Here is a 72089-nt window from a genome sequence, read left to right as displayed (position 1 = left end):
AACACATTAAACTAAAATTATTAATTTGGACCCAATGGCCTTGAGATAAATGTACTCATCCACTTTATTTTCTTCAAAATCAGAAGCATGCCATTATTTGATCAAACTTCTTAATTCATTGCCTAGATGCTTGTTATAGTCCATAGATAGACTTGTTAAATTTGCAGACCATAGACTCCTCCCTTTAAACAAATTTTGGTGGTTGTTGCATGAATATCTCTTCTTCTAATTGTCTATTGAAGAAAGCCGTTTTACATCCATTTGATGAAGTTCCAAATTGAACTGAACAGTATGAGCCACTATATTCCTCGTGGAATGTTTAGTGGAGACAAGTGAAAATGTTTCATTGTAATTGATTCCTTCCCGCTATGTAAAGCTCATGGCCATAAGTCTAGCTTTGCGTTTCTCTATGTTGCCTTATGAGTCCCCTTTAGTTTTAAAAATTCACCGGCAACCAATGGGTTTTGCAGTAGCTGACGTATTAGATACAAGAGTCCAAACTCCATTTTTCTTCATGGAATTACTTTATGCCATAAATCTGAATGAGTACTATTGACAGCTTGAGTGTAAGTTGCATAATCATATTCATCGCCAATATTGTATTCAGTTTTTTTGCAAATAACACAAGTATTCTAAAGAAATTACAGATTTATGCGTTCTTTGTGATTTTCTCATATTTGTTGGTCACTTCAATGTTGTTGTCTGGATTCATACCATCTGCCTCATTTGTCTCAATTGGAAGATTAATGGGAGCTGCTTCATTTGTATGGATGACATCAACAAGTAATACCACATTTTCTACATCCTCCATTTGAGAATCAAGTTCAGCAAATGACCGTAGAATTATTGGCAATCTACTAGTGATTTCTTGTGGAGCAAGTAATTTGTCATTATCACCGACTTCTTCAAATACTAGAATGAATGAGATTGTCGAGATTTCTTTCAACTCCTTAATGAATTTTTCATTATGTGTCTTATTCTTGAATGAGAGTGAGGAAAATAGAGTTTAAATACCTTAGACTTCTCTCAATAGCCTATGAATCTGCAACTTCTTGTGCTTGGATCCAGTTTCTTTCATTTGAATTGTAAAACCTAGCTTCAACTTTACATCCTCACTCATGAAAATGGTAGAAACTAGGTTTTTTTACCAATCTATGCTTCAAAAGGAATAACTTGCACTGACTTACTTGGCACTTTATTGATGATAGAGTTGACTATTTTCAAAACTTCACCTATAAGAAAATAAATAATGGTGAATGTGCAAACACGGATCGAATCATGTCTTTCAAAGTCCTATTTATTCTCTCTGCAACTTCAAATTGGTGTTGAGTTTCTGGGGTTGTTATTGAGAAATTATTCCATTTTGTTCAAGATAAATTGCAAATGGTCCCTTTTGTTTTCTGACTTCTATGTACCTGCCAAGTACTTATCACCCCTATCTAATCTACAATTTGTATATATTTATCACGTTGTTTTTTTACTTCCAATTGAAAGATTTTAAAACATTCCAAAACTAAAGTATGATATCAGATAAACATATCCAAACCATGAAAATCGTCAATGAAAGTGACAAAATAAGAGTTACCACATATTGTTTTATTTGGGAAAGGACTACAAATGTAAGTGTGAATAATTGCAAGGTGATTTTGACTCCTCTTAAACCCTATTTTTCTAGCATTTGTAAGTTTTCTTTAAAATTACTTAAATTAAGTTGTAGCAACATGTTTTTCTTTGTTAAAGCGATGATTCTTCCTTTAAGAGATGTGCCTCAACCTTTTATGCGAAAGCATTGAGGAATTTTCAGAAGTGAGCAACCTTTTGAAACCAACATAATTACCATCAAAACATTCATTCACATAAGATAATTGATTTGCCACATATCAATATTAAATAAAGCAACACCAAGCAAGGTATCATTTTTATTCAAAAACAAAATATTCACTTTCATTTAGGGCTGGGCGCGGACCAGGCTAGGCCTAATTTTGGAGGAACCGAACCTTACTCATTTTAAACAATAATGGAGTATGTGGGACCGGGTAGAGGGATTTTGAGTTTGGGAACTAGACCTAACCCGGTCCGTTTCAAACGAATCGGTTTGGAGCAAATCCACGGGTCTAATTACTTTTTTTTATTATTTGGTTTTGATACAGATCCAAAACATTCCATGGTTCCAGATTGCTCCTGCGAGTCCACGAGGCTCCATCCAGATTAGTTCAGCAAAGATCTCAAAGTAATCGGCACAATCGATCCGAGGGTGGGAGGGAGAAGAGAATGAGGAATAGGTGGTGCCATTGAGGGAGCCAAGGTCAAAACACGGAATAGGTGGTGTTGTCGAGGGAGAGAGAGAGTCAGATTCGGGTCGTATGTTCTATCCTGCCTCGACCCGGAAGAGATGGTGAAGTTAAACTCCCCATCTCCATCCTCATTGTCATCAGACTTCTCGTCGTCGCTGCCGTTATCGTCTTCTTGTCAGACATCCTCATCGTAATCATCTTCTTGTCGAGCTTCCTCGTGGTGGTTTTGAGTAGTCGCTTCGCTTTCGTCAGGGACTGCAAACTCTAAGTCGAAGAAAGGCCCGTCGTTGTCGCTGTCACTGCCTTCGTCGTTGTTTTGGGTGACTGCGGTGAGGATTGTGGTGGTGGTGGTGCACATGTTAGCAGAACCAACCGTGTATATGCTATTAGGAACAGGGGTGGCAGCAAGTAGGCCACCGCCGTGCCAGTACTTGAGGAAGCTGAAAAGCTGAAAGTTTCCATGGTTGGGAGAGCCAATATAAGGCAGAAAAAATGGGTATACTGAGTAATTACAAACGTGTCGGTACGGGGCCCTAATTTTCTATACATTTGGACTCAGCCCACCCTATTTCTCTTATGTAAAAATCGGAACCAGCTCATACATGCCTCGAACCTTGATTACCCGCCCCAACCCGCTATTCCTATACCCGTTTGCCCACCCCTACTTTCATTGTCTCCAACAAAAGTAAAAATATGCTTTCTCTATTATAGTTTCTTCAAATTATTCTCTGACTTAGGCATCAAAGCCTCATTGGACACCATCCCATTTTTTCGGGTGTTATGAATTAGGCTAATGATGTTTCTTGTTCAATAGGTGGCATTTCACCAATGCAACTCGGGTTGAAATCTGTATCCACACTTACAATTGGTATGTTGATTTAGATCATGATAACTTCAATATACTTTCATTCATTTATAGATATACATACATACATACATATATATATATATATTATGTTTAACCGAGGAATTTTCAAATCTCAAAGGATTGAGGTCAAGTTAATGAGAAATGAACCACAAAATTTTATATAAAGGGGACTTGAAAACCCCTAGTGGAAAAAATTTTAAACAGTGTTTTGAACGGTGAATTTGTTTGGTTGGTAATGGTCAATAATTGTAGTGGAAGTTGATTTGTGTCAGTTTTTACTTTTGCAGAAGTTGGGGTGCCTATGGTGTATAATCTTGTTTCAGTTCATCTGGATGTCTATAGACTTGACTCCTTTAATGAGATACTATACATGTCCCATGAATTGAACATGTAAACTCCTTTAAAAAAAAAAAAATTCAAAACCTCAATCTTATACATTGAACGAGTACCTAAACGTTTGTAAACAGTTAATTGTTTGAGACATGAATTTTTACGGGTTATATTCTCTTTGTTGTTTGTGCGAATCTTCCTCCATATCGAAGAATTAGTTAGTGAAGTATATTACCCATGTAGACGCCTCTTGCAACTCTTTGTTTCTTAAATGGAATCCTCAACTAGTGCAATATGGATTAAAATTATGTTTTCAATTGTAAATAGGATTCCAACCCACTAATCTATCTATTATGAATGCTGGCCATTAATCTATTAGCGCCTTAAAATATTTAGTGGCTTAGAACGAACCTAATCCACTAAACATTGCCATGCTTCAACTTAGAAATCCACCAATTCAATTTTCTTTAAATACACGCAAATGCGCGTTGAAAACTCTACGATATATAAATTTCAGAAATAGAAATAAATAAACAAAATTATCAGAACACCTTCAAGTGTTTGACATAATTCTCTGCGAATCTTACAAGCTACATTATCAGATCTGCCATTATCCCATCTCGTCCATTATCTATTTAATAATTAGTTTTGAGTCCTTGAACGGCAATTTAACTCATTTGTTGTATCTCTACTATCTATCTACGTATGCACAGTATTCCATTTATTAGAAAATGTTAAAAGACATTTCGTCATTTTTAAATTGCTTGTTTTATATTATTTTTTGGGGTATCGGGTTTATAACTTGGAAAAGAATTTTATTACGAGACATTATTTCATATAGAGACTTCCTTTGTATTCCTCGTACATATAATCCATTCAGTACAGTTTAAGAACTAGGCATTTTAGAGGCATTAACAAATTCCAATCCATTCCAACATTTAGCCTTGTCTCGAAATCCTGTGTTCAATTTCCCTTCTCTATTATCACTTGTATGAAAATTAAAATAAAGATGACCCAACCCAACCCTTATTAAAAAAAACCTAAACCAAAATCCAACCCTAACATAATTGGAATATTTTAGGCATCAACAAACACTGTAGGATAGTTGTATTTCTATTGACTATAAGTCAGAAATCTCATATTTGACTCACAAAATGTTGCATAGTAGAATATCACAAGAGAGAATAAGAAAGTTAAAAAATAAATAAATAAAAAAAAAAGTAATCTCGATCATACTTATATCCCTACAATTTTTACTCTAAGCTTTGCAGAGAACTATTCCTACAATGGTATGAACTTTCTCCCTCCTTTAGCTAAAAGGCAAAAGGATAAACTAGATAAACCTAGTTCTTCTTCAACAGATCCACCTGCCACGACAGCAGCACAACCGGTTTAAGACTCCAAGATTGATTTGGAAACCTAATTGCTTTTGCTTTTTTCTCCGTGTAACTGAATTTAGTTTTCTGTTTAGTATTTGGCTTTGTATTGAAATCCTTAATTTGTACATTTTTTTAAGGAAATTTCGACATTACAAGAGAAATGTTATTAAATTAGAAAGAAGAAAAGTTACATCTAGTCAGGGAAATATAGATCTTACCCCCTCGTAATAAATAAAATAAAATAAAGTGAACAAATACAAAAGAAGAAGAAGGGGGACATAAACCTTACCCCTCTTCAAAAAAAAAAAAAAAAAAAAAAACAAGTAAAGAGGGCAGATGTCAAGCCTTAACCCCTCTAAGACCATCTCTAACCCTTAAGTTAAAATCTAAAAATTTTAACCCATAAATAATTTTTTTTATGAATTATGGTTTAAATAATTTTTTAATTGTTTTAGCTATTAAATTTAATTTTGGGCCATTAGATCTTTTTTTATTGTTAGATTTGTTCATATTTGATCTCAACCGTGGGATTTAATGTATTTAAAAATTTAAATTTGCCCAAATTTTAGGTTTTAACCCACAACTTATTTTAGACTCAGCCATTGGAGAAGGATTGGGTTAGTTTAAGGGCCAATTTGGAATTTATGTGCTTTTTTAATAAATTGCTTTTGCTGTGCTTCAAGAATAATCAACTCCAAAATAAAGTAGTTGAACGTTTGATAAACTGTATTTTTAAAAGTGTTGTGAGTATGAAAAGCAGTGTCTATAAGGGGTAAATAATGTCATTGTTTAAAAACTGTTTTTAAAAGCAACCTACATGCTGCTTTTAAAAGATGCTAGTCAGAGGCCATTGTTTTTAAAATAATCAATATATTTTATTTTTTTACCAAACACTCTTCTTTCTGCTTAACTTTAAAGTGAAGTAGTTTTTGGTGAAAAAAAAACAATACCAAACTAGGCCTTAAACCTAAATTTTGGTGGGCTAACCCAAGAGTTTGAGATGGTCTGAAAAAACAAAATCTTTAAATAAATTTTCAACCAAAGACCATGCCAACCACATTGATAAGCCAATTCTACGCTAATAATAACAATAAATAGTTCTGCAAAAATTGAATTGTGATGGTCAATACCTTGACAATAACCACTAAGAAATCGACCATGAAAAAATCTTTGAAAGCTCCTCTACAAGCAACAGGACTAGGATTTTCTTCACCCAAACCATTAGTGTCAAGCTTAATCCAAGAAAACCAAGGAGGAGACCAAAGGCACAACACATATAATTGCAGCTTTTCGAAAGATAAGTTGAATACCCAAAGAAGAGAGAATACGAAAACCCAAACCATGTGAGTATCCAAGGATAACCTTGCCAGCACGAATAATCCAAGAAGCAGTAGTCATACAAAGGTGATGAAAAGAGATTGGCCGATCTTCAAAGATAGACTATTGCATGCATTCCAAATAGTATAAACAGTAAATAGACTGACAAAAATCCAAAGATTATGCAATTGACAAGAAAACAGCTTACGCACAAAAGCGTTCCAAAGTAGTGGCAAGGAATCAAGAGGGCAAACAAGTACCAAATTGACCGGTGAACCACATCTAAAGTTGCTTAGATACCGAACGTCGGAAGAAAAGATGAGCACAGATTCCTTAGAAGCATGACATGAACGACGAATGGATGCCAAAAAAAAAAAAAAAAACCTGGCCACGTTGTTGAAGTGCGACCTCTCAGTGAGAATTTTATCATGAAAAAATGGTCAAGTCAAATAGATAATTGTGAGGCTATGAAATGCCACCAAATAACATTTGCCCAATCACAAACATTACGTTTATTGCGAAGAAGATCGTAACCATCACTAGAAGCAAAGATAAAAAAACACTTCAATATATAGAGTTGAGCCTTTATACATCATTATTTATAGAGATGAGATTACACACCTCTATATTTAATACTTTTCTTGAACTTTGCTTCTTTGTAATTCAACACTTCCGTGTTGCGAAACCTCTTTTACTCTTCACCATTAAGGTAAAACACGAATCACGTAAATTTCTTGTGTTATGTGATTGCATGATTTTATATATATATATATATATTTCATCACAGTCCATATATAATTCTGGCATCATAGAAAACCAATAAGTTGGTATTATTCATGGACCACAAAATTTAATTATTTTCTATTGTTAAATTTCAGATTATATTATTTGGTTTTAGTGGAACCTTCACGCGTGAGACATAATGTGAAAACGTCAAAGATAGTGGCTCGGTGGAGAGAGGCTTAATTCTAGGATTTCCATTTTGATCCAATCCTACTACCTAGCACATCCCACAATTCCAATATAAAGGCCAACACATAGCTCACATAGATCACACAAGCAAGAAGCAAAGGAAGAGCTAGAACTGCTAAGCATGATGGCCTTCTATAAGCACCACGCTTTCTCAAGCTTCTCGATGTTTTTGTTGTTTCCATTGCTCTTGCAATTTCAGTTTGGTACATATTTTCACCATACGTTTTACATTTATTTGTGGATTCTACCTATACATGCATGTGAAAAATATAATTATCCTCTATGTACGTCATTTTAATCTATCAATACGTACCTGATTAAATAGAGTTTGTCAATCACTATTGATTAAATAGAGCGTGTTGAACATCGAGATGGTTTTTTTCCTTGTGTAGGAGTTTATATATAATGAGAAACTGTAAAGTTCGTTAAGTTGACCATGTTGTGTATTTTGACATTGACATAGGTAAAAGTGAGCTCCAACTTAACTATTACTCCAATAGTTGCCCAAAAGCTGAAGAAATCATCAAGCAAGAGGTCACCAAGCTATACTATGAACATGGGAACACAGCCGTTTCGTGGTTAAGAAATCTCTTTCACGATTGCATCGTTCAGGTATGATGAGTTGTCTTCCTTTGACTTTTGAGTACTAATTAATTTAGCAACAGAGATCACATTCAAAATTTTCATTAGTTAATTAACATTAATTTGTGGCATGCAGGGATGTGATGCATCTCTATTGCTAGAGAGTGTGAATGGCACAGAGTCAGAGAAGGCATCGGGGAGGAGCTTCGGGATGAGAAATTTCAAGTACGTAAACACAATAAAAAAGGCCCTTGAGGACGAATGCCCTTCCACAGTTTCTTGTGCTGATGTTGTTGCTCTTTCTGCAAGAGATGGCATTGTCATGGTATGTATCATAGTGAGTTTCGTTCTCTTCGTCACCACGTGACTAAAGATTCAAAGTCACCGCCTTTGGATTTGATATCAAGATTGGAGATTGAATGGATGTACTTTTGAAGTTTTTACCTCAAACTTTGATATATCAAATACAAAAATAAGTAACCATGGATTTGTTGATCATGACTCAGAAAACTTTAATATTACATGCCATTTATTTGCTTCAATTATCTCCTCTATCGAAATCTCTTTATGATCTTTGCAATAAAAAAAGTATGTTAGAAAATTAAATTATCATTTCAGATGACTTTCTTCATGTTCGATATTAATTAGTTTTTCTTTGCGGGGTTAGGCTTTTTGTCTCGTTTAGATTCGTTACTTAAGAAAGTTTAATTGCAGTTAGGAGGGCCACGCATTGAGATGAAGACGGGAAGGAAGGACAGCAAGGAGAGTTATGCAAGTGTGGTGGAAGAGTTTATTCCTAATCACAATGATTCCATATCTTCAGTGCTTTCTCGCTTTCAGTCCATCGGCATCGATGCCGAAGGAACAGTGGCCATTTTAGGTAAATTTCCATTATCTTTGACATCAACTCTTGAATATGTCATGTATTTGAATAAATGTTTGCTAACAGTTTAATAATTCAACCAAAAAACAAAAAATGTCGAAACAAAATCTCGTTCTAATAATTTCACAATAAACAAATAAACAAATCTCTTATCCTGAAGAACAAGAAGTCTAGAGAGGCGGTGTTACTCTGTATCCTCATGCTTTGTAATGAAAATAGCTTAAGGGTCAGCTAATTTCGATCTTATTATACAAGACAAAAACTAGGGAGCTCCATATCTATACCAAACGAATAAATCAGTCATCAGGTCCATATCATATATTGTACAAAATTAAACTTAATAGTTAATTACTATCTATTGGATTAGATTACAAAATTGCACCAACTATTTCAAAGTTTTTAGGACCAAGTGATGTGATAGCATGTCCATCATTTATAAATGAAATCCGTAAATCTATAAACAACGAAATACTATCACATCGGTTGAGATTTGAAAAAGTTACGACATGAGTTGGGTCCTTAAAGATTATTCTTGATCAAATGGTAAATCCTCAACCGAACAAGCCAAACACAAACAATCGTATACTAGTTGAATATCAGACCAAAAATAAAAATACTTCTTGAATATAATAACCAAAGCAAGTCCATAACAAAATAAGTATAATAATACGGCAAATAAGTGCAACACTCAATTTTCATGGAAAAAAAAAAAAAAAAAACCCCTTATTTAAGGATGGCAATTTGATTTTCTATGCAGGAGCTCACTCTGTGGGTCGAGTCCACTGTGTGAACCTGGTAGGGAGGCTCTACCCAACCGTGGATCCAACCCTAGACCCTGACCATGCCGAATACCTCAAAGGTCGGTGCCCAAATCCAACCCCAGACCCAAAAGCAGTTCTCTACGCAAGGAACGACCGTGAAACACCCATGCTTCTCGACAACTATTATTACAAGAACCTGCTAAGCCACAAGGGTCTGCTCACCGTCGACCAAGAACTAGCTTCTGACCCAGGTACATTGCCCTTTGTGGAAAAGATGGCCGCCGATAACGACTACTTCAGCGAGCAGTTTTCTAGGGCTGCCCTTCTTTTGTCTGAGAACAACCCGCTTACTGGAGACCAAGGAGAAGTTAGAAAGGATTGCCGATATGTGAATGCAAGTTAGTTGAGACTATTGGTTGCATGTCTCTCAATATATGTAAAATAAATTATCAACTTTTGATTTTCTCTCTTTGGTATATGGTAATGGAATAACCAACTGTGTTTCTTCTTTTGGAAAGGATAATGCTAGGAAAACCATATTTTTAAACTAAATAATATGTCACCAATAAGAAATAAGCACGTCAATTAATAATTAAGTAATAACTCATTCATCAATAACCATATCATTTAATTTGCAAATTTGGTTTAAAAATTTGATCAACCTAGCATTACCTTTTTTAAAATTCAAATTCGTTTAGCTCAATGTGAAACTCCGTCACTTCAATATATATGCATACATGACCTAAAACCTCTAAATTGAATACGCATCATTCGTCCTAAAAAAATAACAAGCAACAGTTGAATATATAACAATAAGCAGCAGACCTAGAACCCTTTGCCCTCTCTTCGGGTGAGGTGTGTGCCCTTTTGTCTTTTCTTGAATGAAAACCCATTTCAACCCAAAGAAAAATTGAAGAATTATATAGGTTACTGACATCGAAATTGAAAAGAAACCTAGATGAAACTTTTGTTTCGTACTTGATTCGAGGTCTTGTACTTCTGTGCATGATGTAGGCAACAAAGTTTGTGAAGATGAATACGAGTTTGATGTGGAGTGTATGTGAAGAGCATGGGGTGTAAGGGTAGTATGAGAATTATGTGAGATGTATTAAGATAATTTTTAATTTAAAAGGAGATGTTAAGTGTTTTCGGTAACTGAGTGTAACTAAAAATATGTGGGATGTCAATAAAACAACCCAAAACAAAATTAACTTAACAATTACTCCAACATAGGGGCTAGAAGTGTAAGATTCCGTAACTTTTTTTAAAAGACATGCACCAAAACGTTATCTACTCGAAAGTAGAGGGGTACAAAGCGTGGTTAACATTTCATTATCATTACAAAAGGGTGATTTTAAAGAAATTATTTTTTAGATCATATTTGTAGACCACTTGACGTGACGGCTGATAGTTTGATTTATTCTTTAAATCATTAAAAATGGAATAAAGCCATTAACCGCCACATAATTTAGTATATACAAAATATGATTTAAAAAAAAATGATCTCTCTAACATTTTTCTTTATGAAAAATGCTGCCAAATTTTTATATAATCTTCTATAGTGTTATTGATTACTTTACTAAAAATTGTCATGGCCACATAAAGTTCCTTTGTTAAAGAAAACAAAGAAAGAGAAAACTAGTCAAACCATCAAGTCATATACGATGGCTATGTTTCCGACTATTTGTATTTAATTAGTAATACAACTAATTGACAACAAATTAGAAATACAACTTTGATGTTTAATTTTGTCATGTCCGTAGTTTAACATATTATATTGATCACAACCTACCAATCAGATCATTTGAAGAAAGAAAAAAAAATTTATCCTTCAATAGTACATATATATTTTGATTTCCCATATAAAATAACATATAGATTATCCATCTTTGAAAAGTGGTTTAAGTAGAGAAGTGTTATTGGTACTCTAACAATCTCATTCTACACTCCTCACAAGTTATTTTTCTTTCCTAATATAGAAAGTTTGGAGTGTAAAATGAGATTTTTGGAGTGCTAATAACAATTCCCCTTAAGTAAATATAAATATTTATTAGTCGACATTTTTGGTTCTATCTTTCTTTTTTTAATATTTTTATCAGTATTTTTTTTATCCATACATGATTGTACATGATTATTCTTATTATATGGTATATATGGTATGATTTTTGTCTAGGTTTATGACACTTATAATTCATTACATTGTAACAACACCAGACTTGCAGTATAATTAGTAATGTTAGGCCACGCTCAATATGATATTGGAGGAACAATAACAAAAAGTTTCATGTATTCATCATCTTCATGAACAAGCAAGAATGATTATGTGTTTGACTTAATTATTAGCAATGAAGGAAAACGATGTCGCGTAAAATATCACTAATTAAGAGATTGATCAGAATTAGAAATTTCTTGAGCTATGCATGCGCATGCACACGAGCATGTATGTGAACTCGGGAACTAGCACAACAGCTGAAGTAGTAAAACAAGGGGCAGAAAATTACGAGAACAATACGTCTTCCATCAATAATATACAAAGATATGTACGCCCATGTTCTTACATTATTAATACGAGATGTTGTTGTAACAATAATATCCTTATTACACAAATCATTCTCAAAGCTAAGGTTAAAAAGTGAAAGGCACTCAAATTCTCTTAAAGTCAAGCTGCCACAGCATCAATGTCTTCCCCCACTACTTATTCTCGCGTAGAAGGCTTAGACAATCGACCTAGCTTTTCTTTCCAATCGAACAACCCAGATCAGTCTATAGACTCCATATAGAGCTTAAAATGATTAGACGTCTCATGCATCTCCAAAGACTGCACCTAACTATGGGTCCCATGTCTCCTTATACACACGACGCATATTAATTTCAAACCCTTTCGTTGGTAGATGATAGTAACGGTTGACTCTAAAAATTAAACAACCTATGTAGCATGCAAGTTGAGTAACTAAAAAGCTAACTACGTTATTTTGTGGTTGATTGTTGATGTGTGCATGTCATCTTGCTACCGAGTTTAGTCAGACGAGTGTCTTAAATGTGGTGGATGTGATGAAATGCATTTCTGACTCTTGACTTGAGCGATTTTGGTCAATGAAGGAATGTCCTCGACCTTGGATTCTAAAACATGAAGATAAGGTATACCTTTTGTTGTGCATTTCAATAATGGTTTGACTGTTTGCGTGCCGAACCCCATTGGCGTGTTTACAAACCCTAATTGGAATCAAAATGCAGAGTTGGATTCCGATTATTGGATATACTTTTGTTTTTTAAACTTGGGGGAATAAAAAGAGAGGTGGGACCCACCCTAATTGGACTCCTTGATTCAAGGTGGTAATCCAATTCCGGGAGTATGGAGGAATCAGAATCAATTTTTCTTACCCATTATGCCCTTAGATATTTACTATAATTTCACCTTTTGCTGGTTTGATTTTCTTGAATTTCACATTTCTTTAGATCATCTCCAACTTTTCGGTCAAAACTTAAAATTTTTAACCTAGAAACTGTTTTTTTCCTCCAACCATTTTAGGTTAAATTTTTAGCCTGAGATTATTAAAGAATGAATTTAGAACAATTTTTTTTTCTTAAACTTTATAAAATAAAAAAAAAATGTAGACTACCATAAATTAATTTTATAAACATTTTAACCTAAAAATATTTAGATTCCGATAAATATTGAAAAATCACTAAACCGACACCATGAAACTTGTGGAACACTATGAAAGAATATGAAACACATAAAAGATTTTTTTTTTAATTACCTTAATCGTTGGATTTAAATTTGGATAGTTGAATCTTTTTTTTACTGTTAGATTTGATCTTATTAGATCTTAACCGTTGAATTCAATGAATTTATAAATATAAAATTAAAAAAAATACACATATATGGTGGGTTAGCCCCACTAACCTAAGGAGAATCCTGGTCTAAATTTGCCCCATAAATGAGTTTTGGGTTAAACTCATATTTGCCCCAAGGGTTGGAGCAAGTTGGGGTATGTTTAGAACCTAAAATTTGAGTTTTACTCCAAAGGTTGGAGTAGGTTTTAATAAACATATGAAGTGCCATTTAATTTTACTATCTAGTGGTATTCCTCTTCGTATTCCTCTTCACTCATAAATGAAAGGTCTTAGGTTCGATTTTCACATGGGCGAATATGAGTAATCATATTCATTTTTATTCTAATTTAGGTGAATTAGTAAACAACTTATATGAACTTAATTTTCAATCTTATTCTGATATCAGATTATTTAAGTGAACAGTTTAAACAAGAATCTAATTTTAACTTCTCCTCATTCCAACTCCTCAATTCAATTTCTCCTCAATCCAATTCCTTTTATTGTGATTAGGAATACATAAACAAGCCATTAGTTTATTGTTTTTAGTTTCTATACCTCTTGTTTTGTACATTGCTTCTACATCTATCTCACAATCACTCCTTCACTGTTCTTCATATCCTTCTTGACACCATATACTTAATTTCACCACATCCCAACAACAAAAGATAAAAATGTTGGATATTTATCAACAACCAATGACAAATATATATATATATATAATAAATTCGAATATGTTAATAAACAAATAAATAACAACACTGTATATTGAATGAACAAGACTGAAGTCTGGGAACGTTGTTGAACGTTTGAAAAAGTCTAAGGAAAAGATGAAGCCACATACCCTTTATGTTGAACAGTCACCTCCCAAAATCATATATGTTACGAACAGGTATATGACTACTATAGAAACACGCATCTACATATCATTCAACAATTGAAAATCATTATTTCTTCCATACAAGCATACTGAGAGAACCACAAAGAAATTCGCCTGAAACTAAGGACTTGTTTGGTATCCTATTTAAATTTTTTTTATAATTTCTCAAAACATTTCTTAAGAATTTTTCTTGAAAACAATTTTCTTTAAGACTCAAAAACTTGTTTGGTATGCGATTTAAAAATTCTAAATCTTACAACTTAAACTGGACAAAGAGATCCAAAAAGAAGGGGTCCGAGAAAGAAAGAGGATAGAGGAGGAAAGAAAGTAAGAGATGATTGGAGGAAAGAGAAAGAAGTGAGACGATCGGAGGAGATAGAGAGGAAGATGAGTGAGAAAAAAAGAAACCGAGATAATGAAGAGAACGGATTAGAGAAGAGACGAAAAAGGTAAAAAAACAAAAAAAAAAAAAAAAAAAGGAAAGAGAAGGGCAAGAGAGAAAGAATAAAAGAGACATAGATTTGGAGTGAGATGGGAGGAGGGAGAGAAAAAATAAGGAGTGAGTTTAAGTTTAAAAACTCTAAAAACTCACTTTTTGTGTTTTTAGATAATAGACTATATTTTTGAGTTAGTCTTGAGTTTAATTTTTGAAAATAATCCTACCAAACAAGTTTTTAAGGCCTAAAACTTGAAAATTGTTTTTGAGTTTAAAAAGTTGGATTCAAGTAGAGTACCAAACATGCTATAAGTATTCTGGTGTGGGAATCCTAGTTTAGATCGTTGAATCCTAATGAAATAGACACATATAGAACTATAAGCACAGAATATGGGCGAATTTCTGTTTCAAGAACATTGCGGTACGCAAGCCTCGATCTTCACTTCGTTTGTTTTATATCAATCTTGTTCATTCAATATACAATGTTGTTATTCATTTGTTTATTAGCATATTCGAATATATATATATATATATATATATATATATGTTATTGATTGTTGATAAATATTCAATAAAAAATTAAAAACGAAATGATTATTAAAAGAATCTTTAAAATACTTTTTGTTTTTAATATTTATTTTATGTATCTTTCTTGTACAAATACTTTTATATAATGTAATTTTCGTCATTCTTCCTCCATCTTCAACATTTCTTTTTCCTTCATGTATTTCCCCCTTCTCTTTATCCACAGACGAAGTAATTCTATAGTCGAATCAACAGGTCGATGACGCAAAAACACGGAGATATTAATGGAACTCCTTTATAACATTCCATATCCCATCGCATGGGAATTGTTGGGATGGAATTATGGAACTAGTACAGCCCTCAAACCCATGCAACAAACCTTAAAGTGTGTGCAGCCTCATCATCATGCCTTGTGCTTATGAGGAAACAAAAGGAAGGTGACCGCCCAGTGTTCCATATTTGGTGCATATACCATACAATGTCAATCTGTACTCTACCTAAAATGTTGCGATGTGATGATTTCCACTATATCTAGCTAGATCATTCAGGCAGACATAAAAGTTAATCAAATAAATGGTGCGAGAGTCCTTTGGTTATACGTCAATTGTGCCTCTTGCACCATATTTTGTTAGGGTCCGTTTAATGAGTTTGATGAGATTCGGCATTAGAAATATGATTGAATTGATAGTCATGCAAGACATAACTTGTAACACATGTATAATGATAGGTTAGATATCCGTTCTATTATAGATTCATAATACATCATGTCAAGTAATGTCCATCTCATTTTTTGACATAAAAAACAATGTATTAGACTCAAATTCATTTTAAATAATCACAACCTGTTCCAACCAGCTACCAAACAAGACCTTTAGGGGTTGAGGAAGGCTGTGGGAGTTAGGAAATGGTTTGGAGGTATACAAATTTACTTAAGAGCACCATAACCATAGCTTCCATCACACGTTACCAGATGATAAAACATGCATTTTACAAGAGCATCTTTATTGGGAATGTTTGTAAATGAGTATCTATATATCTTCAATTTTAACACTCTTTCTTATTGTTATACTTTAATTTTGTATTAGAGAAAAATAATATTTATATTATGGTTTCTTAAGAAATTCTCTCATGTCACAAATTTACCATGTGATTGATAATTGCTCATCAAATAAGTAGGACATTTTTATGAAGGGTTGTTGATCCTAAAAATTACAAAGCCTACGTGGCGCACAGGCTGAGTAACTAATAAGCTAACTACGTCCTTCGGTTGAATGCGGGGCGTGCCAACTCGTCTGCCGAGGAGTAAAATTTGTTGATGTTGCGTTGAGCACGTTGCTGACTTCTTTATCTTGCAACTGCGGCCGAGGAAGGAACAAATCTCGTCCTTTGGATTCTCGAGCCTGAAGACAAGGCTACTAGTTCTGCGAAGTTCACGAATTGTCAGCATCGGATTCGGTCACGGTGATATATTCGTGAGAGTATAAGCACGTCGAATCGACACTAGACTATATGGACACAAGTATTCAAAGGTGATGTATGTCTTGATGGTAAATGTGGTTTGACCGTCAGAATGCCGAACTCTGAAACTCACTTGGGAGTTCATAAAACCACTTGGCGTTTAATACGCCGAATGTCGTAACGCGTAACACCTCACTTCACCGAAAAGGCTAATGAGATGACCTTTGCCAATAAGGATTCGGAAACCCTTCTCGACCGAGACTTGGATAGGTAACCAGTCGGCCTCGACGCAGTGCTATTTATCCAAACTGAAGGTGCTTCGCGGTTGGCTGATTCTACGGCAACAATGCTGTTTATCCAAACTGAAGATGTTCGCCAGTTGCCTTCATAATGCTGTTTATCCAAACTGAAGATGTGTCGGCAAAAAAAAGAAAATAAAAAAATCTCAAGATGTTTGAGAGGTTTTGCACAGGGCAGTTATGTGTTGAATTGGAGGTCCCTCAATTGCACTTTCCTTTCTCTTATTTATAATAGCAAAACCCCATCCTAACCATACTCGAACTAGGACTCCTTACTCCAATCAGTCTTATCTCGGCCAATCCTACTTCTATTAGGATTTTGAATTCAACCTCTTACTAGGCCATATTCACTTCCACTTTCCGGTATCCTTATCTGGCCGAGAATCCTTACTGCATCAGGACTTAAACACTTCATTCACCACTTCACAATAGGGCCCACCTACTTCCTATTCATCTGAAATATTCTTTTCCAAATAGAGCTTGACCGACTTTTAGTTAGGCGGCCCATGAACCAGCTAGTTTGTAGAAATCCTCGAACAGAGCTTCTGGGCTGAGAACAATTCCATACTTGGCCCAACCCAATAATTTTAGGTCCAAACAGTTGTATCACATCTAGTGTCTTATCTCCCACTCACTTTAATGAATTTTTCTAGGTTTTTATCATAAATAGTCCCTGAAATTGACCCTTACCATCAAGATGGTTCTTGAAATTGAAAATCTATCAATGTAGTCTCTGAAAATAGGTGTCGCAAATCAATGTGGTCCTTCCGTCACAATTATGTTAAAAAATCTATTAAGTGCTGATATGACATATAAATGGACCCCATAAGTCCTTTTTTCTCATAAATAATCCTTGGAATTGACACGCGACATCAAAATGGTCCCTGAAAATTGAAAATTGATCAATGTAGTATCGCAAGTAAGTGTCTCAAATCAATTTTATCTTTCCTTCACAATTTTGTCAAAAATTCTGTTATATGCTAATGTAACACGTAAATGGGTCACACAAGTCTAATTAAATTTAAAAAAATTACACATAGGTTTAATAATTTAATAGTAATAGAAAAATTGTCAACCCAAAAACCCAATCCTGTAATCACATATGATCCTGGTCCACATTTCTACCTCATTCGCTCTCTATTCTTTAAAAAAAAATCTTAATACACCTATCTTTACATACTTCAACACCCTTCACCAAATTGAACCTGGATCAAGATCACATGTGGTGACGACTTGGCCGATTGACAATGACTTCTGAGACATCACCGTTAACATTTAGACGATCAACATCCTCACAACCTTTGTCACGCCCTGATCCTGACATACGTATAGGATCGACACGCAACGTCACCAAGTACCCATATATCTAACATACCCCGCCTCCGGGATATGGATAAAGCACAACTCAAGATTCGAATTGCGTAGTAATTTTTCGTATACTTTATGGCTGCATCTAACCTGCTCGTTAGATTGCCTATGTACCCTAAGTAGGGATTAAGCCACTCGTAGTTCACCATTTGTTAAACTCTAAACTTTTTGTAAAACACTTTCTAGCAAAAAACATTAGAGTACCATACTACACATCAACCATAAGCCAAACAAGAGTTGTCATTTTGCCATTCACACACACATATGCTTTCCAACACCATTCAATAATCACATCAATCAATAACGCATAAAATACACCAAAATGCAAGGCTAAGGCGACACAGTTCGGCCGAAGCCTACATCTCTGAAGCTTTCTCAATTTAGACCGAATCTAACCAAGTCAATGATGTGATTTCGGACCACTCAACGAAATCCAACAACATTGGGTTCCAAACCACACAACAGAACCAAAGTACCAAACTGGATTTCAGACCATTCAACAGAATCCAAACCAAGATACGATTCTGGACCACTCAACGGAATCGTGGAGTATAATGGATTCCAGACTCTCAACGGAATTCGAGTGGATATGATTCCGGACCACTCATTGGAATTGCAGAGTATAATGGATATTGGATCACTCAACGAAATCCAAAGCAGGATACAATTTCGAACCACTTAACTGAATCACAAAGCACGAGGGATTCCTGACCACTTAACAGAATCCAGACGAAGCAGGGAACTAGACCACTCAACAGAACCCTAGCATAACCAAGTTCCGGACCACTCAACGAAACTAAGCAAAAGTCCAAGAAACATGTCAACGGCTCAAAGAAATAAGACATGAATCAAGTTACTCAATTCACAAGGGCTTAACGAAATGAAACAAAGTACAAGTACTAAATTTAGAACGGGTCAACAAAGCGAGAAATGAAACAATATTGAAGCAACAAATCCACATCATGATGGGTTAACGACCCACTACTAGCCCTCACATTTCATAAACAATTCAACATGCATTTCAAGTCACATTTCACAAACATTTCCAATACACAAGTCAAATCACATTTCATAATAATAGATCGATTGCTAAACATTAAAAATCACATTTTAATAAAAATCACATTTATAAAACCAAGCATATCCACAAAGAATAATAGATACGAAAACAGGGTAATAACCATATCGCATATATTAAAGTCACTCACTAGCCAATGTAGGCCCACTAGACTTCACTTAGTCTCTAGTGGTACTAATTATAGTATTTAAAAACGATTTGAAACATGTTGACCAAAAGTCAACTCTCAGTCAACGATGGTGTCCACAACCCTCCGTAATTCGATCCAGATAATCCGCCTAGAAATTTCCAATCTGTAATTTCCCAAGAGTCTTATATATCTTCTAGAATAATATTGTAAAATTTTAGAATGATTCAACGGTTAGATCTCCCCCAATTGCTAGAATTAGGTGACGGTCAACAATTAGTTTTACAAACTAAAGAAATCAATTCATCAAGATCCGTACATCAGATTCCCGATCCATCAATTTCTAATATCCTGAAATATTACGTACTATAATGATCAAGTGAAACTATGTTCGAACAATGGGATCTCGTCCATCGGATGTCACATATGGAATCAGAGTATCAAATTTAGCCTAGAAGGGTCAAGTGGGTCCTTGGGCCACGCGCCGCCGCATGGCCCTACTCGCCACAAAATTCACCTAACTCCAAAAATCACCAAATTTTGTAGGAATGTAAAGCACAACAATGGGAACAATTTCATATCTGGGCCGAGCTCCAATTCAGCCGGGAAACACCTGAAAACCACATCAATCCGTCAGAAACCCTAGAAATAGGTTCACATCAATTTGTACTCTCCTGTGCTCCGCCTGTCACATCCCGGCCCAGGGCGGATCACTTCCCGGGCCCGCTCCACCACCGTAGCACGATATTGTCCGCTTTGGGCTTACCATTCCCTCACGGTTTTGTTTTTAGGAACTCACGAGTAACTTCCCAGTGGGTCACCCATCATGGGATTGCTCTAGCCCCCTTTTCACTTAACTTCGCAGTTCCTACGGAACCCGAAACTAGTGAGTTCCCAAAAGGCCTCGTGCTAGGTAGGGATGGGAATATACATTTAACGATTACTCCCCTGGGCGATGTGGGATGTCACACCGCCACCCCCAAACTTGTTTGGGTTTTATTCCTGGGCTTAAGAGGATTATTTTAGTGGTGGTGATTGAATGAGCATGTTTGAAATGGTGGATCATCGGCAAGGTAACATGCGGTTCTTCATGAAATCGAGGTCCATCTTTTCGATTTTTGGGTGAATATGGAAGAGAGGTTGATGCTGAGTTGTTTCGAGGTGGCTTCGTGCTATGATTCAACGGAGAATTGTCGGAGATGGCGTCGAAAATCGGCTGCAGGAACCAGGTCAGGGGTCTAGTTGCTCGGGTTGAAAATGGGTTAAAGGGATAAGTAGGGTTAGCTGGTTCCCTTTATTTCTCCTTTCTCTTATTTCCCTTCCTTGCTTCTTCTCACTGGTCTTCCTCCCCCTTCTTTCCCTCATTTATGTTCTCTTCTTTCCATCACAACCACACACGTGGCTTCTAGATTGCTGCTCCAACAAATCTGCAGCCTTCTAGATAATGGTCAAATGATCATTTCGCCCCTGTCTTTGCTCGTCTATAACTTCTTTGTTATAATTCCAAATTAAATTTTGTTTTTGCTCACGCGTTCGTATTGACACGTACTATCCAAATATGTAAAGAAATCTAGAAAATCATGAAAGGATCAAGTACTTTTGTGAAGAATCCCGTTTACTACAACAAGGGCAATTTCGTCCTTTTACTTATCGTAAAAAAAAACTATGCGCCGCAAATATAAAAGCGTTGAAACTAAGAATGTGAAATATGTAATTTTAAATAGAAAAATCTGGGGACGGGATTTCACAACCTTAATCTTGGAGAGTTTGTTCGGCGCTTCCTTAGTGGTTTGGTGATGCAAAGAACGGCGATATATGCCTTGAGATAATGAGGTTATAACAAATGTGCGTCTATTGTTGGTTGAAAACTATTTTCACAGCCCCTCTTAGGTCTTGGTTAAGCATTGTGCCTTTGAGAATTTCTGGAAGGGATCTCTCTTCGAAGTAGGCCCTACTATAAGAAAAAAAAAATTCATTTTGCAAAATGGTATTTAGACAATCTTTTAATTAATTATTAAACCCACATCAGCACATAACAATTTTTTTTACAGAATTGTGGTGGAAGGATCGTATTAATTTGTGACACCTACTTTCAAGGACTACTTTGATCAATTTTCAATTTCATGGACCATCTTGATGGTGTGGGTCAATTTCAAGGACCATTTGATATAAAAACCCATAAATCTTGTGGGATCCATTTATATGCCACATCAGCACTTAATGGTAATAGAATTGTGACGGAAATACCATATTGATTTGCGACACTTATTTTCAGGGACTACATTAATTGATTTTTAATTTCAGGGACCGTCTTGATAGTGAAGGTCAATTTCAGGGACTATTTGTATTAAAACCCAAATTATTTTAGTTATAAGTTTGCCTATATATATATATATATATATATAAAATAAGGTTGGGCGCAATAAGGTAATAGAAGCCCTAGACTTACATTGTGTTTTAAAAGGAATGAACAATATGTAAGCCGATTCGCAAAAAAAAAAATTAAATAAAGAATGAGCATAGAAGAAATTCTGAAATGAAAAAGTGTGAATGTCCACTTCAATTAAGGGTTAAAAGCTAGCAACTGATGATGATTTGATATAGGTGGTAGTTATTAGAGTGCATAATCACACAGCAACAGAGCATTGGAGAGTCATCAATTTGTTGGTCGATTATCGTCTGAGAAGACTTCATTGTTGGACAAATAGCATTTCAATTTTTTACGAATAATAGTGAGTATAGAAACAGTATATTAGAGGTTATTTTAGAAGAATAAAAGGGGGTTGAAGGATATCATTTTAATTTTTTAACTCTTTATAATGAATAAGATTATAATGTGGGGATTGAGAGATATCTAGTAGCTGTCTTTTAAATACGTGACAAAACATTTGTAAGAATAGTTTTTCACCCGCGTTAAATCTCAAAAGTCCATGCAAGTAACTTTAATTATTGACAATTAGGCGACATTATTGACTAACCCGTAAAGCAAAATAATTGGCAAGAAAACAGAACGAAAGGAGCGTGACAACTGACAACAAATGCTCCTTACATCCCACGTGCCACCGGAAATTTCCCGTAAAAGCCCATTGCTATATTTGCTCATGGCGCCAGCCTCCCAAACTGAAATCCAGAAAGCAAAGACCTCCTTATCTTATTAATCTAGAATAACGTTAATCTCTAAATAAAATGTTAAATTCTAAGTAGAGATATAACTTTGCATATTTGACATAATTTTTTTATTTTTATGTCAAATTTGAAGCATTTGATATCAAAGTCGAATTTATTTTTAATTAGCTTAATAGTAGGTCCTTTATTTCACTAATATTTTAATCAATAAAATTTTGTTGCAACAATTTTTTTAATAAATACAACCATTTAAAACTCTATAGTAATTAAAAAAAATAATCTTTGACAACTCGATTAAAGCAACATAAAATTTGAACTTCAGATTGCCACATTAATCATCAATTGTAATTTAACTTTTCATTAAAGATAATCTTAGATACATTAACTTATTAGAATAAATTTATAAAGTATGTTACGTGACACAAATGAAAATAAATACATTATATAAATTCAATTATCTATAATCACGTATTATGGTTTACAAATACTGACTAAATAGCTCTTCTTTGCACTACCCATTAGTCTATCACCACCGAAAAAAATAACCGTTGCAAAAGGACACGTGGCGCAATGCCAGTCCACCTGTCTCCTTTGGATTCTCTCCTGTATCCTCTCGGTCGTATTTTTTGTTGGATTCCTCCGCCTTGTTCTGTTTTAAGGCAAAGAATACAACTCCCATCGCTCTCTCTTCCTCTCTCCCTCTCTCTGCTCACTCTCTCACTCCTCTCTCTGAAAAACCAAAACCCCGTGGTTCTTCGTTCCGTTTCAATCTTCTTCTTCATCTCCACAAACACCACAGAAAATTTTCTGATGGGTTTTCTTCATCGCCATTGACAATGTTGGATTTTCACTGCTTCCTTTACATTCTGATTCTCTGCATTTCCAAAGCCGCCGTGTTCACCGTCGTCGCCGCCACCGAATTTGACTTCGGCACCTTGACTCTGAGCAGCCTGAAGCTCATTGGCGATGCCCACCTGAGCAATGGGAGTGTGCGGCTCACCCGCGACCTCGCCGTTCCCAACTCCGGCGCCGGCCGCGTTTTATACTCCAAACCCATTCGCTTCCGCCAGCCTTCCTCCCCAGTCCCGGCGAGCTTCTCCACATTCTTCTCATTCTCCGTCACCAACCTCAACCCCTCCTCCATCGGCGGCGGTCTCGCGTTCCTCATCTCCCCCGACGACGTCGCTCTCGGCGACGCCGGCGGGTTCCTCGGCCTTCAGTCGGGTCCGGATACAGGGTCGGGTTTCGTGGCTGTCGAATTCGATACGCTCATGGACGTCGAGTTCAAGGACATCAACGGCAACCACGTCGGGTTGGATCTGGACTCCATAGTGTCGACACGTGTCAGCGATCTGGATGCCGTCGACATCGATCTCAAGAGCGGCGATCTGGTGAACTCGTGGATCGAGTACGACGGGTCGAGTAAGGTCATCAACGTCTCGGTTTCGTACTCGAATCTGAAACCCAAAGACCCGGTTCTATCATTCTCCCTCGATCTAGCCCAGTACGTCAGCGATTTTATGTACGTTGGGTTTTCCGGGTCGACCCAGGGAAGCACGGAGATTCACAGCGTCGAGTGGTGGAGCTTCAGCTCGTCGTTCGATTCCCCTGTTTCGCCATCCGGGTCGGCGTCTCCGCCGCCGCCGAGCACTACTTTGATGAACCCAACTGCCAATTCAGTAAAATCTCCACCACCTTCAATGCCGCCAAGTGGGTCTTCTTCTAGTACTGCTAGCGGTACTAATCAGAAGAGCAAGTCGTCTTCTTCCTGCCATAACCAGCTCTGCAGAGAAGGTCCAGGAGCCGTCGCCGGAGTTGTCACCGCTTCCGCTTTTGTTTTGGCTGTGTTTGCGGGTGTTTTAATCTGGGTTTACTCCAAGAAAGTCAAACAAGTCAAGAAATCGGATTCGAATTTCGCTTCGGATATCATCAAAATGCCGAAGGAGTTCACTTACAGGGAGCTCAAGGAAGCAACTAAGTGCTTCAATGCCAATAGAATCATCGGGCATGGTGCTTTTGGAACTGTCTACAAAGGCATATTATCCGACACCGGTGACATTGTCGCGGTAAAGAGGTGCAGCCACAGCAGTCAGGGGAAGAACGAGTTCTTGTCGGAATTGTCGATAATTGGAACTCTCAGGCACCGGAATTTGGTGAGGCTCCAAGGCTGGTGCCACGAGAAGGGCGAAATTTTGTTGGTGTATGATTTAATGCCGAATGGCAGTCTCGACAAGGCATTGTTCGAGGCAAGAACGCCGCTTCCATGGCCGCACCGGCGAAAAATTCTATTGGGAGTTGCCTCTGCTCTGGCCTATTTGCACCAAGAATGTGAAAATCAGGTGATCCATAGGGACATTAAGACCAGTAACATAATGCTGGATGAAGGGTTCAGTGCCCGGTTGGGGGATTTCGGTTTGGCAAGGCAAATCGAGCACGATAAGTCGCCAGACGCCACGGTGGCGGCCGGGACAATGGGGTACCTGGCGCCGGAGTACTTGTTGACAGGCAGAGCTACTGAGAAAACGGATGTGTTTAGCTTTGGGGCGGTGGTGCTTGAGGTGGGGAGTGGGAGGAGGCCAATTGAGAGGGAGGTGAGTGGGGTAGGGAAAGCAGGAGCGTGTAATAATTTGGTGGAGTGGGTGTGGGGATTGCACAGAGATGAGCGGTTGTTGACGGCGGCGGACCCGAGATTGGAGGGGCAATTTGATGAGGGGGAGATGAGGAAGGTGCTGCTGGTTGGGCTGGCTTGCTCACATCCTGACCCTAATTGTAGGCCAGCAATGAGAGGGGTGGTTCAGATGCTGGTGGGTGAAGCTCAAGTCCCAATTGTGCCAAGAACAAAGCCTTGTACAAGTTTCAGCACTTCACATCTTTTGTTGAGCTTGCAGGACAGTGTTTCTGACTGCAATGGCATGATCACCATCTCCACCTCCTCCTCCGAACTCAGCTTCGGCGCCGCCGCCGGCGGTGATCACATCGTCTGATTAATTATAATATCTAACGGTGTAGATTTTATTTGATATTTAATTTGTTTTTTGTATGTAATGAGTCAAATGACACAATAACATGCAAAGGGTTCATTAGGGACTTGATTAGCTGCAAATTTTGGTACTAAGTTTGTTTATATACATACATAATTTATACTCTCTTAAGTACGTTTAACATGTGTCTAAATGACTTATAACTCAAGTAATTAAGAGTACTTCTGCATCTGCAGCATCCGAAATGACTTATAGTTCAAACGACCAAAAATCTTCACTTTTGCACCTGAATACTCGAGTTCGAGTTCGTTTGTTAGTGAATAAGGGTAACCCCCTCGTGCGTCGAAGGTCCCGAGTTAATTCCTCCTCTTGCATCGAAATATCCGGGTTCGACAAAAAATTGAAGTGGGTCACATTGGTAGGAGGGTATTAAGAGATGAGTGGAAGTCATTGTCTTAACGTTGATTGGTGAGTGTCGTTGAAAGATTAGCATCATGGAGAGGGAGGTGGGGTGTGGATGTAATGCTTTCTTTCGAGTAATGTCGATTCCTATAGGAACCAAATACTCTTTGGATCCTTGTAAACTGAGTCCTCTTAATCAAGGGATTCAGACCGTTAAAATTTGATCCAACAAATGCAAATATGGGGCTCTTCTAAAAGTTATAATAACTGTAACCGTTGAATTAAATTTCAACGGTTTGAATTTCTTGATCAGGATGCTCAGTTTACAAGGATCCGGTTACATTTCTATATAATCAAAAGTGGAAATTAGAGTTTTTGAGTAGGGGCTTGGTAAAGTATAGCATAGGAAATGAATGAATATTTAATATTAGCTTTTTAGAAACTTCTTTCATCAAGACTTGGTGCTGGTCGGTGTAACGGACAAAATATATCATAATGACAACAACGATCTGTAACACTGCTGCTACGAGTATTTAGTTGTTAGATTTATTTTTTACAACTGTTGTATTTTTTAATGTTTATTTTAATCATTTATTTTTAATACCACTCAATTTTATGTATACCATAAAAAACAATTGCATAATGATTATTAAATAGACTATTTTTCCTTTTTGTTTATGGTAACTAAAGTTTAAGACGGAATTAGTTACTCTTAGCACCATCAGCGTCAGGACATATTCGTAACATCAAGTCGGAAAATCTTCAAAGGTACTTTTTTTGAATTTTCTCTTTTGCTTTCTTCCCGAACTTTGAGCTTTGCGTTTCCTTTATAATGTTTCTAAAATTAGTGTTGTTATTGGGTTCTTCAATACAAGATGCTTATCTTTGAAATATAATCACGGAGGCATCTAATCTTATTAGGTAAAGTATATTTTACCACTTTTACTTTCCCCCAAGCTTTTGGTTATGGTTAATTGATAAAGTAAAAAATAAATTTCTAGCATTAAGAAATGCCCTTGAATTTTAGACTTTGCTCTCTCAACTTTCAGCTTAACTTTGAACCCTTTAAATTTTAATTTTCAGTTCATGTCAATACTTCTCAACCGTCAATTTTATCGTAATTTTTTGTTAATTCACTACAAGAAGGCATAGTAGTTAGTTTTGAGTTCCCTCAACTTTCAATTCATGTCAATACCTCTCAACCGTCAATTCTATTATAACTTTCAGTAAATTTTTATCACGTATGTAAAGCACAAGGTCAGACTTTTAATGACATAAGTCAACAAAATGCTACGAAAACGAGAATATAATTATTAAGTACTTAAACTTTTGATAATGATTCTTTAAAATTTAAGGTGTATTCAATTAGAATTTTAAGATAGTTTATTAAAATCCTTAGAAATCTTAGTGTATTCAATTAGAAATTGATTTTAAAGAATTTGATAACGTTGAGGAATTAGAAGGAATTGGAGAGCCATGAATTTATAAATCCATTAAAGTCACTCAAATTCTCAATTAAATACACCCCCTAAAGTTAAAAAAATCAAACTTAACACATATGCAAACAGATTTAAAGGCCGATACTATACAAAATAAACGAGATGTCGATCAGTTTGACAGAATAACCGACAAAACCAATAGCAGAACATAACTGGCATGAATTGAAGTTTAGTGCCTCAAAATCAAATTGAAAATTCACAAGACAACAAAGTGGAACAAGGACTACACCTAAAAAGTTGATTAATTAGTCTTAGCAAACCCTAGCTCCAAATACGAGATAAATTAAACAAATAATAAAATAATAAAAGTATGTATAATATTAAAATCTAAATTAAACACATTAAACGACATAGTTCGTCCAAATTTCAACTGAGCTTGTTGCTTGTCAAAAGAGTCTTGTGATATCATATTTTTCTTCGAATTTTTATATTACGGATTCAAAATTAACACGTTGAACAAAAGAAACGTTAATCAGAATAACTTGAAAAGCCTAAAACATCAACTTTCAGGATATTGGCACCCGCAAATAATCTTTTAACCCATGAGTTACCGATTCTCCAATCACTTAGTAATTAAATAGCATTTTCTTCTTTTAACTTTCTAGTATCTAAAATAACACAAATTTCATTATCTGTCAATTTCTCCGGTCGACGTTATGCTCCTTGCTCATGCGGCCCAGATACAGCTCATCCTTGTCAGAGTAATGTACAAATTTACAGAATATATATATACTCTTCAATTTATTTATTTTTATATTTGGGTCTGAACATATGAAAGTGACTAATAACGTTCATGAATCCATTTAATGCAGAAAGCGCAGATACCCCTTTTTTTTTCTTTTTTTTTTTTCACATTTGTACCTCTTTGTGATAAAAATAAATAAAACAATTTGCCCAACTCGTTGTTTTCTATTTTTTGTTGTGAATTTACTGAAAACAGAGAGCAATGCCAAAACCTAAGAAACTGGATAAGAGATAAATAAGTTACCCAACTGTTTTTTCTTCAGAAAGCTCAAAATCTCAGATGTGGTGAAGCATGCCTTGTACCGACCATTCATATACGACCATTTTCTTTTGGACGGGTACCCTATATAAGGTTAATTAACATGTGTAATTTAGAATCTTGTCAGCACTGAAAATGTTGAACTAAAATACGTGTATACTGCTTATTTAGGTACATTGATTTCATTCTTGCATATTTAAGAAGGCTGTTGCAACCTTCACACTCAAATTTTCTTGTTTTAGCTTCTTGGTTTTCGTTTTTGTTCTACAATGTTGTTTGATGATTAGATTTGTCTAATTTTTAGGCCACCCTTTAAAGATCAATTCTAAAAAAATCAACCAAATATAAAGTTGTTTAACCGTTAAATTAGCATTGTTAAGATTTCAGTGTTTATAGTGAAAACATGGTTCGTCTGTTTATTGATTAATGTTAAAAGATCATGTTAACGCATGATTCTTTTAGACCCATTAAAATAATGTGTAGGTGTTTTTGAGCCCAATAGATGAGCTTGGAGAGAGACCACCAAAAGATAAGAAAATCAAGCAACCCAACCCAAGGAATTCAGATGACAAAGCACCACATCAAGAACAAAAGATGACTACCATCAACCACCTCTCATGGCCCTGGATTGTTCACTGACAAGAAGAGACGAGCACATAACTTAAAGTACTTTTCGACTGCTAAAGCCAATTGGTAGACCTAACAACTCTCTAGCACGAAGCTCCAAGGATAGGTTTGTCTAGATGTCAGCACTTATATGTTGGCCATCAACAAGAAAAGAAGTTTATGAAGCGACATAAATATTGTTAGACCTAGCTAGGATAGAGTGCATTTCAACCACTTTCTAACGAGAAATGCGCTCGTGACGCATCGATCCGAGAAATCATGCAAGTAATTCTGTGTAAATGTCACTTCTTCTCCACATGTTGAGTGGGTAATTGAGGATAGAGGAATAGCTTATAAGTCATATCTACGTGTTTGGCCCATTAAATGATAAGGCAGTGAGAGAATTAAGAGCACAATACTTGTAGGGCTCACTCAGTGCTTACATAAAAGGGTCGATCACCCCCTTATAAGTGGTCAGATCAAAGAGAGTTAAATTACAGTACACTTTTAAAGAGCTATTGTAATCCACATCAATATATATCAAGCCACCACGGTGGATGTAGTCCATTTTTAAGGGTGACCCACTTAAATCTTGTTGTCAATTCTAGCTTTATATCGTGAGTCTTCTAAGGGGTGACGATACTAATCTTGTATTAACCTCCCAATTATGAGTGTTAATAGACCATACAATTTTGAATTTAGCTATTTTTTGTGTGCAAAGATGATATTTTAATAATAACCTAGAATATAAACAGTTCATATTATCATACAACATTGTATGATAAAAAGAAGAGCTGAAGAAGTCAAAATAAAAATGTCTAAATAAGAAGACTGCTAAATCAAAATGCCAGGTGGGTTTGTGGGCCTGTGGCAGTGTGAGGAGGCATATTTTAAATATACATATTTATTATTTTGTTTTTTGTATACATTGTATACCTATACTAAAACCCCAAACTCAAGTGCACTGTTCATGGACAGTGCGGGGACGATAATCCCCCCCAAAATGGTCTTCGGTTTTTTTTTTTTTTTCCTCTGCTTTGCCAGTGAAGTGGTCGTTTTTCCCTTGCTTCTCGCGCGTCTCTCATTGCTCCACCTCTGGTTTGATCATCGGCGGTGTTTCTATTGAGAGGGTTTTTCACTTTTTGTTTCATTTTCACTCATTTCTTTGTTCACTTTTACCTTTCATTTTGCAGCTTCTCTTTCACCACTTTTTCTTTCGTTTTTACTTTTCTGTCTTCGTCTTCTCATCTTTGCGCATGCACATCGCACCTCGGCTTCTTGGCATTTCAAGTCTTCCCGTTTTGTGGTTAATTGTGTATCTTATTGGTTGCCCTTTTTTTCTATTTTTGCATTAATTTTGTATTTAGAGTTAGATCTTCTGTTTTAATTTGGGTTTAGCTAATTTTGGAGGTTTAGAGTTAACTGTTTCCTTTGGATTTTTTTTGGGGGTGAGGCTTATAGAATGCTAGGGTTTTCTCTCTGTATTGGGGTTCTGAGTGTGACTGTGTGATTTTATTGTAATTTTATTTTTAACAAACGGTGCTTTGCATTTTTTTTGTGTGTGTGTTGTGGTTGTGATTATGGGTGTATGATTTGGTTGTGTTTTGTGTTTTTACGAAACGTTGTTGTTCGTTTTTCCCAGCTGTTGTGTTGGCATTTTCACGTTGGTTGTGCTTCAGGTATGTCATTTTTCTTTCTCTTTCATTGACAACAATATGATAAATGTTTGTTCAAATTAATCACAATGAAATAAAGAGTTTAGGTGATACTACAACCATTGAATGGCTAGGGCTGCAATGTTGTTGTATGAGGTTGCACTCTTATGGAGATTTGGAAAAGCTTAGTGTTTTCAGCCCATCAAAGATGATCTTTGGCTAAAACCTAGAAATACACCACGTTAAATAACAAGAATCAGAGCAAAACCAGATCAGTGGTTTGTTTGTTGTTAGCTGATTTGATTACGATTTTTTATGATGCTGTGTTTTTTAATACCTCCGTGTTAATACCGGTTGATTCTAATTTATGTCTGTGTGCCTCATGTTAGAGATCCATCTGTATTTTTTTTTTTTTTTTTAAATTATGCATGTTGATGGTTGTGTTTAACAGGAGAAACAACGAATGTGTAGTCTCTCAGTGCATGTACTTTGATGTGGCTTCTATGACTGCTAAAAATTAGATAGCGCCTACTCTATGTAAAATAATGGTTTTCGTTTTCTGGGTTGGTTTCGTTGTGCTGGATATAATTAAGGAAGATGATTCTCTTCTCTTCATTTTTATCCTATTTGAATAGTTACAGTTTAACCACGTCAACATTTTATATTGATTTTTTTATAAAGACAATAAAACAAAAAACAATATATGAGAGAAGGGGAGTGAAGGAGATGGGAATAGGAGGGGAGAGAATCCTACTCCTATAATTAAATAGTGTTTATGGGTATATGATTTGGTTGCTTTTTTATTTTCAGGAAACGAAGCTGTTGATTTTTCCAGTTGCCGTATTTTTGTTTTCGGTGTGGTTGTGCTTCAGGCATATGGTTTGGGGTTCTCCTTTTGCTGCCTTATTTTTCCACATTTTATGTTCTTAGATGAACATTTTCTATAAAGAGTAAACTGTCGATTTACCTTCTGAACTTTCACCTAACTTTTGATTTCTCCCTGAACTTTTCTATTGGAAAATTAAGGACTCAAACTTAATTTTTTAGCCGATTTGCCCCCTACCATTAGTTTTTCATATATTCCATCCATATTTCTGTTAAGTGAGACCATGTGCACCATATGTGAGGGTAGTTAAGTCATTTCACTCTTAAAAATGATTAAAAAACTGAATATAAATTAAAAAACAAAACTTTCCCTCTATTTTTTCCCGCTAATTCCTGTCGTCAATTTTATTTTTCCCTCTCATTCATATGCATGAGAAATGACATATGGTGTTATTGTCTTCATAAGTAGCTAAGTTAGTCTTTTTCTTGAAGCATGTACTACCATTTTTATTTTCTCTAACAAATTAATAATTTGACAAATACTCATGGTGTTATTGTCTCCAAAGGAGTGCATTAATATAAGAAACATGTTTATAATACTCATAAAAAATACTCAAGATAATTACATACTTTTCATAATGTCATAATAATCCCAATACAATTCCACAAAATGATCCTTAAGAAGTTGGAAAATATAAGAGATTTTACCATCCATAAGGTATATAACCCATAAAATCTCGATTACAAAATATGGGCATTCCACTAAACCAAACACAAGCAAAATGAGGTTTTAGTTATCAAAACAAGAGTATAAACATTCTGCTCGAAAGGCACATGACACGTGGAGATCAACTACACTTTCCATGGCCTTCCTCGTTTGGTTGGAATCTTGTACCTAAACCTATTTTCACAACTGATGGCTGAGTAAGGTTGAGGGTGTTATGTTTTCCAACTTCTTAAGGATCATTTTGTGGAATTGTATTGGGATTATTATGACATTATGAAAAATATGTAATTATCTTGAACATTTTTTTATGAGTATTATGAACATGTCTTATATTAATGCACTGTTTTGGAGACAATAACACCATGAGCATTTGTCAAATTATTAATTTGTTAGAGAAAATAAAAATGGTGGTACATGCTTCAAGAAAAAGACTAACTTAGCTACTTATGAAGACAATAACACCATATGTCATTTCTCATGCATAGGAATGAGAGGGAAAAATAAAATTGACTATAGGAATTAGCGGGAAAAAATAGAGAGAAAGTTTTGTTTTTTTTTTCTTCAGTTTTTTAATCATTTTTAAGAGTGAAATGACTTAACTACCCTCACATGTTGTGCACATGGTCTCACCTAACAAAAATATGGATGAAATATATGAAAAACTAACGGTAGGGGGCAAATTGGCTAAAAAAATTAGTTTGAGTCCTTAATTTTATAAAAAAGTTTAGGGGGAAATCGAAAGCTAGGTGAAAGTTCAGGGGGTAAATCGACAGTTTACTCTTTCTATAAATTTGGTTTTTCCTTTGCTATAAAGGTTGAGTGTGTTGGAACTCATTTGCTTTTATGTATTTATTTTCCTATATTTTCAAAGTAAGTTTTTTTACTGATTTTTTTTTTTTGGTTTTTTCCCATGTCAGATGTGTCTATCTGTATACATACATTGATGGTTACAACGTGTTACAACAATGTATTGACCTTGGGTGTATTCTTAAGTCATGTACCCAATTTGGTTTTGACTGATTATTATAGAAATTAGAGACAATTATAGTGGTATGTCAAAATTTAAGAATTTTAACTTGCAAGCACTGAAGTCCTTTCGCAACTCAGACACTTTATTGAAACATTTGAAAATGCTAGATATAATTAAATGGTATTTGTGGGTGAATGATTTGGTTGCCTTTTTATTTTCGGGAAATGTCATTGTTAATTTTTCCTGCCTGTTGTGTTGTTGTGTTTCTGTGTGATTCTACTTTAGCTATATAGTTTGTGGTTCTCTCTTTTTTTTTTTTTTTTTTTTAAGCTTAGTTTTCCGCATTTTGGTGTTTTTAGATAAATCTTTTCTTTAAATTTGGTTTTTTCTTTGCTGTGGAGGTTAACTGTGTTGAAATTCATTTGCTTTTATGTATTTGTTTTCTAGCACTCTATAAAGATGACCATGGGAGGCTATGAACAACTGGCATGATGACTAATAAACCCTGCAAGGTTGGCGTGGAATGGTGCTTAGAAGGAGGCGGCCAACCAATAAACCTAAAAATCAAGAGATGGTGAGTCTATGAGTTGATGTGGCATAAATATCACATGCAACCTGACGTGATCCATATATTTAGCATGAGGTGTTGATTAATTGAGCGACTTATATCATGAGAAATTTTTAATTGTGATGAGAACACGGATAGTACACCACGTGTTTTTAGGTAAGTGGTGGGAAATTTATTTTTTAAGTTATTAATTTTTTAACATACATATCCCACCATTTGTATAATAACACGCGGTGTACCACCTCGTGTGACGGTCACCCTGAAAAATCTCTCATACCATGTAAGTTGAGGCCAGATATGTACCCAATGAGAACAACTCAATTTGCCGGCTTTTGGCACTATAAATAGTAGTAGAGTTCTATTGTATACAGCATACAGAAGGCAGCATGCAAAATGTTGCAATTAACGTGGGAATACACACACACACTTATATTATATCTATATATAGATATTAAAGATAGAGAGTTTAGGTTAGAGATGTGTTGAGATTGTTACTGGACTTGTTTTGTCGAGGTTTTAGATTTTGAGGTGAGTGGTACATGTAATAATGTGTTATAAACTTCTTATTTTTCAATAAATGTGAAAATAACAAACCATTGTGTGTTTTATTCTATTTACAGATCTTTCTCTATTTTCAAGTTAAAGATGTTTGATTTCGTTTAATCACTTTTGATGCTTGTACATACATTGTGTGAATTGTTGAGATTATTTAAGCTCTCTCCAAGGGGCTCCGAGGGGAGGCAAGAAACCAAAAAAAAACCGAATATTTGGGCCCAAAACTTCTCTAAGGAATGTATTTTGGGGGTGAAAATTTTGGGTTTTTGGGGGAGACTTTGGGTTAGCTGTCCCACCAGATGGATAAGGTATGAAGTGGGCCAAGGGCCCCACCTCAACAGATCGTCTGCGGGCGAGCGCATAGAAAGCAACTTTTTATGGCCCGGATTAGTGCTGTTAGCATCTAATGGTTGTTGTACCTCGTGGGTTATTTATGTATGGCGCGACATTTCTTTTCAATCACACGACTCATATTCAATTTAATTAATTTTAACGGTAATAAAAATGATCGAACGACTAAATTTATCCGACGGTTAAAATAATAATATTAATTAATTCAAATCAAATTCACCATCAAAACTCTGTAAATACCTATTAATTTATCTCACTAATCCATAAAATAAAAAATAAAAAATAAAAAAAATCCTATTTTCTGATATTTGTTCACCAAAACTCTGTAAGTATCCGAGTCAAACCTTTAATCCTAAGCCCCTTTCTGGAAAACAAAGAAAAATAATAATAAAATAAAATCCTCAACCGTTATCTAACATGGTATCAATTGTCGAAGCAAATTCTATGGTTTCGGATCGGCTAGGTTTTGGAGTGGAAGTAAGGTTCAGTAGTAACGACATGTTTTACTTGTCAGGAATTGTTGTGATTCTCGACTTTTACATATCTATTAAAACTTACGGAACTGAAAATAAAAATAAGCGTCTTATCTTGAAGATTACTAATCAAATACTCTAAATTAACTACAAGCTGATGGTCTAATGGTAAAGAACGGATTGCGAAATTTCCTTCAAATTAAAAACTGGAGGTCTCAGGTTCGAAACCATTGTTGGGCTGGAAGCTAGACTTGTGATCACGGCGAGGCTGAAATGCTTCGGTGAGTCTTTCTAACCTCCGAAATGAGTGGATAGCAGTGACTTGCCACTAGTTATCCCCCTTTAAAAAAAAAAAAAATCTAAATCAAAGTAATGTGAGATTCGGTAAGGGTAGTTGATTTGATTCTCATTCGTTATTTCTCTTATCCTTGCTTTACAAATTTATGATAAGTAATCATGTTATAAAAGTTTTAGGTAATGAGACTTACGACAAAATTAAATGTTGGGAAAGACAAAACTAAAAGTTTTAGGTAATGAGACTTACGACTGAACTAAAAGTTTTAGTAATGGAGTTGATGAAATCGAGCGATATAAGTCATGTGACACATATTTATGATTTTAAGATGTTAAGTGAGACAATATGATTTACACACAAAAATAAGAGTAAATTGTAACAATGGTCTATTAATTTTAACTTAATTAGAACAATGGTCTTTTAACTAAAAATCCATTACCATTGGTCCCTCAACTTTAATTTAACTGGAGAAATGATCCCTCAACTTTAACTCAATTGGAGCAATGATTTCTCAACTTTAACCCAACTGTAGTAATGGTCCTTCCAACATAACTCATTTTGACGAAGTTGACAAAAATGATCATAGCTACACATTTTGATGAGTTGAGGGACCAATGGTAATTGATTTTTAGTTGAGAGACTATTGTTCCAATTTGATTAAAGTTGAACGACCATTGTTACAGTTTACTCCAAAAATAAAAAAAAAAAAAAAAAAAAAAAAAACCCAAGATTCAGGAGAGAATTTATAGGCATTTTTTAACGAATCAATAAAAGCCCAAGTCCATTCAGGAGAGAATTTATAGGCCTTCTTCAATAAAAGCTCAGAAATTGATGGCCGATCTTCAATTCGAAGCCCATTTAACCCCAAAATTGAATGTAAGACATTCAGATGTGATTATGTGATATATAATGTGGTAGTTGTGTCTTTTGACTCTTTATTTTTTAGTTTTTTTTTTTTAAATTTTTCTACAGCAAATAAAAAAGAAGTCAAATATAATTTAATTTTTTAATGCATAAATCCTACTGACAACTAATAGAAGGAAAAAAAAAACTAAAATCAATTTTAATAGTTTTTTAATAAATAATGTAACTATAGGGTCTAATATATAATAAATAAATATTTAACATGTTTATTAAAAAATAAAAAAATTTAACATTTATATTCAATTGACAACATCAACTATCTCTTGTTCTCTTAGCGTTGTTAATATTTTTTTGCTAAAAAAAAAAAATATTTTTATATATTGTGTTTGACATGACATTATGCTGGAACGCAAAGTAGCAATCACAGTGACAAGTCAATCCAAGTGGCCGTATCTGATTGGTCCAAACACCTAATTTTTCCAATTACATGCCTTATCAGATCTCACCTTTCGTATTTACTTCTTCTGAAACCCTCTTTCCCTCTCTGGTCCACAGTTGATACAGTGAGCCGGATCTCTCAAAGTCTCTCAGGCACAGAGCGGCAGGACGTCAATGGCTGACCAGTTCGAGGACAAGGTCCCTCCTTCGGTATGATTTCTTAGAAACCCCAATTATCTCCTGCAATTTAATCAGCCATCTTGGATTTTCTATTTCTGGAATTGGGATTTAGATTTCTCGTTTTTCAGCTGTTTTGAGGTCCTGCTAAGCGACACTTATGCATGCATGCTTCAATTTTGTGGCATATTAAATGTCTGGGGCTTGTGTGTTGGTTGATTAGACAGAGTTACATTTCTTGATGAAACATTTTCGTGATCTGAAAATTGGTATTCCAAAACTGGGATGAAACCCAGATTTTGGACATTTTCCATGATTGAATCTGAATTAGGAAACAGGCCTGTTTTTATTGGATTTGTTGTGTTAGGTGTAAATTAAGAACTGCCAAATCAAATGCCACCTTATTTTTGTTGGATTTATGTTAATTTATTGATTGATTGATTTCCTTGTTGATGCATTTTTGGTTCTCATGCTCTTGTATGTATCTGCGAGTTCAATGCATGATAAGAGATTCAGATGACAAGGAACTTTTACCCAGAATTGTTATCCTCACGGGTGGTTTTCTGCATAATTATGTTGGTTTATCGAATTGAATGATTGTAAAATGTTGGCCTTTCTTAGCGAATGATGCTAGCCTGTTTACCTTGAAATGCATGTAATTACGTGGAAATGATGTGCATGAGTATATATTTCGATTCGTATAGAAATGGGTTTTTTGTCCGTTGATGAAAATGTAATAGGTCTATTGTCGATCTGCTATACCTATATTTGGCTAACCACCATATATTTCGATTCATATAGAAATGGGTTTGGCGTTATTGGTCTCCATTTGAAGTTTGAACTCAAACCATGAGTTTGAGTCTCACGGCTGTCACCAGTCTATTCGACTAGTGGGTTTCTATTCAACTATGAGTCACTTTCTATTTCACAACGAAGTTTCTAGATGGTTGGGTGCATGTGTGCATGCTTGTCAATAATTCTTCCAATTGATGACTCGTAGTTTAAGTCTAAAGACTATTGGGATTGAATCTCATTTCGTCCTTCTTTACACAAGCTTTTGGATTTTGTTTATTAGTGAAGAAACTGTGAAATAAAATTCGCACTTGTAATTTTTCCCTAGAAATCACTTTCAATTTGTTTCTAGGCATAATATAATAGTGCATTTAAAGAGGATTTGTGAGGAAGATAGAGTTCCTTACAAAATACGGGGTCCTAGCAGATAGATTATGGTCATTAGTCTTTGTCTCTAAATTGTTATATTTCACTGTCTAGTTTTATAAACACTGCTTTGTTTTTATTTATTTGAAGGAATAGCAGGACTAAGCCAGTGGGATTTTCACTAGTTCTTATATAGAAATAAAATAAGTCATGTTTATACCTGAGTGTTTGGTTTGATAACCTGCTACTAATTTATCTTCTGCTTCTGGTAAATCAAAAAAGTGGTCTCTCGCATTCTGTTAGGAAAGAAATGATAAAAATGATAAACCCTATAGACTGCTGCCACAAATTCAATTCCCAAAACCATATTTTCATTATGTACTGGGAGTGGGATGCACCCATTTGAAAATTGTGTTTTTCTATTTAACCTCCACAGTCCGTCTTAGTTCACCCCGAAAATTTTTAACAACTTAATTTCCAATACCCTTACTAATACAACAGAACCTGCAACAGCTGATAAAGAAAAGGAAAAAACCTAGAGAAAATCCACCACACCCTACACACCGGCCAGCATTCTCTCCCAATTGCTGCCACACCAACGTTATTATCACTTATTGTAATCTTTTTTATGTACAGATGTGTTTTTCCAACATATTCTCTCATATTAGATGTTTTTAGCTCAGAAATTTATGTAGAAAGGACCAGAAACTATGTGATGGATTTACACCCTTAGAAAATTAACCAATGGATTTACACCAAAATGAGTGTCAAACAAATTAAAAGCAAGTACGATGCTGGGAGTGTTCCCAATACCAGCAGTGGAGGGAGGACCGCAACCGGGCCCATCGGAGTGCTGCCTCTGTATATCTGTAGTGGGCTCGAATTTGAAATAGGGCAAAATTGGAAATTAAGGTGGCAAAATTTTTTGGGGTGAACTAAAACGGTGTGGTGTTTAAATAGAAAAACTCTTTAAAAACAGGGAAACAATTCGATTCAATTGGACATAGTTGTGGAACTTGGAAGCAGGTCTAAATATCCAGTTGAATGAAGAACATTAATTAGTGTGATAGTTAGGGATTGTTGTTGAGTGGTGATTCCAGTAGTGCTCTACATTTTCCCTTAACCTTGTCCTTTTGTGTGTGTGTCTGCGAGGAAATCTAATTTACAGTGGTGATTTTGCAGGATGCAAAAGGGTTGAACCCTGGAATCATAGTGTTGATTGTTGTTGTTGGGCTGCTGGTGATTTTCCTGGTAGGAAACTACGCACTTTACGTGTACGCTCAGAGAACTCTTCCCCCGAAGAAGAAGAAGCCAGTGTCTAAGAAGAAGCTGAAAAAGGAGAGGCTGAAGCAAGGCGTCTCTGCTCCAGGAGAGTAAATATGAAAGACTTGATTTCTTTTGCAGCTCTCCATCACGTCGTAAGTGTTCAGATGTTTTTCCAAGCACCTTATGTGTTTTAGGATTCAGAAGGTTTTTCTTTATTTACGTTAATACTCGAGGGGATTGAAATTTAGTTGGAACTTTGGGAAGTCAAGTTAACCCGGTATCATCGTAGAGACCAGGGAGTGAGAATGCTGTTACTAAAACACAGTTTTATCTTTTTAATCTCCCTTTTGTACTGAGCCTTCACTTTGTTGAAGGAATAGTTAGAACTTGGAAAGAATTCCGTTACCAAAACGATTTCAGTTATTTTTGTTTGTATGGTTTGTTTCTGTTAACCGGGACACCGGAAGAAACAACCAAATGCTTGGTTGTACAATAGGACGTAACATCCAAGTGACCATTTTACTATGGCCAACAGGATCCTTTCCGGATCCTTTTGGTGAGGTTCCTAAGGATTTGTGAATCGTGCATCTTGTGGTCAGTTTTTGTCAAGTACTGTTTATGTTTAATTTTAAATAAAAATATTTAAAATAATTTCTGACCGCACGATATACGATGAACGGATAGGATTGACGGATCTTCGGGATCCTCACAAAAAGGAACCGGCGAGGATCCGGATTCTCACTATGGTAGTTCTGAATTATTAGACAAACAAAATTGACAAAGTTTGTGACACACACACACACAATGATACGGTTCACCTATATTAGAGAGTGGCAACGACTTTTACTTCTTTCGTCTTTTTTGTGGAATGCGGCCTTGACAATAGCATAATTCTCGCTTTCCTTTGATTTTCAAGTCCAAATTTACATATATTTGTAAGCGCTAAATAACTTTAAAAAGTTTCAAATAATGGTCAGTTCTCACCATTATTGCTGGTTTCAACTTTTTGCAATTGTTTTTATGGTAATAAGTCGGTTCTTATGCAGAAAAAGTGGAGAATGATGACTCAAATATCATTTTCGGGTTGAAATTGGTTTTGCTAAAAATTATACAAATTGGTTCTACTAAAAATTATATCAAACTGATTCTACATGTATTTGAAACTGATTATGCAAAGATAGTCGATGATAAGTCGGGCTAATGACATTTATGTAATTTTGTTGATATTGTTCATGTTCAAAACTATTTCTTTTAAAAAACTATACAAAATAGTTTTGCTAAAAAGTATACAAAAATGATTATACATATTGATACGGATAAAAACAGGCATGTGATTGATCGTAGCATTATGAATGTAGTTAGCGTTTCTCTATGGGGATATTGATACGAAGATTTACATGTAAGTTCCTAAAGAATTACATGGACTGGTTCAAATAGTTCCAGACCACGGAACATCTTCTCATGAGGCGTTCACTTTACGAATCAAAGCAATTCGGGTGGATGTGATATATACGTCTAAGTGATTACTTAATTAGTCAGGAATATAAATAAACTATGCCCTTCTGAGTTAAATTAAAAAGTCAAATTCTAAATTGCTAGAGTGCAATTTATTTTAATGACATGAATCTCACTAAGACTCTAGAAGAGTTAGATTGCCTCGCACCTGAAGATGGAATTTGAGATGAAGGATCTTGAGAAAACTCATTAATGCCTTAACATGAAACTTGAGCATTGTTCAAACGATGTTTTAGTCCACCATGATTATCCATACATCAAATGCAAATGAGACCTTGAAAAGGTTATGAAATCCAAAGTTTCGTATCTTAGTTCAATTTTGCGCTTTGTTGTACTTAGCTCATTGCATTTGACATGACATCTCCTTTGATGTTGATCTACTAGTAATGATGCAGCATTGCGCCTACCTGTAGCCATTGAATTGGCATTAAAGAAGTTTTTATGTTACCCTGAAAGGCCTACGCATCCAAGCAGATCCAAACCCCTTGATCCTCGGAATGATGCTTGCCTTGTTTTTGTGCTAACACTGGTTACTTAACAAACCCACACAAGGCTCAAATGGTTATGTGTTTACCATTAAGGATATCGCAATATCTTAGAGGTCCACAATATAAACCTTAGTTGTGAAATCTTCAAATCGTTCCAAGACTCACCATACTTCACTCGCTCCTCTTGGGATATTGCTCTTCAGATTGCCATTTACCTTATCAATCACATGCCATCCAGAGTACTGGATTTTCTTACACCTTTACAAGTGCTTGCTACATTCATGCCTTTATCGTCTGTTTTGGTGCTCCCACCGCGATTTTTTGGATGTGTTACATTTGTTCATCTACATAAAAATCAACGGACGAAACTTGACCCATGTGCTCTCCATTGTATTTTTATAGGGTATGGATTACATTAGAAAGGGTACCATTGCTACCACCCTCATTTCTGTTAGATGTATACTACAATGGATGTTACTTTTTCCGAGTCCAAGATGTATTACTATTAAGCTTCTTCCAACCCTACTCTTTAGGGGGGAGACACTGCATAACGAGCAAGATTGGACCATGGATGCTACCATTAATCTTCCGGTGCCACTACTAGCCGAGCTAGCAGTCGATCCTGTAGTGGTTGCATTGCCAGCCCAGCCAACAGAAGCAGCATTGTTGCCCACAGAACCAGTGGCAAGCACGACAATGCCGTCCCTACCCACGACAATAATGCTGCCACTTGCCAATCTTAAGACTTTTACTGAGACTACTCCCCATTGTCTCCAAATATAGTACCACCAGATGACCATCTTCCTGAGAATATTCCTGAGGTAGCCTTTACTATGCCTATTGATGTATCTGATGTTTCGAATTATCAGTTACCTTTCAGGCATAACCAGGAAAAGCCACCCAATCGATATTCACCGGACACAACGAAAAACTTTAAATACCCCATTGCCAACTATGTGTCATCACATAAATTATCAGAACCCGACAAAGCTTTTGTACAACAAATATCCCGAGGAAAGAAATGGATGCACTTTAGAAATCGATGGACCAAGGCAATGGAGGAAGAAATGGACGCACTTCAGAAAAATCAAACATGATATTTAGTTCTGCTACCCCGAGGAAAGAAAAGAGTCGGATGTCGATGGGTGTTTACCATAAAGTACAAAGCTAATGGGTCCATTGAATGATACAAAGCACGATTGGTAGCCAAGGGATACACTCAGATGCATGGTGTTGATTATACATAAACATTTGCCCTGATAGCAAAGTTTAATATGGTAAGAATGTTACTTTCGTTGGTGGCTAACTTGGATTGGCCATTCTAGCAATTTGATGTGAAAAATGTTGTCTTACATGGTAGTCTTAAAGAAGAAGTGTATATAGATATTCCACCTGATTATGCATTGGTTTGACAACCTGGAGTGGTGTGCAAGTTGAATAAGAAGTTGTATTGTATGGATTGAAGCAATCACCTCGAGCATGGTTTGGTAGGTTCTGGACGGCTATGAGGAAGTATGGGTTCAGGATGAGCAATTCCAATTATACATTTTTCTTGAAACATCGAATGGGTAAATTGATGGCACTTATTATTTATGTGGATGATATGATTGTTACAGGTGATGATAAAAAGGAAATCTCAAGGCTGAAAGATTACCTAGCAATCGAGTTCGAGATGAACGATTTTGGTGGATTGAAATATTTCTTGGGGATAGAAGTAGCTTGATGTAAACAAGGTATATTTCTATCTCAAAGAAAATATTTTCTAGACTTGTTAGCCGAAACCAGAATGCTTGATTGTAAACCGGTTGACACCCTCATAGTCCAAAATCACCATTTTGCCGTGCACCCTGATCAAGTTCCCACTAACAAATATTGTTATCAAAGGTTAGTTTGGAGGTTAATTTATTTATCTCACACCAGGCCTGATATTGTGCATGTAGCAAGTGTTATTAGTCAGTTTATGCAGTCCCCGAATACTACACATATAGGTGCGGTTGAACACATTCTATGATACTTTAAGTCCTTCTCGGGTATAGGCATCATGTTTTCCAAGAATGGTCATTGCTGGATAAAAGGTTATATCGATGCAGATTGGGCAGGAAACATTACTGATCGACATTTCACATCTGGATACTTTACATTCGTGGCGGGAAATTTAGTGACTTGGCATAGTATGAAATAGAAAGTGGTTGCTTTATCAAGTACAGAGGCGGAATACATGGGTATGGCAAAAGGAGTATGTGAACTATTATGGCTTCAGAGGTTACTCGCAGAGCTCGGGTGTCCTTCAAAGTCGGCCTCCGATTTGTTTTGTGATAATAAAGCAACTATTGATATCTCACACAACCCAATCCAGCATGATCACACGAAACAGTTGGAAGTTGACAAACACTTCATTAAGGAGAAGTTGGATGAGAATATTATTCAATTTCCATTCGTAAAGTAAAAGGATCAATTAATGGACATCTAAACTAAAGCTGTTGCAGGTCAAGCATTTTACAACTTTCTCGTCAAGTTGGGCATGAATGACATTTATGCATGAATGACATTTATGCACCAACTTGAGGCGGGAGTGTTGGAGAGTTGACCTTTGTAATTAGTTTAGTAAATCAGTTTATCTTAACATCTCAAATAAAACTCTCTATTTTAACAAACCTTTGATATTTTGTTAGTTTGTCAAGAGAGAGCTTTAAGATGAGAGATTGAATAATTGGAGAGTTTTATTATTTCTTGAATAGTTGCCTAATGTCAAATTATCTATCCAAGTCTATAAGTTTATAGAGTGACTATTCATTATGTTAATTTAGAGAGTCATTTAAAGATTCTCATGGAGCAAGATTTTGTTGGGTTTTTTTGTTAAAATAGCTAACTACTTGTTTTAATTGAAAACTTGATATAGTTCAATTTTTTTGACCAAATATTAAGAGTAGTTCGATTTATTAAAATAAGTCGAATCCCTTAAGTTTAGAATTATTTTATTATAAATAATTTTCTCTTTAATGATAAAATATATTGTAAAAATTAAGTTTTTCTAATTATCTCTTTAATTATTATTATTATTATTATTTTATTTTTTGTTCTTCTTCCTGCTATAAATGTAACATCCCACATCGCCCAGAGGAGTGGATCCTGTAAGCCTTATATGTATATTCTCATCTCTATCTAGCACGAGGCTTTTTAGGAGCTCACTGGCTTCGGGTTCCATCGGAACTCTGAAGTTAAGCGAGATTGGGCTGGAGCAATCTTATGATGGGTGACCCACTGGGAAGTTCTTGTGTGAGTTCCCAGAAACAAAACCGTGAGGGTGTGGTCGGGGTCCAAAGCAGATAATATCGTGCTACGGTGAAGTTAAGCCCGGGATGTGACAATAAATCCTATTTATAGATTTTAGTTTAATTTTTTTTAAATCAACATTTATCACAGGTTAATTTTATTTATCTACCTATATGAAAAATTCTTTTTATAATCAACCTTTATCATAGATTAATGTGTCTAAATTGTATGTATATTACAAATTAATTTGACTTGTATCTAAATTATGTTTTTGTGCCTTTTAGTTAAGTTTCATATGTCATTTTAGGGTCATATATTCTGCACATGGATTCCTAGAAGATTTTAATTTATCTCTAATATTTAAAAAAAAAAATGTAAAATGAGTGTCAAAGAAATAAAAGTTGAGACAATATAATACTAGACTTAACCTAATAACCAAGTTGAATACCCCTTGTTTTAAAGGCCTAGGTTCGAGTTCCGTTACTGGCAATCTATCTTGGTAAGCAATATGTAAAAACCAAACGACCCCATAAGTCCTCAAAGAGGCTTTGTGGTATGCCCTAACCCTGGAATCAGGTAGCCTCTTGTCATGCCCCAATCCCGACATACGTTCATGATCGACACGTGAAGTCATCAAGTATCCGTATATGCAACATACCCCACCTCTGGGATATGTACAAAGCACACCTCAATATTCGAATTTCGTAGTAATTTTCGTATACTTTATGACTGCATCTAACCTCCTCGTTAGACTGCCTACGTACCCTAACTAGGGATTAAGCCATTCGTAGTTCACCATTTGTTAAACTCTAAACTTTTTGTAAAATACTTCCAGCAGAAAACATAAAGTGCCATACTACACATCAACCATAAGCTAAACAACAATTGTCATCATGCCATTCACACACACATAGACTTTCCAACACCATTCCACAATCACATCAATTAGTAACACCAACAATGCACTAACATGCAGGGCTATAGCGACACAGTTCAGCCGAAGCCTACACCTTTGAAAAAATGGGATTTTGGGCCACTCAACGAAATCCAACAACATCGGGATCCGAACCACTCAACGGAACCAAAATACCAAATGGGATTTTGGACCACTAAACAAAACCAAAATACGAAACGAGATTCCAGACCACTTAACGAAATCCAAACCAGGATACGATTTCGGACCACTCAACGGAATCGCGGAGTAGAAGGGATTTCGGACCTCTTAACGGAATCTGAGTAGATGCGATTTCGAACGACTCAACGAAATCGCAGAGTACAATGGATATTGAACCACTCAACGGAATCGCGGAGTAGAAGGGATTCTGGACCTCTTAACGGAATCCGAGTGGATACGATTTTGAACGACTCAATGGAATCGCGGAGTACAATGGATATCGAACCACTCAACGAAATCTAAAGTAGGATACGATTCCGGACCACTCAATGGAACCCCAGCGAAAACCCAGTTTTGGATCACTCAATATAACCGAGCGGAAGGCCAAAGAACATATCAATGGCTCGAAGAAACAAAACATGAACCAAGTGCTCAATTTGCAAAGGCTCAACGAAATGAAACGAAGCACAAGTACTAAATTTAGAACGGGTCAACGGAGCGAGAAATGAAACAATGAAATAGGTTATAAAACAAGCTTGAAGCAACAAACCCTATGATAATGGGTTAACGGTCCACTACTAGCCCTCACATTTCATCACATCATACCAATCATATAAATCAAATCACATTTCAAATATGCACGTCAAATCACATTTCATAAATATTTCCAATCCATAAATCGAATCACATTTCAAATAGAAATCACATTTATAAAATCAAGTGATATCCACAAAAAACATTAAATACGAAACCAGAATAATAACCATATCACATTTATTAATGTCACTCACTAACCATTGTAGGCCCACTAGTCTTCACTTAATCTCTAGTAGTACCAATTGTAGTATTTTAAACAATTCAAGACATGTTGACCGAAAGTCAACTTTCAGTCAACAGTGGGTTCACAACCCTATGTAATTCGATCCGAAAGATCCGCACATTGGATTTTGGATCCAAAACTTCCTATGGTCCTCATTATGCTCATAGAACAACATACTAAAATTTCATAATGATCTGACGGTCGGATATCTGCCAATCACTAAAATTAAGTAGCGGTCAATGTTTGGTTTTACAAACTTAGAATTTCAATTCATCAAGATCCATACGTCTAATTCCCAATCCATCAATCTTAATGTCCTCAAATATTACGTGCTATATCGCATTAAAGTTTGGTGACAATCCAACTGTCGGATCGTCAATTCATATAATGACCCCATGGCGGCCAACTAGGTGGTTAACTACGAAACTATATTAAAACCTTGGAATTTCACTAAATGGATGTCAAATATGGAATCGGAGGATCAAAATTAGCCTAGGATGGTCAGGTGAGGTCTCAACCCACGCGGCGGCCAGCCACCCCTACTCGCCGGGAAATTCAACTATTTCCAAAAATTAAAAAATTTTACAGGCATGTAGATCTCAATGAGGAGAGTATTTTTCATACCTAGGCCCAAGTCCAATTCGGCCAGGAAAAACTTGAAATTGTCCTTGGACTGCCGGAAACGTTAGGAATTGGTGTGCTTCGATTTGACCTCCATATGTGCTCTGACGCCTCCACCACTACTTGGGCTTTGTTCCTGGGGTTTAGGGGAGTCTATTGGTGGTGATGATCGACGGTAGTCGTTGTTGTAATCATTGGAAAATGAGAAAACTCGCCAGAAACCCTCAGCACTTTGTGGCTTCGACTTGGAAAACTGAGTGAGAAAATGGAAAATCTAACAACACCAAGATGCTGGTCTTGTCATGAGATTTCCATGGACACCAAGATCACCCAAAATGGAAGTCGGATAAAGGAGATAAGGTCGTGTCAAAAATGGTGGTTCGTGAATCCCCAAACGGGTCAAAACGACCCAACTCGGTCTCTCCTTTCCCCTCCTTCCTCTCTTCTCTGATTGGTCTGTTTCTCTCCCTTTTCTCTCCTTTCCTTTCTATCATAGCCACACACGTGGCTTCACAAATTTTTGTTGAGCCTTCTAGATTTATGGTTAAATGACCATTTTGCCCTCAATTTTGTTCGTTTCTAACTCTTTCGTTATAACTCCAAATTACATTCCGCTTGCGCTCACATGTTCATATCGGCGAGTATTACCCAAATATGTAAAGAAATTTGGAAAATCACAAAAGGATCAAATACTTCCACGAAGAATCCCGTTTAGTCCATTAAGGATGTTTTCGTCATTTTAGTTATCGAAAAAAATCTATACACTGTAAATATGAAAGCGTCAAAACTACAAATGTGAATACAAAATACAAGATACGAAATTTTAAATAGTGAAATCCGGGGACGGGATTTCACACCTCCTTTACCCTAAACTTTTTGTTACAAAAAAAAAAAAAAAACTCTAATCTTTACATCAATAAGTTTCAACAGTTTGCTATTTTTCCCTCTTATTATTGTTGAATTTACTCTACTACCATTTAATAGAGATTCAAAATCGTGTATCAATAGGTTTTGGGAAGTATGATGTATTCTAAAACTAGTGATGGATGGCGGTCAATTCAAGAAAGTCCAATTTGGGATTTACTAGAAGATGAAGAAAGAAACTTTTCGGTTTTGAAGTTGAGTTTTGATAAGTAGAGTTCACCATACTTGAAACAATGTTTTGTATATTGCTCAATGTCCGAGAAAGGTTTTGAAATTGAAAAGGATGACTTAATCGAACTTTAGATGGCTCAGAGATTGCTTCAACCTTCTCATTTTCTGGAGTTGGAAGAGATTGGAGACACATATTTTGACACTCTATTGGAGAACTCTTTTTTTGAAGATGTTACAAAGGGCTATAATGGTGTTTACCAAATTCAAGATGCACAATCTTATGCATGATCTTGCAAAGTATGTATTAAAATAAAAAAACAGAGACTCCAATGAGATTCGACATATGGCGCAAATTTCTACCTCAGCACAACAAAGCATTCCAAGACGAAGTATTCATAAACTGCGAACAGTGTTTTTGAATGGAGAAGTTGTTGGTAACATCTCATCATGCCTTGAAGGTCTGCGTGTCTTAAATTTATACGCAACTGATCTTGAGAAATTGCCGATTTCAATTGGAAAGCTGAAACACTTGAGGTATCTGAATGTTTCCTGAGGAAATTCAAAATCTGGTAAACTTGAGGCATTTTTATTTTAACCAGGATCGCATGAAATTTCCAGTTGGGATGGGGAGATTGGCTAATCTCCGATCATTATCTTTTTTCATTGTGGGTAAGGAGAGAGGTCGTGGAGTGGAGGAGTTAGGTGGCTTAGAGAACTTGAAAGGCAAGCTATCGATTTATAATCTCGAGCTTGTGAGAGATTATGAAGAAGCAAAGAAAGCAAGATTAGCAGAGAAGACAAAGATTCAAAAGTTAAGGTTTGTATGGGAGGCAGACAAGTCAAGCACTAATAATGATGAGGATGTAATAGATGGCCTTCAACCACACAGTGACTTGGAATCTTCTGTGTGGTTGAAGGCCATCTATTCTTGGGTGACGAGAGGTCGCCTTCAGTAGCTGTTCTTGAGGAATTGCCAGCAGCTCACTTCCATGCCTCTGGATGCATTTGAGTGTTGCGCATCTCTTGAATCTTTGTGCATTTCTATGTGTGGCAATCTAGAATCTCTTCCAAGTTTAGACAACCTCACTCGCCTCAAGAGATTGGAAATTGGTGGGTTTTCGGAGGAGCTCAATTCATTCCCTGCTTTTCAGGTTATATCACAACTTAAAACATTAAGCTTGTGGGGTTGGCCTAAGCTCAAGTCTCTGCCTGAAACAGTTCACTCCTTTGGCGAAATCTGATGTATCTACCATCAGTTGAAGCTATGTCATGTCTTACCAAATTGAAGAAGCTAGACATTTGGCATTGTCCCCTTCTAAGCGAGAGATGCAACAAGGAGAGCGGCTTAGAATGGCCCAAGATTTCTCTTATTCCAAACATCAACAGTAAGATTTTCATTCATTCTTCTTCTTCCCCTTCAAAACAATTTCTTGTCATGTATTCTTTTTTATTCGCACGCTTTTCACTTCAAGTAATTACTTGATATGCGCATGAGAGCTTTATTCCCCATAACCTAGTGATGTTTAATTAATGAAAATTCAAAGTTATTCTAACATATTTTTGTACTTCAAATCTGTAGTTGACGTTCATGAGTACTAACAGCGATGAGATTTTTCGACCTGGGTGGAACCAAATTCAGTAATCTTACATTGTGCAGTAATGTTGTGAAGATTATTCAACTCAAGTCAGTGGCTCTTCTAATCAAGGTACTATTAAGCGTTTTCGAATATGGTTGGGTTAATTAATTTTTCAAGTTGTTAGATCTTCTGAGAAGTACTAACTGAGGCATCTTTTTAATTTGAAGTGCATCAGCATCAGCTTGGGCTTCAAATATCATTGCTAGCTTGGAAGGTGTAGCTTGCAGCTTAGTGGATGTGCCGTCAAGCAAGAGAAGGGGAGTTGCTGCGCACTTGCTAAAGAAAAGAAAGAAATGATGGCAAAGCCAAGATTTTCAAATAATGGGAATATCAACCAAAAAGCTTCATTGGGCCATTCCGTCAAGCATTTAGTAGATACCTACCAATTCCTGTCAAAATATGTCAAAAGTTTATGCCAACATACAACAGCTACAATTACTTGTAGAAACTTGTTGAGGGTGGATGCAAGATACTATAAAGTAATGTTGAAGACTACCAAAGCTTTTCAACTAAAGTATTTCACATAAGAAGGGAGAAATGAAGACAAATATGATAGGAGAAAATAGAAGTAGGAAGAAGAGATTTTAATTTAGTTTGCCTTAGCAGTTTATAGAGGTCAAATACAATATAAAACCAAATATATATGGAGTTTTTGAAGTTATTGGGGTCAAAGAGAACCAATGACCCCATGATGGCTCCGCCACTGTCTCCTGTGTTGTTTTCTTAATGTCTACGATAAAATTTGTTTCCTCGTTTGCTCCATCGTCTCCAAACTGGATGCTGGCCACAATGCCAATTGCCAAACCAGTATAAATTCATGTGTTCTTGTTGGTGTTTTTTTTTTTTTTTTTTTTTTGGGTAAAGGTGTTCTTGTTGGTTGTTTGGTTTGTTGTTTTTCCATCATGTTGCTCTGAGAGAGAGAGAGAGAGAGAGAGAGAGAGAGAGATTACATGTTTTATCTTGTTTAATAACTTAAAAATGAAATTATTCGAATGTTTGATGGTACCGAATGGTATGCAAGTTTCTAATATATATATATATGTGTGTGAGTGTGTGTGTGTTTGATTCTGCAGTGAGAATCATATTTCAACATCGCTTCGTTTCATGTTGTTGTCACATTCTGCGCAGGTTGTTTAGAAAAGCAAAAATCTTGGATTTTTGTTTGCAAGACATTCAATTCTGGCGGTGTAAGGGACTCCGATTATTCGAGGTAAACCATGCCGCCCTCTTATATCAACTCTATTAGCAGATAAAATTATGATTAAGCTACCAAACTGATGCTCCTTCCTATGTCTTGCTGGAAAACTCTCGACTGATTCACTGATTCAGTTTGTTGTAACCGTTCACCGGTACGTCGGTTTACGACTTCCGGATTTGTGAATGTCCATCAACCGTCTGTTCCGTGTTGCTCTCTTTGTTGGGATGGCACTGAATATATTGAGCAACACGATGGGACAAGACTTTCCGCATTTTGGTACCAGCAACAGGTAGCTCAGTGGAAGAAGCGTGTCATGCGATTTCCGTTCAAGCTGGTCTGTTGGACGCTAGGAGTTCCGGGAATTCCCGCTCAAGATAACTTCGATGAGGCAGGATTATGAAGTTGAACGTGTTGCTCGAGCACATGAGTTGCAACTGCACAGCTCTTTTTATTTGTTACCTCTAATCTCTATGATGAATAATCTAATAAGCCACAGGCCTAGTGGTGTAAAGAAATGGGTTCGGCTCTAGCAGATCAAAGAAAATTTATAAATTTGTGGGATGTATATAGATCCTGAGTACCAATATTTTGATGAAACCACGTATTACATATGCACAAAAGGTGGACATAAACAAAATAGCCTCCTTTAGAAACCAAACAGTAAAAAGAAGTTTCAATCATAGTCTGAATCCACCGAACAAGCACGTCCACAGATTTTACGTATTACATATACACAAAAGTTTATAACTTTCATCTTTATCTTATTTAAACTTGATTACGAAAACCAAGTAAAAGATGTGGTTCAGCGATAAGTTAATGCACTTTAACAACAGTTCCAGATATCAAAACACACTTACGTATAAACAGAGTACGAGCATCCAATGGCCAGGATGGACACGCTCTCAATTCTCAAGCTCCACGGCCCATGGCCTGCTCCACAGGAGGAATCATAACCAGAACTGGCTGAGCATTGAAACCAGGATGTGGCAGCCTGCGACGGATCTCACGACCTTCCTGGCATAGAGCACATGGATGACAGAACACGTGTGTTGCAAAATCACAGGCAGTCTCACATTGTTCCTTTTGTTGCTCATCATCCATAAAGCTACCACAGCACCCACAAGACCTATTAAGTGCCTCACAACTGCCCTGCTCATCACCACAAATCATAAAAAACACACATTTAATATCTCTCCTGAAATCTCTGGTAAAAATATATAGAATGATACACATGCTCACTATGTAACGCTTTGAGTCGGACAATTAAAGTACTTTCTGTTATGATTATTAGACTCATTGTAAAGCCACGAACAAAAGAAGGGTAACTAAGAGAGTCCAACGATCAAAAACACCACATGCATTCCAAAAGTTACATACATATTATAAGCAAAATTTAAACTACAATAACGTATGCATTTTGAGGGGGAAAATATAAAACTTGCCTCTAGGTTGAATTTGCGGCGGATCGCAGTACGCCTAGGATATGAAAACCACGGTGCAAGGCAGTTCCAACCAAAAAAGGTGTTTCCAATCAGATAAAGAGCAGAGTATGGCAAACAGTGATTTGCAAACGTCCCAGGAGCAGATCCAAGTCTCTCAGCATTGCTTCCATACAACACACAAGGAGCCACACTTCCAAGAAGACCTACCCAAATGACATCAATGTTAGCATGCAAATTGACAATAGCATGTGGGAGAAGAACACTGGGAAAGTTTATTTATGAAAACTATGATCTTATAGTCCCAAAGCCCTTATTATCAAGTATTAGCCAAAACTTTATCCAACTGTTTCGTACGGGCACACAATTTTCATATCCAGTGGCAAAATAAGTTGAACATTTCTGAACTAACAGGTTTCTTCACAGTACCTCGGCCCATACAAAAGCAGAATGAACAAACAATTTATTTTATTAACCACTCATGTTCACTCAAACTTAGGGACTAGATGAATTTGAGTGTTGATATAATGCTAAGCAACAAAACCTACGTTTGTATAAGAAGGTAAGAGTATCCATTACAGAAAATCAAAGGGAAAATGAGGTAAAAGACATAAGATCAATGAAAAATTATCCAAGACCTCAACTTGGGTAAGGCAGTAAACTCAAAAAGCTATTTCCAAGTGTGATCCAATCAAGAACGAATACCAAATTGCAGAATGGTACATCCAAGAACACATTTTGGCCATTCAGGTTCGCGCTACCCCTTGGGTCAGCAGTAATCAACAAGATGCATAGCTATTCCAGAAAGTTCACAAAATCCCCTCTTCTTATTAAGCAACAAAGAACATATCCTTGAATTCTACAATTATCATATAATCATAGAATGCATCCAATCCGGCAAATATAGCAATACATAGTCTACTCAGGATTAATCGAACAGCTGTCACAAAGAGATTTAAATTTAGGGGGGTGTGTATTCAATTGGGATATTGAGGGATTTTAATTCTTTTAATGAATCTAGGGGTATTCAATCAGGATTTTAAGTGATTCTTTGAAATTCAAGGTGTATTCAATTAGAATTTTAAGATAGTTTATTAAAATCCTTAGAAATCCAAGTGTATTCAATTAGGATTTTAAAGAAGTTTATAACATTCCAGTTGTATTCGATTAGAAATTGATTTTAAAGAATTTAAGAAAGTTGAGGAATTAGAGGGAATTGGGGAGATTTCGTGTATTTTTAAGTTATTTAATGGACTTATAAATCTATTAGGGGGATGTATTCAATTGAGAATTTGAGAGACTTTAATAGATTTATAAATTCATGGATTTTTATGGAGCTTAATTGAATCGTAGATATTCTATATAAAAATTTTATTCAATTCCCTCAAAACCTCATGGGGAGGGGTGAGATTTGTGGATGCTTAATATACACTATGAAATCTCCCCAATTCCCTCTAATTCCTCAACTTTCTCAAATTCTTTAAAATCAATTTCTAATTAAATACACTTGAAATGTTATAAACTTCTTTAAAATCCTAATTGAATACACTTGGATTTCTAAAGATTTTAATAAACTATCTTAAAATTCTAATTGAATAAGAATCACTTAAAATCCTGATTGAATACCCTAGATTCATTAAAAGAATTAAAATCCCTCAAAATCCCAATTGAATACACCCCCCAAAGTCTCTCAAATTCTCAATTCAACACACCCCTTAGCTAATTCAACATAATTTCAAAAAAAAAACAAAAAGAAAAAAAAAAAAAAAAAAAAGCGCAATTGAATCAATCTGTTATCGAAAATCGAATAAATCCAAGCGACTGAGGGCACAATAAAACAGACATCCAAACACCGCACAATCCCAAGCTGTTAATTCAATAAAATCAACAATAAAAAAACGAAAAAAACTTACAAACTTCAAGATCGCTGCTACAGAACTCATCATTACGGCCAAGACAAGCAAGGATGCTGGAGTCCCACTGAGCCCGACCCATAGGCTCACCCATCACGCTCCCGTGCCCCAACGGCAGCCCATCGGCGGTCCACACGCACCCATTACCACCTCCATTCACATTCCCCACATCCGTCGGCGATTTCTCCGGCGAGGCCTTGGCGGGCTTCTCAGCATCCTTCTGGTTCTCCTCGAATTGCTTGCTCAGGAGAGGGCTCGATTCCTCCTGGACATTGCTCTCCCTGTTGTTGGTCGCCATGATTGATCACAGAGAGAAATCAGAAACCCCAGAAATCGAATCGCAGAGAGAGAATGAATTTTGAAACCCTAAAATTGGATCGACGGAATGAAAATGGACAAAACTAGCTGTCTCGAAGTCGATGGTATCTATACAACAAACCGCGTCAACCGCGTTATTGGTAACAACGTTCGTCCACGTCACACCACCAGTCAACGTTGTTTGGTGGTTTTCATCTGCTGTGGCAGCTACTGGGGTCATAAACTTTGTGCCGGTTTAAGGCTCTTGCCACGTACACCATCTCCAACTGCCGTGTTGTCGACTTTCTTGCGTGGCAAAGCACTATTGGCTGGCGGATGTAACCATGCTTTTTTGGTTTTTTTTTTTGTCGAAATGTAACCATGCTATTGAGAATGTTCTTATTGTCAGTTTGGTTAAGTTGTAACGAATAAATGAAGAATTTGGGTATCTTCAAGGAAGAAGAAATCACCCAAATTGAGGTTTTGATTTAGGAAAATCCAAACTAAAGAATCAGTTTGACATTTTTATTTATTTATTTAAGAAAGCATTTTCTACATCGAAACACCGATATGTGTATATTTAGAGGTTTGATGGGGTGGACTACGCCAAATACAATGGAATGACAATAATAATTTTGTATCGAACTCGTTATCTACGCGAATTAAATCTATTACCCACTTACAAGTGAAATATAATAGCATTAGATGGTAATAATAAGTGGTAATTATTTAATCTAAGATTTTTTTTTTTTTAGATAATCCAAAATATGCAAAGTTAAAGTTTAACAAGAGGTGGGTTTCATAAGTATTCCAAATCTCATGTTTGTTATTTTAGGATTAGTCCAATCCCACATTTTACCAATTAAAATTATAGTTAAGATAAAGATGGAAAATAATAAATTGTATCAAAAATAGAAAGTTACAAACATTCAATAACTAATCTTCAGTCAAATTAAGAAATATGTACATCGTCGGGGTTGAGCCCATGCTCATATTGTGCATATTTGCACAATTTGATGCATTACCCTTCATTTGTTGATAAAAAAATTTCTTTTTGAAAAAGATACGATAGTAGATTTCATTTCATTAAAGGGTGTAAAACATTCATTTCGCACAACTTGACTCAATGCCTTACACATTCCTCTACAAGTAAGTCAATTATAACACTAGGAGAAGAAACTTTCCATTCACAGCTTTGACAGAGAAAACGTAATAGAATTGCTCTAAAATGCCGCCTCCGATTGGGTCTGTGGTCCGTGACAGCCCATGTCATTTCCTTCTCTGCCTCCATCCCCATCTTTCTTTTCCCTTAAGCATTGTTTTGCCCATCTCTCTGAAGATGGTGGTTTGTCCCAATTACCATTCGACGGTATGGTGATTATGGGTCTGAGATTTGTCTCAATTTGGGAACCGGCTTCCCCTGTTTTGGTTTTCCTCCAATTGTTCACTTTTCTTGCAATGTGCACTGAATTTTTCGTCATCCTTGGTCGCTTCCTTTTCCGCTCCACCCTGGCCTTATTGACTCTAATTTGCTGTAAAAAATCATGCTTTCAATTGAGTACAATAACCGAGCTCTTGTGTCTGCTACCCACCCTAAGAGCGAATCGTCGCTCATTCAGTTAAAGGTGTGTGAAATCAAGACTTGGTTTCGGCACGGAGCTCTACCTTGCCTTCTTCTTTGGTTCTGGATTCATGTCTTGATTTGCTGGTGTTGGAACTATGTTCTTGCAGGTCACCGGGTAGTGGATATAGTTGTGAAGTTTTGATGCGCCAATCAGTTTGTAGGTTGATTGGTGTTAATTTTAAGCTTTGGTGTTGATGTAATGTTATGTGTTTGTGGTATATGCATATTAGTTAGGGTTTGTTTTGTCAACTGACCATCTTGAATCTTGATGCATATTAAGAGTCTTGTACGTATTTAGTAGAGGGTAACGTTATTGACGAGACGAGTCTCCATTGTCGAAGCTTACAACTCATAGCTCTTGTTAATGACAATGGTAAAACTTAACGAAATCGAAGCCACCCAAAAAAAAAAAAATTTACACATAAAAATTATTAAATCAAAATGCCATATAATAATATACTTATTTTATTTAAGTCGTTCTCCATAAAAATCATAAAAAATAATAAATAAAAAAATGCTTGCTTACTAAAATGATGGATCAAAAGGTGGTGAAGGGCCCAAAGGATTCATCATTTTTATTTTTGAATGTTTAAACATATTTTTCTGCAAAAATATAATTAAATTATCTAATATAATGTGGACCACTTTTATAAGTAGAAGAAATTTTTTAGTGTGACCGAAATATAAGGTGGTACGTCATATTTTATTATACAATTTGAGGGATACCTAAAAAAAAAAAAAAAAACTTTCCTCCAATTGTATAATGACATGTCCGGTCACACTAAAAAATCTCTCCATAAGTAGATAGTTTAAGGAAAGAGTAATGCTAGTAGACCAATTTTTTAAACTAAATTTACAAATCATGTGATATGTCACCAATTAAAAATAAGCACGTTAATTAAAACTTAAATAATAGTTCAATTATCAACAACCACATCATATGATTTAAATAAAGGATAATGTTAGAGAAACTAATTATTTGACCAATTTTGTAAACCATATGATGTGGTTGTTGATGATTGGATTTTACTTAAAGTGTTGTTTAACATACTTATTTCTTATTAACAACAAATCACCTAATTTACAAATTTGATCTAAAAATTTAATCTACTAGCATTATCCTGAAAATTGAGAAGCATTAAATTTAGAGGAAGTACCTGTAAGTGTGTGGTTCCCCAAGCGGCATACAACTCGTCCATCATAGTAATTATGCGTTACTATCATGCAGAAACAATGCCAAGTCACTCTGCCACATTACATGTGTCTCACCACATGCATGATGCATCTATTGCACTAGCTACTACAATATGCACCAAACCAGTACGCAAATTAATGTTCATCCAGCGCTGGAAATGATAAGAAAATCTGATATATCCATCCCACTTGCGTTCTCAAGCCATAACCCTAAACTCTCGTACCGCCACGTAGTGTTAGCAAGGTTAACGAAATATAAACTAAGTCACGCTAGCCCCAAGATCGAGTTATGCCTTCTTGAATTCATGATCTCCAATGACATGTGTTGCCTAATTCAACTATCGTAAGATTGTGATACTAAGCAGCGAAGATTGCTTCAGAAATTAGTAATATCTCATCAATTTCATCTTTAAACTATAGGTGACGGTGTAACGGTCTCAATGAAAAGTTCATCGGAACCATCTGCTAAATTTGTGAAGTAATTCTATTCCATTGCATGTTACTGATAAACTACATGGATTGAATTGTTTATTTCTTAGGCCTAAGTAAATATAAAATTAATGACAGTTACAACGATAATTATATTCATTGTTCGGGCATATATAAGATCTTGGAGTCCTTCATTTACACAAAGGCGATAAATTAAAATTTGTAACGAATTAAAGATTGCTATATATTCATCGCCTATATTAATACATGTTCATATTGAAATCTAAAATACTAAAAGGGACCAATTTGCGAACCAAAATTAACACTCTCACTGTCCAGATGAATTTCTTCATTCATGCACTTTCTTCACCTGCAAAGCAAATTACAACATAAGAGTACAGAACAAATATATATACATATATACATATTATATATAATACATATAATTAGAAACATAAAATACCAGGCGAATTAAGTTAACAAAAGCTTTAAAAGTTTCTAAAGAGCTTGTGAAATCAGAGTGACCAAATATTAATGTTGGCCTAAATCCAAATTAAAAGGAGTTGCAAAATTGAGTTTAGTCGCTAGAACAAAGTGCTATCTATGTACTCAAATTCGAATTCACTCTCTTCATAATTTAAATTAAATTAAATATCGCTCGAATAATTTGAAAAGAAAAAAGAAAAAAAAGAAAGAAAGAGCTGAACCCCAATAAGAACTTAAAATAAATTAATAAAAAAAGAGCTAATCCATGTAAGTGCATGAGCTCTTACCTTTCTTCCCATCTTAGCACCTTTAATGCTCTCAGGTTTTGGGGTTGCCATGGCGTTTTCTTTGTGAATCAAAGGCTTAGGGTTCTTCCCATGATAATGATGAGGCGGTGGAACTGATGAGTGTGTTTCCGGACCTCTATAATCAATCTCATAAACCTCAGCATCCATCAAATCCGATCCACCTACTAAAACACACCACCAAAAAAATTAGCAAACTAATAAACTTAATTTATATGAGCATACCACATAATTCAAATTATTCCAGGAGAGTGATTCCCAATACAATTTTCTCCATTAAAACTGATAGATTTCTGGTAGATTGAACAAATCAAACGAAAGAAACAAACAGGAATGCACGGAGAGAAAAGGCGTGCGGAAACCATTTTGTTTGAATCAAACCTTTAGAAAAGCAAGGTTTGGCAAGGAGGAAGAGAAAAAGGCAGGTGGTGAAGATTGTAGAGTTCTTGAGCTTCTCCATTTTTCATGCCAATGACTGTCAGAACATAAAATGAGCAGTACTTATATAAAGGGAAGAATCAGCTCACGAAAGAAGCAAGGCATGGGAGATGATTTAGGTTTTTTATATTATTTATTTTTAATTTATTTATGAGCTTTTCACAATCGAAACCGTCACCATCCCATACAGCAATAAGTTGCGACGTACCGATATTGATCTGTTGGGTTGGAACATTAATGTTAGTGTGAGTCGAGTACTACCACATAGGCTTTACTTTTTATGAAATAAAACGGTAGCGGTTTTATTAGAACATTAGAAAAAAATACAAATTTAAAAAAAAAAAAAGGTAACTTGAATTGAATTGGAAGGGTCATCAGAATAATTTAATTTTTTTTTATTTAAAAAAAAAGGATAGATTGATGTTTTTTGGATCATTCAAAAAATAATACAAAGGTGTCAATTGGGTACATTGCTCTAGTGACCAAGAAAATGATTTGAAATGAATTTGCTCAAATAGACAACCATTGTAAACCTCTAATACCGCATGTACGAAAACTACAAACGTCGCCCATACTAATATGTTACAAAATGATAGACGCAAGAAATGTGTATCGACAACTACAACATGTCATCACCAAAAGTCGAGGACATAACATTATCGAGGAGGAGCGAAGCAAGACCACATAAATCCTCATTAGTAGAGGAAACCAAATAACTCATTGCTCAAGGCGAAAGCCATACCAGTCATTGTTGTAGCGTGACCACAAGACAATGAAACTAGGGACCCACCAATCAGTACATCAAGCCACAACTACATGCAACCTCATTGCCCAGCCAAATCTAAAGCTCAACACGACGAAAATGCCATATCAAGTTAGAGCGGTTGCATAAAAGAGAATGTCATTCCGTCGTGATCGGAGTGCAGTGATTCCTCTTTTATTTCTCTAAGCTCAAACTTTCCTTTTCCTTCAGTACAATGCCAAAATAACAACAACAACAACAATAATAATAATACTTTTATTAAAACATAGGGTCAAAAATAGACGTATAAAAACATAACGTCAAAATACGTATATAGTGAAGTAAAGTTAGAATAGTTGTTCAAAAATCGAAACTGAACATAAAAAGATTTCTCCTACGCTCTTGCATTGTAACGTACTCCGAAAATAAGCATGTATTATCTTTGGATTGAACCCAAACAATAAATAACTAATTAAATAAGTAAATACAAATGCTAGCGTAGAATGACCTACTTGTTTACTTGCTTAACGAACCAAACAAATAAGTTATGGATATTATGATCTACAGCCCGCAATACCGACAACTCGCTGTTGTCTCGAAAAGCAAGTAAAAATTCCCGAGGATACATTATTACCATCATGCCCCCCAATTGGGAAATACGCACACATTGTCTGAACAAAGCCTCGATCGTGCTCACGCACTACCTCCTCAAGCAACATCGTCAATATCATAAAATTTTCTATATCATAATCTTGACCATTCAAATACCTATTCGCAATACTCTTCAGTAAATCATATACTGCGCATAAAATATTTATACCATACCTCAAATGATGCCATGCTCATAACTAGGAATGTAACCGCAGTTACATATAACTCCAACAAAGGTAAGTGTCTATCAATCGTGTACTGTGCATAAATCTCTATACGTCTGCTCCAATAGTACCATAGCTAAACCAAAATTGTAAACATAGTTACAAGAAACTAAAATAAAGATAATGGTATGTTGCAACCATACTACTTGTGGAATGAACAAAATGCAATACATCCACTAAGATTTGAGTAGCTCGTTCCAACTAATCGTTAATCTAAGGGTGGAAATGTAATACTGAACAAAATCTAGTACTCATAACCTCCAAAAGGACTTCCAAAGGTTTGGAAGTGAAACGCATAGCACGGTGAAATATAAATACGTCAAGATCATAATTTGGTCGGGTTTCTGTTTGCCTGAACTTGTATAGAAGTCTAGAAGCAGCTTTCTCGTAATGCCAACATCCTCCAAAAGCAAACAGAGAAGAAAATGTGGCTGTCCAGAAAATTGAGACTGTATATCCTCAAATATCCTCTCAACTCTAACCAAAGGCAGGGCGCACCTAGAATGAAGATTCTCTTCAAACACATCAAATGGAGCCTCAGTTTTAATTCCTTTCATATCTCCACATTTAATCAGATATCAGACGAAGGCTTTTAGATCACGGCGTACGGAGAAGTTAACAACAGCCCAATTTTCTATCTTAGTTGACTTCACAAGTGTCTTGTTGTTGAAATTCTAGTGCCCATTTAGACGAAGAAGGGCATCACCATTACCGACTTTAAACCTTGGGGCTGGAAGAACACAACCTTCTATTTGAATAAAGCTACCACCAATTGAAACACCACATGAGCGTAGCATTGGTTCGGCATCATAATTATGAATTTTCATATTCTCTACATGTACAAAAATAGCTCTTGCAAAACTTATAGCAATATTTCCCCATCTCTATTGGATACAAGAAGCAATTATAATCACTCGAACAATTCCCTGATGATTCAAAAATAACATCAAATCGATCCTCGTGATCTCCAACTAAAATAGGATAGGACAAGCTGAAGATATTCAAGGGTAGATATGTCTTTTGCTGCGTTAAACAATAACTATGTTTGTACAACCAAGATGATCCTCGATGGTGCACCCATAAATGTTAATTTAGTATCTTCATTGTCGCTGTAAAAAATTTAGCTCTTTTCAAGAGAAAATGTATTTGAGATGTTCTAAGGTTGATAAAGATTTCGGACACATCTCTCCATAAAGAAGTGTCATATGATTTTCGAATGAGGAGATTAACTGTTGACTTCAGATCATGTATATGATGGTTAATTTCAAATGGTTATAACCGTTAAAGTATATAAACGATACTCTGTCATGCTGCCTCTGCACAATTTAAATATCCAAAGAACACGTCATCATGAATTTCTAAATGATCAATGTTATTGAAGGGTGTAAAGCAAAGGTAAGGTGAGACAACACTTCTGTTGTCGGAAACTTTATTCATAATCAACATCCCAAACCAAACTCATTTTCCTCAATCGACAAGTAAGGAAAGACACTATAGCCGAAAAATTGATAACAATTGGTCAATAAGGTCAACAAGACCAAAGATTGTCTCGAATTTCACAACACCTTGTGAGAATTCCAACTTTCTTCTGCTACAATTGTGAAAAAGGAAAAGAATCTCATCCACTGAGATCACGTCTCCCAAGAAGAGTAACAATTTAATCAAAGTTTATAGTCGAAGAATTTGGTATAAAGCTGACTAACAGTACTTAGATAATTTGGTTTCACTGCTGAAGTAAATGAGAAAGTTCGTCAATAAGACCACTATGAATGCGTCAGGCTATGGAAGAAAACTTGAGTTACAATGGTTGGTCGACTAGACCATTAATTCGAAGTAAAGGATAACAGTTTTTAATCATCATCCGATTAAGTTGCTACAATATAGGTATGATCCTAAGGTTCGAAGTTCCCTAGATAAGGGGCTTGGTTGAATAAATTCCTAATCAGTAAGCTTTAGTAACTAAGTTCTTCCAAACGGTAGGAGTTGCTTGAAAAGACACAAGGAAACTGATGTAGTATGAGAAAATGGATCGATGATATTATCTCAGGTAAGACTTTGGTATATGACGCCTGAATGTATGTTCTTAAAATGTATCATAATACTTCCTTTCACTATGTCACGTGTTAATAGGTCTTCACCGTTTTCTCAATACTTAATTCACTTTAACAGCGAGAAATTAACTCGTACTTCGATTTTTCGGTCTGCCTGTGGAAGTGATTCGAAAGGTGGCTAGTCGAAGAGGTTGTGTTTATCTAGATAGGTGATAGGATAAAAACAACTATGAGCTTACCATCCTAATACAAAGCTTGCTCCTAACTTTTCGAGATTTAGTTTCTTTAGCTCCAACAATCACTGTAAATCAGTCTATTAGTCATGTGCTACTTAACGGATTTATGACATTTTGATATTATTTGTTACCCTAAAACTGTGAACCGACATTCTAATATAAAGGTATTACTCGTAGAAACCAGCACCTGTGTCCGGTATCAGAAATTATACCGTTTGAATACTAGTTGACAGTTCCTGGATATCGGACAATATTGTCAATTAGTAGCACCACCATTGATTACAGACTAGAGCTCGCTCGAGTGGGTGGTTTTTGGACGACTAATAAAGAACTGGTCTTGTAAGGGGGTTCCTTAATTCTAAGGGAAATACTCACTACTTCGAAGATTTTATACTAATCATAGGTATAACAACTCGTATTTCGGGGCCTATACTCATCGAAATGACGAGTACATCACCAAAAGAAATTTGGAAATTAGTATTGGTTAGAATGTCCCAAAGCTGAAAAGAGAATTTACTAATAATCTACTTTAGAACGGCTTAAACGGAAGTTGATCTTTCTCTTGAAGATCTGAAATGATAACTAGTGCGTGTGGAAAAACTAGTACTATCAATGACTGAAAGTGATTGTCCTTTTGATGTTCTTACATCAACTGCTACCCTTTTAGCACCACATTGTCACTAGAGACATTTCTAGAAATTTTTGACAAAAGTACAACTTCGTAGAAATTCCGATAGAAGGTATACTAACTGATACTGCCAAAGGATCAAAACTATTCTTAGCTTCCATTCTCGAAAGGGTTGGTAGAAATAATTAAATGGTAGTGGAATTGGTAGGTAATTCCCACGTCATGCACAACTGTCGACATAGTAGCCCTACTTCAGGGCCATCAACTTATCTCAAACCTACATCTTTCCTTGGCAGGGGAATTCTTCACTTATAATTTAGAGGCGTTCGCCAAAATGATCTTCTAAAAGGTCAAAAAGTCGACTAAGTCACTCAAGACTTAGTAAAAGCTTAGAAAAAGCTAATACATTTTCGTGCTCAACAAGGTGGCAAGATTCGAAAATTAGGCTTAAGAACCTAAAATGCTTACATCACGCGTGTGATGGATACAACACTGCCCAACTTATGCTCTGATACCAAACTGACATACCCCGACCCAGAATGTCCGTTAGGACTTCGAATCGAGCTGTGCTGGCCGACACCTGGAAGGTGATGAAGCCATAAAGTGTAGTGATGTGAAAAATGTGAATAAATTTAAACCTAAAAGTGCCTAAATATAGGAGTGCATTGTGAACGGGAATGAACCCATTTCACATGTGATTACAGAGCATAAGTAAAGTACATTAAGGTAAGATAAGGATTATACCATTATAGGTAGTCACCTATACATGAATATGCCAAGAATCCCCGTCGATACTGAAGCTCAACTACTGAAACCTGGAGGGGCGAAAAACAGAAGGGTGAGTGGGCAAAAACAAAGCTTTAGAAAGCACATTTCTCTTTTTTGAAAGTAATAACCCCTCACTGTAAAATCCGTATAGTTTCTAGAAAATAATACTACGTATACACATACGAATACCAATGCACAAGGTCAGTAAAAACTAAAATATACCATGTCATAACGTTTCGTCACTTGAAGATGTAAGCCAGGTGAAATCAATATAAAGTAATATGCAAGTTGGAGTCACCTAATGCGACATGTACGACTAGGCCCATAGCTCATCAGTCTATGCTAGCACACAAGTCGGAACCACCTATTGTGGTATGTATGACAGGGCTGGGTGTAAATATGTATGCTCAAGTGCTACGATCACGTGAAAGCTGTGCGAATAATCGCGAGTCACCTACGAGTCGAAACCACCTATTATGGTATGTACGACAAGGTTGGCACCAAACTTGGATCCAAGGTGAGCGTGCAGTGCGGGAGGTGAACATCACGTGAAGGACTGTGCCCTAACCTCTGACGGAAGCATTAACACCAGGGTGCAACAATGATGAGCTCTAAATGCATCTATGCATAATGATGTGTAATGCAAACAATACCATCACAATATACTTACCTGAAGCTTACCTGAACCTCCGCAGCATCAAACAATATAATTCACGATTTGTAATAATGAAATACTTAAAATGTTACTCATTTTCGACATGGCATTTAAAGCATAAATCATTTTAAATGATGCTCTGGAAACCACGATATATATATAGAAAGCAAATGCCTACTCACAGATCATGTCACCGAGTTGAACCCGCCTCGTAGCCTCGAGAGCCCTTGTGATGCATTTCGCCAAAATCATAGATCAATGGAGGTCGTAAACGGTTGGAAAAGGGTCTGAAAGTGGTCCAACGACCATGGTTGGTGTCCTTCCAAAAAAAAATCTGGAAAAATGATCTCCGATATTCCTGCATTCCCAGCATGGTTGGAGAGATGATTAAACAATGATGAAAGCCACTGTGTAATTCCATTTGGGTGTCCTGAGTAATTGGGTGCAAAGGATGTGGTCTTCCACGAGGTTGGTTCAGGTGGCCTGAGGGAGAGCCAACATAGATGATGATCATGTTGGGTGGTCCTCGACATGGTTTGTAGAAAGTGGGTGGGGAGCTTGAAAGTTGGAAATTGAGGGGTGAGAGTGTTAGAAGAGAGGAAAAGTGTAAAAAAAATAAAAAAAAATAAGGAGAGAGAGACCAAAATCTTTGGAAGGTGAGAATACGGGATGGGGTGCAGGCCCCACGTGTCTCACAAATCACTACAAAATATCTTCCCATTTTGAAATACCAAATCGCCCTTCATGTTCGTAAGTTCGTAAAATTTCTATCATAACTCTAAATTCGATTCCGCTTACGTCTATGCGTTCGTACCGTTGAGTACTACCCAATTATACAAAAAGAATAAGACATACGTTTCTCTAGATGATGATCAACGAAAGTCAAAATCCTTGCCTCTAGGGCATTTTCGCCAATTCCCTCGATTAAAATAAATAAAAACATAATTTTAGGGACATGTTGTCACATTACCCGCGTGTCACTCTCGTGTAAACTTGTTAAGGACCCGTTATTAAGGGGTTATTATCGTGTGAACCAATAATGACTCGATTAGTTATCGTGTTGATCCGAAACCCGTTACTTTTGTATCGTTTACGTATTGTGTAAGAAATTGCCAGGTCTATTAATAGCCACTATATTGACCGATTTGTGAACATAATAAGTACGGGAAACAGCAAATGAAGGCAACCAAATCTTAATATCACCAACCATGAAGTATTTCTTTTTTTCAATGACTTTCATATTAATTTGATTCTGTTTCTCTTTTTATTTTATTAATTTGTAGAATTGAAATTTGTGTTGGGACAACTGCATGTGTGTGTAATTCAAAATGTCCATTTGGGGGACATCCCATTTAGTTCCACCCCCCGCCCCCCGGCGGCTGGACGTCCAATTACTCATAATTTCTCAAGTATAAAATTCATATGGGAATGTGAAGTAAATTAAAGAAATGCTTTTATACATAATTTCTTGTATAATTTGTATACCTTTTTTCATGGCAAGCATAGGATGGAAACAATTGCTATCGACAATCTTTTGGCTTTTCACATTGACACAATGGTCCTAGATTTGTTGGATTTTTTCGCCCCACAAGATGAATAAAAGCAAAATAATTTGGTCAAGGGAAGCTCAAATCACTTTCATGCATGATCACTAATTAGTTGGCAAACTAATTAGTTATGTATAAAAGTTTACCCAAAAAATAATAAGGCGCAGCTGGTGAATTGTTGGGTGATTAGGTCATTTTATTTCAACTTAATTAATGCATTTCGAGTTAAACCCTTCCCTCTTCTCTTAGTGTAAATTAAAGTAGTGATATATAATTCGTTTGGAAGTGCTTTTAAAATGATTGAAAACGCTTTTAGTAAAGATAGTATTGAAACCAATCCTTAGTAAAAATGTAAGTGAATTTTGGAAAAACACATTAAGTGTTTTTAGAACCCAAAAACATTTTCGTAAAAACGTTTTAAATCATTTTAAACACACTTTTAAACGAGCTGTAGCTAGTATTAAAAATTTGAAATACAGAAGAGCAGAATTAACATTAATCTTTATTATATATATGAATATATAAATATAAGTTCGGATGAAATACAATATATTAGTTTTGTGAAGTTAATGAAGACCACGTCCACATGCAAATGTAAAGCTATGTTTCGTATTTGAATGAAACAGAATATTGGGGTTATTAATTTAATGAAGACCACGTCCACATGCTAATGTAAAGTTAGGTTTTGTATGATCTAGGCGTTTTGTTGGGTCCAATATTTTCAACAACAGCTAGGCATATATGCATGGCTGGAAGGGAATGGGTTTTTAGCTATCAATTATAATTCATTAAATTTCTGAATTTTAAAATTTAAGGCACACAGGTAGACAATGTACGTACTTGGAGTACTGAAGATATAAAAATAAAAAAATAAAAAATAAAAATCTATATGTATACATTTGATGATTAGGAGGGCAATTCTTCCACCAAATTATTCTATCAAGCTCCAATAACATATAGGAGAATGGGGATGACAGTTTTTACCGAGCAAATTAGGGTTCCAGCTTTCCAGTGATATCTCACCTAAATTTGGGAAGAAATAAAAGGCGCATTTTAGGTGTGAAGATCAAGCAACATCATCTATTTCATTGAGATTTTTTTTCTTCTTTGTTTGGAGTAGAGGTTAACACATGATTATTGATTAGCTGAAAATTGAGCTATCACAAAAATGGAAATTGGACACAACATCATGTCCTATATTTCTTGAAAGCATGACATATTGAGAAAACGTCAGTAATTTTTACTCAATTTACTATAACTTTGATCTTTTTGTTTTTTAACATGATTGATTTTTTTTTAATGAAATAAAGAAGGGTTAAGTGAGATTAGTTATTCGTCAATAGTCATGTGCAAGACACCAACTCTCTCCCAAAAAGAAAATGACCATTAATGCACCTAAAAAATTCTCGCTCGTCCCCTATACCGACTTTTTTTTAATAAAATTGAAAAATAAGATATTTTCAAAACATCATATCTTAAAGAAAAACAAAGCCTTGTGCACACAATCTTTCGTTGGTCTTGTATCATTGAACCAGTTTCTATTTTATCTTGCATGTATATTCGTACTTTTGATCTACCACGGAGACATTGCGTGCGTGTCACCTTTTTTAGTCAAGAGATCTGCAGATTTGATTTGTGGCGTCTGTCTAACTTTGCACATTTGTGTCAAGGTCTTTCACTTCACTTGACTCCATCAATTGACTGTTTTCGGATAATTAGAGAGTTTATGAAATTTGGTAAAGCACAGGTTGCCTGCATTGAGCATATCAGCAAAAGGCAGATGAGACCAGATGATTGTTGGAGTTTGAGACTCTCTTGTTCCATATTGATCAACAGTATTTTTTCACTAGCCTTTATATAGGCTTATTCCTTTTTCTTAGTAATTAGAACTTGGACCATTTGGAAATAGATTGAAGGCTTGAGCCTTATGGTTGTGTGGATTAGGCTTGATGATTATACTATAATATTAATATTAATTAATATTAATTAATCAAGACAAGGGTCTTAGGGCTAAGGAATTAAAATTAGTCTGATCAATTAGTTTTAATTTCGAATTAAGTTTTTAATTAAATTAATTAAAAACGTTTTGATTAATAGACACAACTCTTTGGAAAGAGTTGTATCTTTTTAGAAAGAGCTGTATAGCTTCAGATACATCCAAAAGGTGTTTGAAGAGGTATGAAAGAGCCTATATAACTGGCGTCTTCATTTCCATCAATCATTATCTTTTTCTTCTCCTTTGTCTTCCGTACAAAATTTCCAGAGAGTAAACACACAAAGCAATTCGCTAGAGTTCTATAATTCAGTGCGGGTTGTAGAATTAGGTAGTTGTATCCTGGTCGAACATACATTGTAGAACCATAAGCACACGAGTGGGACGGAAATACTGTTTGAATGACATAGCGTTTGCGCTAGCCTCTACCTTCAATTCATTCAAGTTAGTATCATATTAATTTTTGTAATTATTGTGTTATTGCATTCTGTATTGCAAGTATTTGTGAATAATAAAGTATAAGTATTTTAGTTTTGTACATCTGTTATTTTATTGTTTCTAAATTGTTCTCCAACAATCTTCGAACAGTATGGAACAATCAGGAACTAAACCTCATTCTGAGAAGCCTGAGAAATTTAAGGGCGGAGACTTCAAAAGATGGCAGCAGAAAATGCTGTTTTATTTGACAACCTTGAATTTGGCTAATGTTCTGCGCGAGACTGTACCTACTGTAGATGGAGAAAATATTTTTTCTGCAGAAACTTTAACGGCTATAGATGCCTGGAATCATAATGATTTCCTCTGCAAAAACTATATTCTCAATGCATTAGATGATTCATTGTATGATGTCTATGTAGTATGCAAAATAGCCAAGGAACTTTGGGAATCACTTGAGAAAAAATATAAAACTGAGGATGCTGGTTCGAAGAAATTTGTCGTGGGCAAATTTTTGGACTACAAAATGGTGGATTCCAAGTCCGTTGTCTCTCAAACTGAAGATCTCCAGAAAATCATCCATGACATTCATGTTGAAGGGATGGTGATCAATGAATCTTTCCAAGTGGCGTCCTTTATAGAAAAACTGCCACCTTCTTGGAAAGAGTTCAAGAATTATCTCAAGTACAAATGTAAAGAGATGACCCTTGAGGATCTCATTGTAAGGCTGAGAATAGAGGAAGATAATAGAAAGAATGAGAAGGGCCTGGTTTTGAGTATGGAAGCCAAGGTGAATGTTGTTGAAGGAAGTTCATCAAAGCAAAGGCCGAAGTTCCAGAAAACTAAGAAGAAGGAAAAACACTTTATCCTTGGTGCAAAAGGCAAAGACTTCAAGAAAATCAAGGGAAGTTGCTGGGTTTGTGGAAAGCAAGGTCATAGGGCTCAAGAATGTCGCCATCGAAGGGATCAAGGTCTTGGAAATCAAGGCAACAACAACCGTGCAAACTTGATTGAAAACAATGTGGATGCCTTGGCTGCAATGATTTCGGAAATCAACCTTGTATCTGATCACGCTGATTGGTGGATAGATACCGGTGTAACTCGCCATGTGTGTGGTGACAGAAATAAGTTCTCTTCGTACCAGAAAATCGAGGGAAACGAGCAGCTGTTTATGGGAAATGCATCTGCATCTGTTGTGGCTGGACTAGGGAAATGTGTTCTGAAATTCACTTCTGGAAGGGAATTAACCCTCCTTGATGTGCTACATGTCCCCGATATAGGGAAGAATCTTGTTTCTGGTCCTATCCTTAGTAATAAAGGATTCAAACTAGTTTTTGAGTCCAATAAGTTTGTACTAACTAAAGGGGGAATGTTTGTGGGGAAGGGTTACCTTGCTGATGGATTATTCAAACTAAATGTACTTGTTAATGCTATGAATGAAATAAATAATGCTTGTGCTTATATTGTTGATTCGTCTAATTTATAGCACTCTAGGTTAGGACATGTAAATTTTCGTTCACTTTTTAGAATGCATAATTTAGGTTTGCTGCCCAAAATTGATTATCTAGATAATGTTAAATGTGAGACTTGTACAGAATCGAAATGTGCGAGTCAAAGCTTTAAATCAGTGCATGAAAAGTCCAATGATTTATTAGATTTAATTCATAGTGACTTGTGTGATTTTAGATCATATCCAACTCGTGGTGGAAAGAACTATTATGTAACATTTATAGATGATTTCAGTAAGTATTGTTATGTTTATTTACTTCATAGTAAAGATGAGACCTTGGATATGTTTAAGACATATAAGGCAGAAGTTGAGAATCAACTTAACAAGAAGATTAAAGTCTTAAGGTCCGATAGGGGAGGAGAATATGAGTCTCATGCCTTTGCTGAATTTTGTGCCACACATGGCATAATTCATCAAACAACATCCCCTTATACACCGCAACAAAACGGTGTTGCCGAACGGAAAAATAGGACTTTTAAAGACATGATCAATTCTATATTGAATAGCTCTGGGCTTCCACACAATTTGTGGGGAGAATCTTTACTTATTGCAAATAAAATTTTGAATCGAATTCCACCTAAAACGAGAAAGGAGTGACCATATGAATTATGGAAAGGAAGAACCCCAACGTTTAAATTGCTTAAAGTGTGGGGTTGCCTGGCAAAAGTACAAGTCCCATTGCCAAAGAGAACCAAATTAGGGCCTAAAACTATAGATTGTGTTTTTATTGGGTTTGCATCTAATAGTTCAGCTTATAGATTCTTAGTTTTTCATTCCGAAGTCAGTGATATACATGTCAGTACTATTATAGAATCTATAAATGCAATATTTTTTTAGGATATATTTCCATACAAAATAGGCAACTCTAATGTATTGAAAAAGAGATTACATGATGATGTATCTGAGGTTAATGATGAACCTAGAGAACATGATGATGGTTCATCCTCGTCTAGAGTTCAAGAAGAAGAAGAACTTGAACCTAGAAGGAGTAAAAGGACAAAAATTCGAAAGGACTTTGGGCCTAATTTTGTGACCTTATTAACCGAGACAGAACCTCAATCATTCAAGGAGGCCATGTCCACTCTTGAAGCTCCATTTTGGAAGGATGCAGTTAACAGTGAGATAGATTCCATTATGCAAAATCATACATGGGAATTAGTCGATTTGCCCCCTGGCAATAAGCCAATTGGGTACAAATGGATATTTAAGAAGAAATTAAAACCTGATGGTACAATTGACAAATATAAGGCTCGTTTGGTAGCTAAAGGATACCGTCAAAAACATGGTTTGGATTTCTTTGATACATACTCGCCTGTAATGAGAATTACGTCAATAAGACTGTTGATTGCTATAGCTGCACTCCATAACATGGAAATACATCAAATGGATGTAAAGACTGCATTCTTAAATGGAGACTTAGATGAGGAAATATA

General features: G+C 35.9%; 5 protein-coding genes across 6 annotated transcripts; 3 read left to right on the top strand and 2 right to left on the bottom strand.

The window, feature by feature from the left end:
* Nucleotides 1-7256: 7256 nt before the first annotated feature.
* On the top strand, nt 7257-9873 carry LOC103948810 (peroxidase 21). Its single transcript, XM_009359876.3, has 5 exons — nt 7257-7363; nt 7624-7772; nt 7879-8067; nt 8457-8622; nt 9383-9873. The coding sequence occupies exons 1-5, from the start codon at nt 7282-7284 to the stop codon at nt 9787-9789; spliced, it is 993 nt and encodes a 330-aa protein (XP_009358151.2). The 5' UTR covers nt 7257-7281; the 3' UTR covers nt 9790-9873.
* A 13133-nt stretch (nt 9874-23006) lies between these two features.
* Nucleotides 23007-25672, top strand: LOC103948811 (L-type lectin-domain containing receptor kinase VIII.1). Its single transcript, XM_048576974.1, has one exon. It carries the CDS (start codon nt 23354-23356, stop codon nt 25499-25501), a length of 2148 nt encoding a protein of 715 aa, XP_048432931.1. The 5' UTR covers nt 23007-23353; the 3' UTR covers nt 25502-25672.
* An 11108-nt stretch (nt 25673-36780) lies between these two features.
* LOC103948812 (DNA-binding protein S1FA) lies at nt 36781-39753 on the top strand. The gene is made up of 2 exons (XM_009359880.2): nt 36781-36939; nt 39247-39753. The coding sequence occupies exons 1-2, from the start codon at nt 36904-36906 to the stop codon at nt 39439-39441; spliced, it is 231 nt and encodes a 76-aa protein (XP_009358155.1). The 5' UTR covers nt 36781-36903; the 3' UTR covers nt 39442-39753.
* Nucleotides 39754-51752: 11999 nt separating this feature from the next.
* LOC103948813 (cell number regulator 8) lies at nt 51753-54826 on the bottom strand. The gene is made up of 3 exons (XM_009359881.3): nt 54444-54826; nt 52534-52736; nt 51753-52240 (listed from the first exon to the last, which is right to left on the bottom strand). Exons 1-3 carry the CDS (start codon nt 54739-54741, stop codon nt 52001-52003), a joined length of 741 nt encoding a protein of 246 aa, XP_009358156.1. The 5' UTR covers nt 54742-54826; the 3' UTR covers nt 51753-52000.
* A 3293-nt stretch (nt 54827-58119) lies between these two features.
* LOC103948814 lies at nt 58120-59365 on the bottom strand. 2 transcript variants are annotated; one of them, XM_009359882.3, is made up of 3 exons: nt 59160-59365; nt 58761-58945; nt 58120-58357 (listed from the first exon to the last, which is right to left on the bottom strand). In XM_009359882.3, the coding sequence occupies exons 1-3, from the start codon at nt 59236-59238 to the stop codon at nt 58337-58339; spliced, it is 285 nt and encodes a 94-aa protein (XP_009358157.1). In that variant the 5' UTR covers nt 59239-59365; the 3' UTR covers nt 58120-58336. The 2 variants fall into 2 exon arrangements, with proteins under 2 accessions (XP_009358157.1, XP_009358158.1); XM_009359883.3 differs by having other exon boundaries at nt 58761-58942; nt 59160-59338.
* Between the last annotated feature and the right edge of the window lie 12724 nt (nt 59366-72089).

The sequence above is a fragment of a genome, unplaced genomic scaffold, assembly GCF_019419815.1.
Source record: "Pyrus x bretschneideri cultivar Hongxiangsu unplaced genomic scaffold, Pyrus_bretschneideri_v1 Contig94, whole genome shotgun sequence".
In the NCBI taxonomy this organism is placed as follows: domain Eukaryota; kingdom Viridiplantae; phylum Streptophyta; class Magnoliopsida; order Rosales; family Rosaceae; genus Pyrus; species Pyrus x bretschneideri.
The sequence above is the reverse complement of the archived record's forward strand: the minus strand, read 5'-3'. Positions and strand labels throughout refer to the sequence as shown.

Excerpts from the sequence above, each read along its gene's own strand:
- LOC103948813 (XM_009359881.3), bottom strand. The coding sequence starts at position 54,741 with ATGGCGACCAACAACAGGGAGAGCAATGTCCAGGAGGAATCGAGCCCT. Across the intron at positions 52,737-54,443 it reads TAGCAGCGATCTTGAAGTTT|GTCTTCTTGGAAGTGTGGCT; the intron begins GTAAGTTTTTTT and ends TCATTTGGGTAG. Across the intron at positions 52,241-52,533 it reads GCCGCAAATTCAACCTAGAG|GGCAGTTGTGAGGCACTTAA; the intron begins GCAAGTTTTATA and ends GGTGATGAGCAG.
- LOC103948811 (XM_048576974.1), top strand. The coding sequence starts at position 23,354 with ATGTTGGATTTTCACTGCTTCCTTTACATTCTGATTCTCTGCATTTCC.
- LOC103948814 (XM_009359882.3), bottom strand. The coding sequence starts at position 59,238 with ATGGAGAAGCTCAAGAACTCTACAATCTTCACCACCTGCCTTTTTCTC. Across the intron at positions 58,946-59,159 it reads CAAACCTTGCTTTTCTAAAG|TAGGTGGATCGGATTTGATG; the intron begins GTTTGATTCAAA and ends GGTGTGTTTTAG. Across the intron at positions 58,358-58,760 it reads GTGCTAAGATGGGAAGAAAG|GTGAAGAAAGTGCATGAATG; the intron begins GTAAGAGCTCAT and ends TTTGCTTTGCAG.
- LOC103948812 (XM_009359880.2), top strand. The coding sequence starts at position 36,904 with ATGGCTGACCAGTTCGAGGACAAGGTCCCTCCTTCG. Across the intron at positions 36,940-39,246 it reads AGGACAAGGTCCCTCCTTCG|GATGCAAAAGGGTTGAACCC; the intron begins GTATGATTTCTT and ends GTGATTTTGCAG.
- LOC103948810 (XM_009359876.3), top strand. The coding sequence starts at position 7,282 with ATGATGGCCTTCTATAAGCACCACGCTTTCTCAAGCTTCTCGATGTTT. Across the intron at positions 7,364-7,623 it reads GCTCTTGCAATTTCAGTTTG|GTAAAAGTGAGCTCCAACTT; the intron begins GTACATATTTTC and ends ACATTGACATAG. Across the intron at positions 7,773-7,878 it reads TTCACGATTGCATCGTTCAG|GGATGTGATGCATCTCTATT; the intron begins GTATGATGAGTT and ends TGTGGCATGCAG.